The 72,089-nt window shown below is 37.6% G+C and overlaps 1 protein-coding gene across 1 annotated transcript; it reads right to left on the bottom strand.

The window, feature by feature from the left end:
* Positions 1 to 34,536: 34,536 nt before the first annotated feature.
* On the bottom strand, positions 34,537 to 36,643 carry LOC148025039 (monooxygenase AgnR1-like). The gene is made up of 2 exons (XM_087694735.1): positions 35,151 to 36,643; positions 34,537 to 34,950 (listed from the first exon to the last, which is right to left on the bottom strand). The coding sequence occupies exons 1-2, from the start codon at positions 36,503 to 36,505 to the stop codon at positions 34,932 to 34,934; spliced, it is 1,374 nt and encodes a 457-aa protein (XP_087550861.1). The 5' UTR covers positions 36,506 to 36,643; the 3' UTR covers positions 34,537 to 34,931.
* Positions 36,644 to 72,089: the final 35,446 nt, after the last annotated feature.

Genomic DNA, 72,089 nt, shown 5'->3' with positions numbered 1-72,089 from the left:
CGATACATCACGCTTCTTGCCAATAAAGCATTCTTCAGGAGTCATCCCATGAACTACAGTTGTGGGAGTTCTGTTCATAATGTAGACAGTAGTATGGACAACCTGAGACCAAAAATGTTTGGGCATATTCTTTTCAGCCATTAATGCCCATACAACTTCTGCAACATGCCTGTTTTTTCTTTCTACAACACCATTTTGCTATGGGGTATACTTGCAAGTAAATTGTCTCTTTATCCCATGAGTTCTCAAGAAGCCACTGAACTCATTAGAGAGGTACTCTCCCCCTCCATCTAATCTCAAACAATTAACTTTTAAGCTTGTTTCTATTTCAACAGCTACCTTAAAATATTTGAAGTGCTCAAACACATCACTCTTTTCCTTCATGAAGTATACCCATAGCTTCCTTGACCAGTCATCAATAAAAGTGACGAAGTATTTGCTGCCACCAAGAGATACATTGTGTGTAGGCCCCCAAACATCTGTATGTACTACATCAAGTATATTTTTGCTCACTTCTCTATCATGCGAGAAGGGTTGTCTCGCCTGCTTTCCAAAGTTCTGGCATGCTTCACAGACTTTATGCAATTTTGCAACTCTAAAAGAAGGCAACCCTGTAACCAATCCTCTAGACTGCATTAATTTTAGCCTTTGCACATTTGCATGCCCAATATGTTTATGCCATATTTCAATATCTGCAACTACTCCTTTTTCTTTAGCATACATAACAGCATCCATTGCATGAATTCCAGTATCTAAAGTGAACATTCGGCCAACTCTACTTTCTTTTGCAACCAACCTGTACTTATCATTAAAGTCTTCTACAAAACAACATTTTGCATTGAATCGGACCTACAACCCCTGCTCTACCATTTGGCCAACAAACACTAGATTCTTTGTAATTGATGGCACATGTAATACATCTGTCAGACTCTTTGTCTGGCCATCATATAAGGACAAGGAAACCTTTCCAATGTGTGAAATTAGGTGGCATGAATCATCACCCGTCTGCACATAACTTGGATTTTGTAAGTCCTGCATCTCTCCAAACCATTCAACATGACTAGTCATATGATTAGATGTACCTGAATCAACATACCATACATCATCATGTGTCTCCTTTCTTGTAACTGCATTCATCATATGCTGCATAACAAACAGATGCTCATTTTTTCTTCATTCTGTCATGAAGACAATGTATAGTTTCCTTGCTGCAATTTACCACTGTGAATATCATCCTTCTTTGCATAGCAATGGGCTGCAATATGGCATGTTTTGCCACAATAATGGCAAATAATAGTAGAATTTCCAAAACCTCTATTCTGCCATCCACCTCTTTCTCTAGAGCTCCCCCTGCCTCTAAAGTTTCCTCGGCCTCCTGAAACCTGCATTTCACCAAATTGCTGATTGAACGTGTTTTGCTGGGTATCACCAGCACGTCTCATATCACGGCCTCTCGAAGAGGATCTACCACATCCCCCTCCTAAACTTGAGTAAAATGCTTGAACCTATTTACCATTTTTTTCAGATGAGTCACCTTGCATATTGATATCTTCGGTAATCATGAGAGAGATCAACTCATCAAAATCTGGAAATGGCTTCAAATGATTTCCATGCCTTCTCATTGTTAAGGCCACTCAAAGTGGATGAAACCAAATCATGCATTGCATCAATCACTACTAAAGCATTTGCAATGCTCCTCATCTTCAACACATACACATTGACAGACATTTTCCCTTTCTTCAAGCATTCAACTTTTTCTTGAGTTGAATCTTTCGTGCCTTTGTATTTATTGAAAACGTGTTCTCAAAAATTATCCAAGCTTCATGTGAAGTTTCTGCATTCCTAATATGTCCCAACATCGTATTATCAATGACTGCAAATAACCAGTACATCACATTTTTGTCTTTCATATTCCATTCTTTCTATGCTTTTAATTCATCTACAGTCGGAGGGATACCCAACTCTAGCTCCTTTTCTTCACCTAAAACAAACTCATAAAGGCCCTTTCCAATGAGAAAGTTCGTCACGCGGAACTTCCATGAAGGGTAGTTGTTCTTGTCAAGCTTCTCAATAATGGGATTTCCACTGTTCTCTGCCATTATCACAAACAAGGATACAACACAGCAAGCTAGTCTTCTGCAATCTTTCACAACACGTGTACAGCACTACACCAAGCAACCTTTTTCACTAATTGCTCAATAGTACATGTAATCTGCAACATGTTTGCAAATAAGACTTATGTTTTCTTCCTGTAAACACCTCCAAAAATACAGATTCGTAATCTGTAACCTGTGCACCCACTTTCGGTCGATACAGTCCAAATCACAATGTACCCTGAAACTGTTGTCTGTAACCTTATGGCTCTAAAATAGGGCCTGAAACGGCCTCAGACGCCCAAAATAACTGCGGATAACCCTAAAGGGCTTGTCTATAGAATATACAGTGCTCTATTCGCACACCAAATCTCACAGCAATCTAAGATTTTTGCTCAACCCTGCTTCCGATGCCTCCACAGGCACTATCCAAGAGAGAGAGTGGAAGAATGGGAGAGCTTCTTACCCGTTGCTTGCTTGCTCGAACCTTGCTTATTCTCGTTCACTTCAGCCTTCAAAATCAACCTCTCTTAGTGGCACGGATCTAATACCATATCAAGAATCACATGGTGGGGGACTTTGCTTGAGCTGCTACGCCAAACACACACTGTACACGCAAAGAGGAAGCTCACTCAATAACACAAGAAGAGAGATGGAGGTTAAAACGTTTTCTTAGTGATTTTTTTTCTTCTTCCACACACTATACAATGTACACAAAGTATAGATAAAATATAACATAAAGGAAAGTGACATTGTAAGTCAAACAGTGCATAACCGGCTACACTAATCGACTGGCACTATAACTTTGCCAATTGTAGGTAGGTGTAACAAAATAAATATAATAAGTGATGAGTCAGTGGCCATGTGAGTATCATAATGACCACCAACGTGCTAAGTGTAGACGTGCGGACTCATCTAGCCAGGAGGTCCATTATCAATATCCGCACATGTTGAGCTTGCCATCTCAACAAAAACTTCTACCTCTAGTATGTAAAATAGCTTTTGTTCTATGTCTCCTTTGTCATTATAAGACTTTTGGAGTTTATGTTAGAAAGAACATTGGAACTCTGATATTCTCCCCACTTGTTTATATTGCATGTAGAGCAAGATACCTATAGTGTCATTATGTTGACGTTTTTTTTATTTGAACCTCCTTGACTATGTACATTAACAGCTTTTGAATCACAAATTCAATGTGAAATAAATATTAATAGTTAATTTAATTAATTATTTATTTATTTATTTATTCAATATAAAGTACTAGAATTTTTTTCTTTTTAAATGATTTTCTTAAAAATGAATATTGATCAATTTGATAAGAAAAAAAAGTGGAGTAGAAAAAGAGTAGAAAAGAGAATATAGTAAAAGAGGAGAGAAAAAGGGAGGACATAGGGTAGAGAGAGTAGGGGGAGTAAAGAGAAGATTTTTGCCAAAAGGCTCTACAAATGTTTTGATTTTTTGCTTTAATAAACAGTGTCCACAAAGGGAAGTTGGGATGTCATTCTACGTGTCTTCCATCGCATTGAGGTATTCTATTGCATCTTTCAAGGCAAGTTATCTCTAGAACCAAAATTACATACTTTCAATTATACTATCTTGACATTTCATAAATACAGTAACTTTAATCTTTGCATCAAGGGTAAATCATGTCTTCAATAGGTAATTTACGCAAATGTACTTGCAATTACAAGTGTGCACACACACCTCAAGGATGACAATTGGTAAATAGAAGCACCAACTTTAGACACAATAATCATGACTTTGTTGGTAACTTGTATCCTCATATTGAAGAAGGTGTTGGTAATATATTGGAAGATCAAACAAACAGAGTGGAGTTGTCTCATGTTAATAAAAAACCAATGTGGTGCGATTGTGTCGCATATTATGGTGGTGGACACTATGTGGCCCCTTCCACATATTTCAAACATCAACAATTCAAAGTTGCATATAATGTGGGTTGGGTAGAAACTTAGGTCTTTAGCAGTGATGTGTCACATTCATATATTAGGGATAATAATCTCATTACACAAAGTAATAATGATAATGATAACAATGGCCTTACTGGTAGCAGTGATAATAATAATACAAATGAAACCCCACCATGTGACTCTCTTATCAAGAATCTTAATAAGAATAACAATGGCCTTTGTCCAAGAGGAACACAATGAGAGTAACTATAACTATCATAGTGATGAAACATAGGATGAATCTAATAGTGAGAATAACCATACTATGCAATTATTAGCTCATCAAATTATAGAGAGACTCATTGAGCTTCAATCACTTTGGGACAAACACCGAATCTCAATTACAGCTCAAGATAATATGCTTCAACTCATATTTGGGGGTTTGGGTGGAAAAAGAGTTGGAAAACGTAGCGTAGAAAAAGCAATGCCGAGCTTATGTAAGCTATTGATCCAATTGCTGAAGACATGGGATGGTGATTTAGATGGTGCGAGAGTTCAAGGAACAATTAAACACAATGTTTTATGAACTTGGAACGGTTCAACCACAACATTATAGGCTATGTATAGGTGATGAAACGAATCCCCATGAAGTTGAGTAATTTTTACTTAGTAATGAGGACTTGTACTATGGAAATGTTATCACATGTGGATATTAAGATGGCACAGAAAATTGTAAGCTTAAACATGATTGTTTGACTTACTATGAGAAGTGCAAAAAATATTTAAAGCCTAGAAAGAACACTATAGCTTTTGATTATTTAACAATAGGAAAACAAATCAAACTTCTAGCTTGAAGTAAAACTTTTTGTCATGACATGCAAACAATGTGGTGTCAAAAAGATAGGTGGTGAGGTAAAGAGATAGATGACTACCCCAAATATATAAATGAATTTTGGGATGGGTCAAAATGTAGAGAAATTCAAAATTTTTGGAATCCAAGTGTTGAATATGAGATGGCTATTGTGTGTAAAAATATATCACGTAAGAAAGTATATACTACATTCCCTAGATCTTGTTTTTCCAAAGTCCTAGAAAGAAGCTATAATGAAACAAATCAAGATTACAACTTTGTATGTAAACAATGCCGTTCTCAAAACCAACATAAAAAACATATGTTGAAAGGCGATCCTCAAAACTTAGCTCTCCTTCTCCATTGGGATGGGTTGCAAGCATCTCAAACAACTCAGTGTGATTGTGGAGTGGTAGAAATAAAGGTTCTAAATGTTGGAAAAGATTCTAATATAGGTGTCCTTCTCGTCTTGTTTCTACCTTTGAATGCTTGTAAAGCCATACAAAAAACTAGTGGCATATTTCATGCCTTTTTGCGGCCTTTAATTATTACTGAGCTAGAAGACCTTTATGTTAGTGGTCTTGTAAATCTTTATAACTATTCAATCAAATGTATATTTGGAGAGCTGATAGGCCATTCTAAAACATGTAGAATTCATGCAATGTTAATGATGGTTATTGAGGACCATCTTGCACAATGTAAAATAGACTCATTTAAAGATGGTGGTCAATTCTTTTGTCGTAGAGACAAAGCTCATGCTAGTCTAGATGTTTACATGTATGATTTAAATAGATACCAAGTTAGGTATCCACCAATCAAATGAAAAGCTAATGATATGGTCATAGCCTTATCTAGAGCAAAGAGAGCTTTGACAATAGGTGAGAGGGAGAATATACCAAAGATAGAAGGGTTGTCTGAAGAGTCATCACTTTGGAGATTATACAACTTGTATGGGTTAGATTTGTCATTAGATTTAGTATATGATACAATGCATATTCTATCACTTAATTTATTTAGTAAATATATATAATCTCTAATTAAAAAAATTATCAAATGAGACAAAGATATCCATTGGACAGATGTACAAAAATGATCTATAAGCTTGCTCCTCCTTCCATTCGATATGGACGGTGGCCGCATGCTCCAAGTAAATACTATGAAAGCTTTAAAGCATAAGAGAATCAACTTTTTATACAATGGTGCTTGCCATGCATCATAAGCACTGTAGAGGGTATTCCAAAGGAACTTAGTGATCTAGGTATTCCTTTGGTGGATATAGCACATGCATTCTACAATTATAATAGAGAAAAAGGTTGGTCTAAGAAAAGCATAGAAGTAGTCCGCACTTTACTTGCAGCTTGGCGCATTCGAAAAGATGAATATTTTGGCCCAACCTCTTCACCACAAGGGCATGTAGTAGGAAATGGCGAGTTATTAGATGACATTTTGAGAAATGGCTCACATGACATTTTTTTGTGTTATACCTTTGAGCGCATGGTGTTGTCATATATGGGGATTAAAACAAATGGCCAAAAAAACGAGATATTTTATGTATATTTTCATACTAGAAAGTTTTCTAGCATGGCATTTAAAGTACTACATGAGGAAAGAGATGGCCTTTTACCACTAGAAAAAAATTCAATGCCACCAATGTATTTCACTTCCTGATGGTCATGTTGCTAATCACCAGAGTTCTATTTGCCATCCACTACATGAGGATGGACTATTACAACTTTCATGTGTTGCAAAGGCAAAGAGAATTTGGAAGGTATTATCTAGGGAACATGACAGTTCACCATGCTTCAACATGATTAAACATAAAGGAATTTATATATCTCCTAAAAAAAGGATACGTAAAGGACTTTTTGTGAAGAGAAAAGGTATGTTCTACAATTTTTGTCATTAGAAGATGGTTGCCTTGATGAGACTATAGCTACATGTTACCAAAAAGTACTTTATAATGGAGAAATTTACAAAGTTGGAGATTATGTAGTAGTTAAGGTAGATAATATGTGTGAAGATGTCCCAAGCTTAGGTCAATGGAAGGCTCAAATAACTAATTTCTTCTCTATACAAGTGAGATGGGTGAACTTTAGTTTTGTAAGTGGAGAATATTACAAGCAATGCATAACAAGAAAAGATGGTATAGAGGAGCTATTAGTTGATGTTAATACAAGGATGAGTGTGTTACAACTAGAAAGGCTTAGGTTTGATTGGAATTGCATATGACCCATAAGCTCATTGCTACATAAGTTGTAATAAAATTATATCTTATGAGATAAAATATTTATCCCAACGCATTAGATTACTAGAGTTAGGGCAACTTGGCTATGTACCTCCTTGGTTAGAGAAAGATGATATCCTCATAGGAAAAAATAAAATTGACAATAATACAAATAACAAGTATTTTCATGCTATAGTTAGAGAAGTAGGAATGTAGACTAGCTCTATTAAAACGTGATTGTATACGTCCAAATATTTGGAGAGTAGATGTTGAAGAAAAAACATTAAGACAATGGGACACTTGTATAGCATTAGTCTCAAGTTTTGAAGTTATAAGTAGAAGGAAAGTAATCTTGTCAATTGGTGAATACTGTTCTCTTCCTATGATGTGGAGTTTCTTAAAGTAGAATTATTATCATGTTCTTTTGATTAAGTCTTTGATATATATGTCACATCTTTTGGATTGCGTTGATTCTATGGGTATGCATTGCATTGTTCTTAAATAAGTAGAGTTTTTTAAAGCATTTTAGGTTACATGTCAATCTTATCAAGTCATATACATGTGTAGGCAACATCTTTGAGATGACATCTTCTAGTAAGAAAAAAAATGATGGCCAACTAGCTCCACATAGTGCTATGGACTCAATGAAGAATAGCAAATCACAAACATTGATTCCTAGAGGAGGCAATGTGGCGGTATGAGACTCCTTCATATGAGCAAATCTTTTGACCTCCCAAGTTAAACGATCATGACAATAGCAAAAAATATAAAAAGTCAATTTTATTGGAGTTTTGTAGACACAACCAAAATGTTGTTTATTGATGTGCAAACCATAGAAAAGCTAAATGTTGGCTAGATGGCCATAGTATACATCATGATTTGCGACACAATAAGGAAGAGAAACAGAAGCTCATGGATATAATCGATCCAAATGATCACACCATTTTACCTCTTGAGTTTCCCTAGAGCTGAGAGAATATTTATATGTTTATCTTTGCGATACTTTGACCGCACATCAAAAGAATCAAAATGCAAAAGCAAAGGGTTTATTTCTTGTAAGTCATTTATCTTACTTCTATATTGTGGTTTTGTAAAATTTGAATTTCCTATTTAATACACATTTTTCTTATACATGTAGGGAAAGTCTATCATAATACCTCGGGTTCCTATGCAAGAGAAAAGCTCACCAAAGCAAGTAGAGACTAATATTCATGAAAAAAAAATTGGATGATGAACTTATCTAAGAAAGTGTGAGTGATGTTTTTTAATAATTATTTTAATTTATTATTTTTTATATTTAAATATATATAATTCATTCATTCATTAGAAACAATTATATGAAGCAAATAATTCTTATGATGAAGTGGTTATATCCTATGAGACAGTGGATGAAAACAATATGACTATAATGGTGTATACTTCCTTTTATATCTTTGAATATTAAGCCTATAAAATATGAACATGTCATACAATGACTTATATGAAATTATGAAAACATATAGAATGTTGAGGAGGATGTGTATCAGACTGCAATTTGAGGATCAAGTTATTTATTATAGTGAGGTAAAGTCATTTTTTAAATACATAATCTCTATATGTGATCTTTAAAGAAGTCGAAGATGATATTGATAACTTTCTTATATGTTGCAGGATTTTTTGCTATTAGAAAGAACATCATTTATACTCTATAAATGTTTGATATCTTTACAATTTGTATATATAAAAATAAAATTTACTTGTATTCATGAAATAGTTTTTTTTCAAGTAATATATAATGATCATGAGGATGGTATTATTAAGGATTTGCAAAATGAGAATGTAGAGATTGTTGCTGCAAGAAAAAGTAACTATACACACAATGTAGTTTTACATTTCTAAGTTAAATATTGGTTTTTATCTTTGAAAGACTTTTATATAAAGTGTATTTATCTAAAACATTGATGGTATTTTGAAAATGACTGAGAAAATGCAATCCAATTTTGAAAGCCGAAAGATAATCCATGAGAACAAAAAGTTAAAAAAAATAAAGGTGCATGCCCTTATGAAAAATTATTGTTCTTTTGATTGAGATTTACTCTTTATATTGATATATGTGTTGATCATAATATAGGATCTTAGTTCTAACCAAAATTATGGAATATCTTATTCTTTGTCACCACACGAAAGAGCTCAATCATCTCATCTTATGACTACTTCGATATGTTATAAATATTTGCTATTATATTTACTTCATAAGTAAGAATTATAACTACTAATTGCATGGATAGCGTTTTAAAATTATTTCTCATTTATACATAATGATTATGTAGTATAATTTTATACTTATATGAAAATATTTATCATTTATAGATTATAAGTGATAATATTGGATTATGTCTCTTACCCTTCATGTTTCTTCAACTTATGTAGGTGGAAACATATGATGATGAAGATCAAGAGACTATACTTAAAAAGTTTTTTTGCATTCAAAATCTTGGTGAGTTATATTTATCATTGAAATCATCTTTCAACATCGTAAAGAGAGATGCCATCTTTGAAGGAGATTATAGAGAGCAAAATCCTTTTGTAATTAAAAAGCTTATTGTAGACTAGCTTCTTTATACCAAAAAAATTATTGTCGCGAGAAGTGTGAACAATGCACTAAGTCTTGATGATGTACTCCTACTAGAGTGATATATTTATATTAAAACCTTTTATGAAAACTTCAATTTGTAATGTGTAAACTCGTTTGTATCATTCCTCTTCATTAATTCTCATGTCTTAAACAATTGATTGTATTGTTGCATTTAAACTAGGATAATTTGTATGGTAATTAATCATTTCCATGAACTTGAATAGAGAAGTTTACTAGATAGATAGAGTTATATATAGTTAAAATCAATGAAAAAATGGTTGTTTTGTTAATTTATGTATGTAGTAAAATTTATTTGCATTTTTTTACTAAATAAAAAAATTATGATACTAAATTATTATATAGTTATGTAAAAAAGTAGTGAATTGTAGAGAACTGCTAACTAGTAATCTTTGCAATTTTGCTACTCAATCAAATAGTTATATGGTAATTTTTATAAATTGACTTTGCTATTTAGTAAAGATTTTACTGTATACATATCTAACAAAACATCCACTTTTTACTAGTTGAGCTTTTCCTAGATATGCTCTCATTTATCTAGTAAAATTCTCTTTTTTTACTATATAGCAGATGGTTTAGAGTTCCTTGTGTATACATGATTGCCCAGCTCAAGCTTCTATTTACCACTATCCTCTCATGCGCCCTCTCATGCGCCAGTACTAGCCCTTCTATACAATTGCCTAGCTCAAGGTTCCATTTGCCACTATCCTCTCATGTGGTAGCACACGCCCTTCTACATGATTGCCCAGCTCACCCTCAGCACTATTTACCACTATTCTCTCATGCGCCAATGCATGGCCTTTTATGCACATGTGTATGAGAGAGAGAGAGAGAGAGAGAGAGAGAGAGAGAGAGAGAGAGAGAGAGAGAGAGAGAGAGAGAGAGAGAGAGAGAGAGAGAGAGAGAGAGATCTTGCATGCCCGTGTATGCAAGTATCATAAGATATGATGCACATAATGTACACCCTAGCGGCAAATTTTTTCAACGTACTAAGATCAATTTGCATGCCAAAACATGCCAAGCACTAGTACACTATCATAAAGTATAGGTCAAAATATGCCAGGCGCGGGTGCACATCACAAAGTTCTAGCCCAAGCATACCTAAATATCAATTATATAATGTGTATATTTGAAGTTTTGCATCTATCTAAAAGCACCAAGTATTGGTGCATTATCATAAAGTATAGTCCTGAACATGCCAAGCATTGGTGCACTATCACAAAGCGTTCACCCAAACATGCCCAAACATCACAAAGCAATGTGTATATTGGGAGTTTTTCATCTACCTTAAAATTCCAAGCACTAGTGCACCATCATAAACTATAGGCCCAAACATGCCAAGCATTGGCGCACCATCACATAATGTTGGCTCAAACATGCTCATAACTCTGAATCATGAAGTAATGTGTATATTGGGAATTTCTACCTAAAAATGTGAAGTCTTGGTACACCATTATAAAGTATTGGCCCAAACATGCCAATGTTGGCACACCATCACAAAGTGCTAGCCCAAACATGCCCAAACCTCATGAAGCAATGTGCATATTGGGAGTTTTGTATCTATCCAAACATGTCAAGTTGTCTTGGTGCATCATCATAATTTAAATGCCCAAACATGCGAAGTAGCAGCACACCATCACAAAGTGCAAGCCCAAACATGCCAAAACATCACAAAGTAATGTGTATATTTGGAGTTTTACATCTAAATACAGGCGCAAACATGCCAAGTGCTAGTGTACCATCACAAAGTGCTAGCTCAAACATGCCAAAATATCACAAAGTAATGTGTATATTGAGAGTTTTTGAAACCAGACAAGAGGGGAGAGAGGTGAAGAAACCAAGAGTACACGTACAAAAGCAATGGAGACTTGAGCACACAGAGAGATAGGGTTGAAATCTTATTCTTCTTCTTCTTTCACACAAAAGAACTAATTCTACAACATGATAAAAAACCAATTTGAAAGTACAACATGAACTAGGGTTTATAGGATCACTAGTACTCCAAAAGACTCTAAATAGCTATTCACATTGCAAAGTGATAATGCACCCAATCTCAGAACTGGACCCTTCATCGATGAACTCCTATATTATAAGAATGAACATTGAATTATCTGTCTCTTTAGTCTAAGAAATTGTACATTATCTAATACATGACCTTAACGATAGGATGCTTGAAATGAGACACACTACAATGAATACATTCAAGCATAAACTTTTTGAGGTTAGAGTAGTCATAGAATCCTTATGCATCATTATGCATTAGTGCAATATCACTTTTAATACACAACTCAAAAAGCCCACAACAGGTGAGCAACAAGCATGCCCCTTCACGTGCTACAATCGGCACCCCCTCATAGGCCTCCTAATTGTGCTTTCTGGGATCTTGTACACTATCTACTATGATGGGCAAGTAACCTAATATCTTCACTCTCTTCATAAGGTTTGGTTTGAATTACTTTTCTTGTCATGGTGATGAATGTATCCTATTGTTATTTAGGTCAACAGTCTACCTTCTCTATATTATGAAGACATAGCCATTGAGTTACCTACATCCCCAAAGGGCTAGCGAACGGGTATGGAGCTAATATAGGATGGACATGTCTGGGTGGAGTACAAAACTCACACCAAATATAACTTTGAAGGCATGGTCCATAACAATTCTTATGGAAGACATTTGAGATGGTTTAATTTGAAGCACTTCTATTATAGATGCATCAAACAATACAACCAAATGCAATGGAAAGGAAGTTAGGGTAAGTGTTTTGTATGGGGACCTTGAGGTAGAAAAATGGAGCATTGGACATCATAGAGTGCTTGATTGTTTATAAGTATAACATATACTATTTCCACCCCACACATAGAATCAATATCACCATGTGTGCAATATACCAAGGTCATTAGAACCACCCTATCTCTAATGGAGTATGCAAAGAGTACATGTGAGCATGGATGCCTTGATGAAGCAAAATGCCATTCTAGAGCTCAATGTAAAGTGTAATATCAACATGTGTGCATTATACCAAGGTCATCAAAACCACCCTATCTCTTATGGTGTATGTAGAGACTACATGTGAGGATGGATGCCTTGATGAAGCAAACGACCATTCTAGATCTCAATGTAAAGTGTAAAAAGGTTGAGAAAAGTATTGCACGAGACTTAGTCTTAGAAGTGATTAATGGGATGTCAATGATACCAAGGTTGAGTGTGGTGTTGAGAATCTATAAGAAAGAGTTGTCTAATGAAAAAGGTAAGTATTTTTGTGTTGCTATCACAAAGATTGTCATTCATTATGAAATTGAATGTTGTCCTAACCTTTTGCATTCTCATAGGACTCAAAGGACTAGGGATATCACCAAGCAAAACATGAAAGGTTCAAACTCAAGCCTAGAAGCATTATTAGAGTTAAATGATAAAAGAAATGACAAGCATTACTCTTACTTTATAGCATCTTATTTCTAAATTAGTTTGACCTTGTAAAGGAGCCATATGTTTCCAAAATGTACACTTTTAGTCCCAAAAGTGGAGTGAACCTAGTTGGATGAGACTTGGAGGCCCATTGGAGTAATAGTTTGTACACTTTCATAAGGTTCACTCTCGGGAAAGTTACTATATGTATATCCTCTACATCACGTGTGTTCAATGCCTATTTATAAATATCCTTATATGTGAATTTATCTTGATTAAAATATAATCCTTTTCTATTTAATCTATAAATAGCCCCTTTAAATTACACCCTTATGTATGTAAAAAATGTATAGAAATGGTATTTTAAAATACCTTATTTTGAACCCATGTGATGCACACATATTTTCATGAGTAACTTACCTGAGGGTTCACTATACTTGCACGTGGACCACCATAAGTATGTAGATTGTTTCAATTATAACTTGATGTTTAGCAAATCGAAAATTGAATATAAGTAGTAACATCTAGAATCTATTTAATCCTACCTAAGAGTACTTTCTTTCAAAGTCAAATAGAATATTTTGGGCAAATCATTTCTACAAAAGGTATAAAAGGTTATCCAAAGAAATTATGTGCAATTAATGAGTGGCATATGCCAAAAAATGTCCATGAAGTTCATTCTTTTCTTGGTTTAGTTGGCTTTCATTGAAAGTTTCTACAAAAAATTTCATTGATAGCTCTTCCATTGCAAGAAAAATGATGCTTTCCACTTGGCGAGGGGGGCGGGGCGCGCTACCCAACAAGAATCCTTTAATACACTAAAGTACTTCTTGACCCATGTTCTTGTACTCCAATTGCCTAATTTTAACCAACCATTCTTTCTACTTGTGTGATCTATGCTAGTGGATCTAGCATAAGTGTAGTCTTAATGTAAAATGATCACCCTATTGCCTACAAAAGCTAAAACTTGAAACTCTCAAAACAAAATTATAGTACACATGATAAGGAATCATGTTATTGTGCATGATTTAGGTATATCAAAATATTAAATTATGGGGCCCAAAGCTCTCTTTAAAACTAACTAGTAGGCTATTAAAAACTTGCGTTCTCAATCCTTAATCTCTGATGGGTATATTAAATGGGCTTACTTTACATAAAATTTCCACCCTATGATCCAATATCAACCTAGGCATGTTAATATTGTTACCAATGGACTTAGTCATAGACCTCACGAGAATGTTTCACTACATTATACATTAGGCTTTGATAAGCTTAAGAATGTCTACTTAAATCACATTTCTACTATAATTGAAATTTACGACTTTCAATTCAATGATTCCTACATATATATATCTAATAATGATTTTGATCATGTATGGAAAAAATAAAAATACCATTGCTTTTAATGATTACATGTTCATTTTGGATTTTTTTATTACTAATGATATTGTGTGTAATTGCAATTTATAGAGGCCTCACTATGCAAGAAATGCATGCATCCCTATACATGGGACATCAAGGAATTCAATCTATATTAGCTGCATCTAAAGAAAATTTTCATTTCCTTGATTTAAAGTATGATGTTGCTAAGTATAGTATTTGAATGTATTTTTTGTCAATGCATCAAACATCATCATGGAGAATCTCATGGTTTGCTTGTGCTTTTGTCTATACTTAATGGACCAGGGGAGAAATTTTCTATGGATTTCATAATTGCTTTACCTACTACATCATTCCATAATGACATGATTTATTCAATTGTTGATAGGTTTAGCAACAAGCATATTTTATACCCTATAGAATGACCCTATCCACACCTCAAGCTTCTAAACTATTCATTCAAGTCATTTTTCTCATCATGGTTTTTCCAAGGTTATCCTTATTGATCCAATGGCCATTTTTTCACTTATTTTTGGGTTTCTCTCTTCAGAAGCACAAAAATGGATGTTACACCTTCTACTCATCGTAAGAGTAATGACTAAATTGAAGCAACCAATACCATTGTTCTTGATCTTCTTAGGTCTTACACTATCGATCATCCTACTAATTGGGATCTATCCTTCAATTGCATATAACATTATTTCTCATTCATCTATTGGTTACACACCTTTTGAGTTCGTATATGGTAAGCAATTGCCTACAGCAATATCCACCATATCCACAAATGTAGCTGTGGCTAACTCATTAGCAAATTACCATATAAAAATATTCTATAAAGTCACTGATAAGATTTGACAATCTTAATTATAGTATATTGTTCTAATGCTAAGAGGCCTAAGCTCCTTGGTTATGTCCCACACTTTAGCATTGATTTGGCCAAATGTGTGGATGGTGTAGTGTGATTGAGGGTGATGAGTGTGCTAGGATGACTTGCTCTTGATGTGCAAGTTGACCTCTCAATTTTCACACTTCCAAGGGTGTCAATAGTAGTATACACTTAATAACTCCATATTGGGGAATATGGGAATTCCCCATAAGTTTGGGACATGTGGTCAAATCTTTGGATTTTTGTCATAACTTGAACATTATAACTCCAAATTGAGCGCTCTATAGCTCAATAGATTCCATTTTTCAAGAGCTTTCCAATGATAGGTCACATCATATGGTTTTGAGAAACTTACGGGCATGTCATCCGGGTGCCACCTTTTTAGTATTCAAAAAATGGGAATTGGGAGATTCCCAAACTTACTAATATTGTGTTTAATCATGTGACTTTGAGCTTTGCTAACATTTCCTTATAGATTGAAGCATATCCTTCCCTCCTCACTACCTCTTGGATAACCTTTTCATGTACTTAAATGTTTGCAATCTACAAATTGTTGCATAGCCTTATGTTTGTATTTTCTATATTTTTCTTTTTGAGCATGCTCTAGGCAACAATAGGTAATAGTAAGCCCTTCATTTTCTTGATTTGTAATATGTTATGTGAATATTTTCTTTGTCGAGATATAATACAATCCTACAATAAGTAACAATTAACCAATAGTATATGTATTTCTCTTTTATAAGGGTTAGAAAGAAACTAGTATTATCTAAAGAGACAGCATAACGACACTCAATAAAAGTTGAGTGAAGTCAGTCCTGTTGGGGAAAGACAATGCAATTGTGTTGGATAGGTAAATGGTGGAGTTGATTTTTTTATTAGACATTTTGGACATATCATAACACCATGCCTCAAATCTATATGATGCAAGCCTTTCACCCTCACTTGATCCATTTGAGGAGTCTATTAGAGTTTGACCTTTTCTTTCCTTTTTGTGTGTGGGAGCATATTCTTCCTCAAGCTTGATATTGAAATCATGCATTTATTTTGTTGGACTTAGCCTAGATTAGAAGTTGAAATGGTTTCAGTAGCTTAGAATGTAGAATCCTCATACATGTATTGTTTTGATCAAAGAAAACCACTTGAGACGGCAACAATGTCCAAAAAATTTCAAAAGATTTGGAGGATACCTTGGGAGGAAGTTAAATGGCTTTCTTTTAATGATGAGAAATACATTATCAATAAAAAAGTAATTGGATTGGTCTCCTTAATGCACATATTCTACTTTAGTCCTTTGGAGAATCAATTTGTAGTTTTCATTTCACATATTATATCGGTTCTTCTTGGTTTTACTTTGTGATTTTACACATTTGGATCTTGAGAAAATAGGGAAAATGAAAATTTCTTTCAAGGCCCCAAAAATTTTCATAATGCCCCTCTACCTCCACCTACTCCCCTCTACCCTTTCCTACCTACACCTATTTTCCTTCAACCTCTCTCCACCATTAGCTAGAACATTCCTCCACTATTTCCTACTATCCTCCATCTCTATGTTTATGTTGGTGACTTGCTTGTTGGAATTTCTTGCACCGAGTTCCATGCAAGTTCAGGGTAATTGTAGGCATGTGAAAAGTAGTGGAAGTACATCTCTTTTCATTATGAGGATTCATTTGGACCATCAATGCCATATATTTAGAGGGAGAAGTTTCACTAGATAGTGGCTCATTAGCATCCATTCAATCATACATGTGTTTTTTTTCTATGGTGGTTTGATCATTTAGTCTCTTCTGTCAAGGTGGGATTCCCATTTCATCATGGTGCTAGCTTCCTAGTCCACTCAATCAAAGTAGGACTATCAAAAGAGTCATCTTTGAATGGATAGTGAGTGTCCTCACCCAAAACATTTGGCACACTTTTTGAAGAGTGCTTTCTATTTTTCTTCCCTTCAATCAATTATCATGTCTCATCTCCTTGTAGGAATCAAGGATTGGTGCTTGGAATATCATTTGAGTTGAATTTGTGCCATATTCAATGGGTTGGGGCATGACTCTACTTACATATTGGAGGGTATTATAGATAAGACAAATTATTGAAGAGCATTGGATGGTATTTTTGCAGCTTTGACCAACTCTTATTTGGGTATCTTGGAGATTGGTGAGCTACTACTTGCTGAGAGTTTTCACATACTTTTTGTCATCATTGATGAGTCTTATTTGTGCATTAGTTGAGATTTCATTATTCACGGTTCTTCTCTTTTAGATCTTGCAATGTTGTGAAGATACTCTCCCTCCAAATCTCTTGAGTCTACTATTGTTTCAATACGTTGATGTTTGTTTAACATTCCAAATATCATATCATCAATTTCCATATTCTTGAATCACACTTTTTGGAGACTACTCTTAGAATTTCAAAGCTTACTAAGAGAGTAATATGTGTAAAATATTACACGGCGTAGCGAACAGAATCTGAGAAAGAGATAGAGAGTACACAACAAATAAGAGGAGAATCAGTAAATTCTTTAACTTCAAACAACTGATACAAAGATGGCTCTGTCCACCCGTGCGCTTCCACTGTGTGAAGCTTAGATGGCGATCTAGACAGAAGATAGGTGAAGAGCTTAAGGCTAGCTGGAACAACAACTCTGACTGGGTGAAAGATGAGTGAGAGATGGCTGCGAAGGGGTTTAACTTTTATAGCCTGCGAAGGTCGTTAGGCCGGTCAACCTACCATATGAGCCTCCACTAGTCGGACATGGAATATTCCTGGGAATATTCCCTTTACCATCGGGCCGGGAGCGCTGCCCCCGGACCCCCGCCAATGTGCCTCGAGTTGCTACCAGCTTAACCACTCCATCTAACCCAAAGATTAGACCCACAACAATCACCTTTTTGCCATCCGGTCACATAGACCTCATCTGATATACAAGTCAGGACTCAACCCAATGTCCGGGCTCACATTTGGCTTCTCCTCATAATGGGGGCCTTACAACTTTGAGCACCATGGATCATTGGTAGCACCTAATGAGGGTGGGGCATTGATCATATCTAACAATATGTTGCCAACAATCAAAGTGAAAAAACCATAAAGAGTGATATTTCAACAAAATGATTGACCCACTAGCATAGGAAATGTAGTACACATCTCACCCCTTCATAGGCCTCTTGATTGTCCTTTCTAGAATATTGTACAATATCCACTATGGTGGGCAACCAATCTAATATCCTCACTATTCTTATAACATTTGATTTGAATGACTCTCTTGTTGTCATAGCAAAGAATGTCGCCTATTGTTATTCGGGTCAACAAACTACCTTCTCTATACTATGGAGACATATCCATTGAGTTACCTACATCTCCAAAGAGCTACAAGAATGAAGCAAATGTATGATGGACCTATTTGGGTGGAATACAAAACTCACACCAAATATAACTTTGAGGAAATGGTCCATAATAACTCTTGTGGAAGACATTTGAGGTGGTTTGATTTGAAGTGCTTCTATTATGGATGTATCAAACAATAAAACCAAATGCAATGGAAGGAGAAGTTAAGGCAAGTGTTCTCTATGGGGATCTTGAGGTAGAAAAATGGAACATTGGTGTGTCATAGAGTGCTTGGTCGTTTATAAGTATTGGATATACCATTTCCAGCCCAAATATAGAATCAATATAACCATGTGTGCAATATACCAAGGTCATCAAAATGACCCTATCTCTAATGGAGTACGTAGAGAGGACATGGAAAATGATGCCTTGATGAAGCAAAAGGACATTCTAGATCTCAATGCAAACTCTACAAAGGTTGAGAAAGTATTGCAAGAGACTTAGTCTCAGAAATAATTGACGGGATGTCAATAATACCAAGGTTGAGTGTGGTGTTGAGAATCTATAAGAGAAATTTATTTAATGAAAAAGGCAAGAATTTTTTTGTTGCTATGACAAAGGTTGTCATTCATTATGAAATTAAATGTTTTCCTAACCTTTTTCATTCTCATGGGACACAAAGGGCCATGAATATAGCCAAGCAAAATATGAAAGGTTCAATCTCAAGTCTTGAGCATTACTAGAGTTAAATGATAAAACAAACAAGTGTTACCCTTACTTTCTTAGCATCTTATTTCTAAATTAGTTGGCATGTGTGGAGGAGCCACATGTCTCCAAAATGTCTACTACTAGTCTCAAAAGTGGAGTAGTGAACCTAGTTGGATGACACTTGGAGGCCCATTGGAGCAGTAGTTTACACACTTTCATAAGGTTTACTATACTTGCACATGGACCACCATAAGTGCTCATATGTATCATCCATTACAAGATACATGCCTCATACTGACATTTAAAGCGACGAAAATGTTCATTAAAAAAATTACCCCCATCGTTGTTAAACGCATTAGTATTAGCATCTCCATAAAACTGTCGCTATTTGCATCGGTATTTTCATCGCTATCAGCGTTGCAATTTTTGTTGGTTTTACGATGCTAATAGCGATGCAAATATTGACGCAAATAGCAATGGTTTACAACATGTATTGTGATGCCAATAGTGATACATGCAGCAAATTTGCGATGCTAATAGCCGACGATTACACATTAAAAAAATTTGTGGCAAGACAGCTTAGCACTATGTGTTGTATTTATATTCTACAAAAGGATTACATGTTAAGTGTGCAATGGTCATCAAGACGAGCACAAAATATGCTTGAACCCACATGACTGATACATAGAATAAGTACAAGATCATTGATGAAAACTCATGGAATTATGGGAAGATACAAAGGATGATAACAACATAGTATATAGAATATGCATGCATAAATCACAAAACCAAAAAGGAAGAGGATGTGCACTCCATGAATCCAAGCATGAGCTATAGATCCTTGCCATCCAAAAGCTTGTCCCGATGCAAAGGAGCATCTAACGGACTCTAAAAAATGAACAACTACACATTAGTCCACCATACATAATGCATTTTAATAAAAATAGTAACTACAGACAAGAAAGGTGAGTGACTTATTGGGCCATCGCATACATATAATTTATCAATCAATGCAGTGAGACTGAGTCTCTTTGCATATCAAGTCTCCAGGCCGGTGGGATCGCAGTTTTTAATAATGGAGTGCTACAAAGAAAATAGAATACAACTGTTAGAAACACGATTGTCAGTACAAGTGATATTGCAAATAAGAAAGCGAGAATAATAAAAGAAAAACTTACAAAGTCCTCCAAATAAGTCTTGTGGCCACCACTCCCAAGATGATGGACCACCCTTGCCTCAAGTCGTGCCTTCACTGCCTCCCGTTTACTGTCACCAACAACCTGAAGAATCTATAGCCTCCTCCCTGATTCTTTGCCAGTCATCTGTGTCTAGCTAATCAGGCTTTGAGACGCCACTCTTGAGTGCCTTGCGTGCTTCCGATTGTGTGTGTGACATGTATGCACACATGCACTCCATCATCCACCCAGTGGGTAACCTCTATGATGTGATGGGTACTGGAAAATCCTGTCTTCATGGCTTGTGACTTTCGGGAGTCTAACTGTGGCCCACACAATGGACATGCATAATAACCTAAGGTAACTAGAACTCTCCCAACACCCCTATTCAGTGAGCAAAAACTTGAATGAGCTATGATAGATATCACCAACAAGAACAAAAGCCTACTTACTTGAGTACTCCCCGAATTCTGGAAAGTCATGCATAGTCCACATGAGAATGGCTCGTCTGTCGACCATCGTGCTTGCTCATATCTTCCACGGTGAACCCCCTCCTCTCACAAAATATTAAGCTCATCGACTAATGGACAGAGATAAACTCCATATTCTTGACTTTGTAGCACCCAAGAATGAGTAAGCTAACCATCAAGTGTCCTTTCTTCATAGAAAGCCATGGCGGGATGTTGTAGTTAACAATGACTACATGCCACACACTGTAAGAAGTTGAGTAGAGACCAAATGGATTCATGCCATCCATAGCAAGACCGAGTCGAAGATCCGTTGGCTCTCATGCAAAGCCTAGAAAGGCAAAGTCAATGTGGCTCTATGCACGTGAATCTGTTGATATTTATTAGACTCCATCAGTGGATCTATTCTGTGCATGCCACATTATCAAGCTCGCTAGCTTGATATATGAAACATGTGACGTATACGAGGGATAATTGGAAAGTGTCTTAGAACTTTTTGAGGGATAGTTTGCCCTTGCAAGTCTTGTCAATACTTGTGAGTATCACACTTTGGACATGTCTCCATAGTCCTATACTCTCATTGAAATAACACACAATCGTTGACACATGCATGGATATTGTTGTAGTCTATGCCAAGCTTTCGTAAAACATGTCACGCATCATCACGAGACTCGGACATGGTATTTCCAAGTGGTAATATATGATACTTTAGCAACTTTTAAAAAATCATAAAACACCTTTAAAAAGCATAATATTTTTTTATAATGGTGCAAAAAGAAAATCAACGGAGTGTACGTAAAATGCACCTAAACAACTTGGTCACACTTGCATCACTCCGTCCGTATTTTAAAACACACTTAGGAGTGCAAGCAACATCTTCATGTGAGATACTCGACACCCATCATATAATGATATGGATGCTTCCTCTCTTAGTGGATCAGATGTCTTGATATCCATGGGCATCAATGCATCGATCATTGCCTCCATCTCAAGCTCCAAGATTGGAGAAATGTCTGAAAGGCTACGTGTCTCCTCTCGTATTGATGGTATAGACTAAGTCGTGCCTTCCAAGTGGTGGATTGGCTCAGGCACTCCATCCATCGCACACCCACGAACTCTTCTAACTAACCGAAATAGGCGCATTCCTCCTTGGAATGATACGTCACCTCCTTGTATAAATTATATGGCCACATCTAATGTTTTTGTATATGATGTTCAATTAGTTTGCGAATGTAAGGCATGATTGATACACACTTTTCTTACTGTTTGCTCAAAGTTTGAGATCACCTAATCAATTATCTATGATTGGAACTCACCAAAGCTTCGTACGTATTGTATAGACAAGCTACACTTTCGTCTGATTGCCAACTTGCATTGAGAGCAAGGACACGCGACATGCTAATTAAGATACGCTTCACGATCTTGAACGTCTCGACCATCATCGTTTTCCATTTTGTCTAAGTTACGATAAACAACTAGTTTCTGTTCTCATTCTCTTTCTTTTTTAATTTGTTTGAGAAGGGATTTCTTCTCTTGTAACTCAATAGAATTAATGTCAATTGAAACGTCTTTGTTTACAACACATAACAAACTAGTTTTTTAATATACATTATAAAGATTCCATATAAACCTTATTATATTTTAACATAAATTTTTAGGAGCTATTGAGCTTACACAAGTAGAAGGCAAAGAATCATATTTTATTTAAGTTTTTCCAATAGCTAAGAGACATTACATCACGATAAGAATCCTATTATAAAGATTTACCCATGGAAATTAGATACATTAATAGTATGGTTAACCCTATATTTCTTCAAAATAAACATTAAATAACTTTTAGATTTTTCATCCACTATATCTACTTAAGGTTGGTTCTAATATAGGGAAGATGATTGGCATTGATAAAGCAATACATGACATTCCATATCCAACAGCTCTCATAATTGAGAAATATCATAAAGTCAATCTAAGGTGTGCACAAATTGATCCCTTTTCATCCAAATTCTAGAGAGTGCATGGCCTTGCAAATCTAAAGACTATAGCCATATCTAGGTACATATCTATATTTGTAACATGTTTATCCACCAAATCCTAATGGCACAAATTTATCAAGAGGTAATCAATGTAACTTCCGCTCAAAACTCCCTTGTAATAATCAAACTACATTACCTCAAACTACTTATGTCTATCCCGTAGGGAAAGTTCCACCCCCCACAAGTATCTCAACCTAAATTAAGCCTAAATTGTGACTATATTCTCCTACTATGGTTATCTAACATTAGCTTAAGATAACTACTTTACTATCATCTCTCAAACTTAAGTAGAACATTGGATTGGTTTAAAGAGAGTGAGAAATGAGGGGGAGTAATATGCATCAACCACTTAATTAATAAGGTATAGTCTCAACTCAACCCTCCTAAAATAACATTGATTTGGATCTAGGATGACACACTAGGATAGTTGACATTAGATCATTCCTAACTTGACCTAATCTACCATTTCAGATTTTTAATGGAATTCTCTTGGCTAGCGAAGACCACTTTGCTGTATAAAAAATCCATGGGCAATTTAAACATCCCCTTCACTTGAAAAGTAGCTTTAGTTTTCTAACTAACCTAACACAATTTATCCACGTCTCTTTGCACTCTTCATTTTTGTTCTCTCCCCCTTCTCTTTCTTTCTCTCTTTCTCTTTCTTTGTTGCCCCTCTCTTTGTTTCTCTCTGCCCCCTCATATTTTCTCACCCATTCTCCTCTCTCCCTCCCTCTCTCTCTCTTTCTCTCTTTCTTTGTCATCTTTCATGTTTATTCTCTCTCTCTCATTCTCTCTTCCTTTTCCTTTCTTCTTCTCCCTCAATGCACCTCATTCTCAAGAAAAACAAATAAAAGAAAAGAAGAAAGAACAAGAACAAACCAAGAGGAGGCAATGTACTTACCGTAAAGGCCCGAGGATGGATTCTTAATCTCCTCTTCGGCGACGGCCCCTCTTCTTCATTTCTTGCATTTCTCCCTCTTCTTCTTCACGAAATGGTGGTGGCAGTGGTGATGGCAATGAGAAGCTCTCCTTCTCCCTCTCCCTCCCAAAACCACAATCTCTTTCACTCTCTCTTTCGCTCTCTCTCAACGGAAAAATGCCACGCTCGGGTTTTGCCCTCTTTTTTTTCTCAAAGTGGCATTGCTATTTGTGTTGCATTTGCAATGCAAATAGTGACACCACTAATTTGTGTCAGAAACACCCGTTTGCTATATCCCTATTCCCTTGTAGTGATCCATATGTTAGCATCTAGTGGATCTAACATCAAAGATACTAGAGAAGCAGTAGCAAATAATAGTCTACCTTACTAAAAAATAGTGTCAAATAGCAAATTGGTATGCAAAGAGGAGAAATATACATGAAAATATCATGTTAGACAATAGAAGTAGGTTGACTAGGCTACTCAAGATTCCTATATGTCACCGTTTTTGAAGTCTCTATAGTATCTTCATCCCTTTTCCAATTTTCCTTCACAATTACATAGACTATATTTTGCAATTTAGCTAGATAAGCATACATTGAGAAGAAATCAATTAGTGAGTACCATCTTGTCATGTCACAAATGTGTGTACATGCATTAGTTAAATCACTTCTTGATAATTTTTCGTTCTCAGCTACATGCATTGCATGAGACTATATGTTATTTTTGTGACCAAGCATAACATACCCAAGAGCTTTCTCTATCTATAATCCAAATGTAGCAACATGCATTGTTGTATATGCATTTTTAGCAACCATATCATCTAATAATTTTTGTGTTCCTCATTTCCCAAAGTTCAAAGAAAGAGAAATACATGTTTCTTTCTAATGAATTTTTCCATATTTCCAAAAGATTAAATCATGTTCTAATGTATCATAATATCTGTCACAATCATGCCTCTCATGCTAAGACCTATCACACCATCTATAGTAATGAACAAAGCTTCCATTATGAGGAGAAGCCATATGTGAGCCTGGATATTAGTTGAGTCCTGACTTGTATGTCAGATGAAGTCTATGTGATCGGATGGCAAAAAGGTGACCATTGTGGATCTAATCTTTGGGTTAGATAGAGTAGTTAAGCTAGTAGCAACTTAAGGCACATTGCATCGAGTTGCGGGGTACGGGAGTTATTAGGGGTCCCTATTTTGGGGTTCGCGATTGGTCCAGGGTCCACGGAAGCGCCCCTTGGCTGGGGGGTCCCAAGGGGGCCAGCGACCCCCTTTGGTGAGGGTCCGAGGGCAGCATCCCCGGCTGATGGTAAAGGAAATATTCCCTATCCGACTAGTGGAGGCTCATATGGTAGGTCAATCAAGCCAACCTAACCACCTTCGCAGGCTATAAAAGCTAAACCCCTTCACAGCCATATAGTATCTATCTTTCACCTAGTCAAAGTTGTTCCAACTAGCCTTAAGCTCTTCGCTTATCTTCTGTCTAGATCGCCATCTACGCTTCATAGTGGAAGTGCACTGGTGGATAGAGCCATCTTTGTATTAGTTGTTTGGAGCTAAATAATTTTTTTATGCTCCTATTATATGTTGTGTACTCTCTATCTCTTTCTCAGATTCTGTTTGCTGCGCTATGTAATTTTTACATGTATCAGAGCCTAAGGGGCTCTAGGGATTGAAGAGTGTGCAAGAGGCAAAGGATTCAACAGTAAAGAGGAACGATGTCGTCTTCCAAAAGTGGTTCTAGCACATCAAGAAGTGGTGTTGGAGGTGGTGTTGTTGTACCGGCTACTCAAACACTGAGGCTTCGTCCACCAACCTTCAGTGAAGGCAAGTTAGATGGTACAAACTAGACCTTGTGGAAGTTCAAAATTACAACTATCCTTGATTCTTATGAGCTTTTGGAGACTGTGCTAGGGACTAATGCAGAACCACAGCCTACCCTCGACCCATCAAATTTTAGTGTGATGATTCCTCTGAATGAAAACCTTCTATGAGCTTGGAAACGAAGGAATATAGATGCATTGTGTTCCTTAGTTACAAGCTTGGAAACGAAGGAATATAGATTCAGCACATACAACCAAGGCATTAGAGGCTTGGAATGTACTCAGGAGTCAATATGAAATGTGAAACCAAACAAGGATTCAAAACTTGGAGAATCAACTATAGCTGAGAAGTTTGCGGAAGGAGAGATAGCTGAAACATTCATCACTCAGATTAAGGATCTGCGTGACCAGATGACTGGCAATGGGATACAAAAGACTAGCGAGCCCAGAGCATGGCACCAACGAATAGATAAGTTCTTTTTAAGCTTAAACTTCAAAAGATATGCCTCAAATGCTAATTTGTATATTTACAGGGATGGTGAAAAGTATGTAGTCATTGTCATATATGTGGAAGACCTTCTTATTACATGTGACTATGAAGGTATGATCAACCAAACTCGAAAGCTTTTGAGTTTTGAGTTTGAAATGACAGACTTGGGCTTGCTACACTATTGTTGGGGGATTGAAGTCTGGCAAGAGCCTGGAAAGATCTTCATCTCTCAAAAGAAGTATCCATGGGAGATCTTGAAGGCATTTGGCATGATCAAGTGCAAGGAGATAGCTACACCTATGGAGGTGAATACAAAGTTATCCGTTGAGGATACATCAGTACTAGCAGACATTGGCAGGTACAGGAGGTTGGTAGGTAGTCAGATCTACTTGTGTAACACCAGACCAAATATCAATTTTTTTGTTGGTGTTTTGAGCGGGTTCTCAAACAAACCTCATGAGAGTCATTGGAAAGCTGGGATGCGGGTGCTCATATACTTGAAGAAAACTCTCGACTAGTATGGTATCACATACAGTTCCAGAACTTCTCTTGGGAGTGTGACTCAGATTGGGTAGAAGACAGTGATTTCAGGAAGTCAATTTCTCGTTATTGTTTCTCTTTGGGTTTAGGAATTTTCTCTTGGATTAGTAAGAAGCAACCAACAGTGGCATTGTCTTCTACCGAAGCAGAGCAGAAGGCAGCTTGTTTTATTGCATGTGAAGTAGTATGGTTGAGAAGGATCCTATGGCATATGGGAGTGCAAGATGAAGAACCAACTATGCTGAGATGTGACAATCAGAGTTGCATCGCCATTGCCAAAAATCCAGTGTTTCATGCATGCACCAAACAAATAGAGATACAGTGTCACTATGTGCGTGATTTGATCGAGGATGGGATAGTGGAACTGGTCTACTGCCCAACATAGGAGAATGGAGCAGATATCTTTAGTAAAGCACTTACAAAGGATCTGCTTCAAGTACATCTTCAGAGACTCGGCATTGGGCCGAGAATATTGAGGAGGTGTGTTAGATCTGCTCAATGCCCCACCCTCATAAGGTGCCACCAATGATCCATGGTGCTCAAAGTTGTAAGGTCCCCATCATGAGGAGAAACCATATGTGAGCACGGATATTGGTTAAGTCCTAACTTGTACGTCATATGAGGCCTATGTGACCAGATGGCAAAAAGGTGACCGTTGTGGGTCTAATCTTTGGGTTAGACAAAGTAGTTAGGCCGGTGGCCACTCAAGGAACATTGCATCAAGTTGCAGGGTAAGGGAGTTATCAAGGGCCCCTATTTTGGGATCCAAGGGCCGTAGAAGCGGTCCTTTCTGCGGCCCTTGGTTGGTGGGTCCCATGGGGGCTAGCAGTCTCCCTAGCTGGGGGGGTCCTAGGGGGGCCAACGACCGCCTGGCGGGGGTCTAGGGGCAACGTCCCCGGCTCGATGGTAAATAGAATATTCCTTGGAATATTCCCTCGCGGACTAGTGGAGGCTCATATGGTAGGTCAATCAGGCTTACCTAACCGCCTTCACGGGGTATAAAAGCCCTTCATAGCCAACTATCGTCTATCTTTCACCCAATCAAAGTTGTTCCAGCTAGCATTAAGCTCTTCACCTATCTTCTATCTAGGTCGCCATCTAAGATTCATAGTGGAAGTGCACAGGTGGACTGAGCCATCGTTGTATTGATTGTTTGGAGCTAAAGAATTTTTTACTTCTCCTCTTATCTGTTGTGTACTCTCTATCTCTTTCTCAGATTCTATTCGTTGCGCCGTGTAATTTTTACAATTACTCAGGCTTGTGTAGAGAAATTTGGACTTTGAACTATTGAAGGATCAAAGTTTTGAATCAAGCTTGCTAATCATGCTAAAGTGAGGTTCTTAGGTATCATTCAAAATTTGATTGCACCACTACTGCCGATCCTCAACTACAATACCACTTCACCATTTGCAAACCTTGCATCATCCTCTCTGCCATCACCTACCATGCGGTAGTATCCATGTTGTTATCATCACCTATGTCGTAGCTATACTGTCCTCGCATTATGGTGCCACCACCATCACCATCCACACCATCTATTGGGTGGGTGGGCATAATGCAAAAAAGGAGGCACACACGAAGCAAGAAGCGAGGAGAGGAAAAGCACCACCTACAAGAAAGAGGCAAGGAGGACAAAAGGGTAGTGGCAAGTTAGGATGAGCCATCCTTCGAGAGGAAGCACCGTCGATGAAAGGAAATGATTCACCCAGTGGGAAGCATAAAGGCCTCACAGACCTAGTGTAGAAAATAGAAAAGACTCCATAACAGAGAGAACACAAAGTACGTAGGGAACGCATTACGATTCTTTGATCTATTCTTCCATATAGATAATGAACAGTTACACCCAAATATAGAGAGAGACACGTGTATGTTTGGATCATGGTCCTCATTCACACATGACCATTAACACCATTCAACACTCCCCCTTAATGGGAGTAGTGTGAATGTCTTGATTAAACAAAATAACTAAAACTGAGATGCACCCCATTTTCCTTAAGGGTTCATGGTGCTTCACAGCCTAAAGTTACATACTATAATGTTTACAAGCATTATAATTCATTCAACCCAAATCTAATGTTGCTTTGATAATTAGCAACATCAATGACTTGGTCTTCATATTCTTCTTCTGCATCACATGATTGAAGTTGAAGAACAACAAATGCCATTGAATTGCTTTCTCGTTCCATTGATCGCCTTTACTCCCCCTCAATCGGATGAGAAAGGCAAAGAGGACAAAATAAACACCTTGATCTTGAGAAATAATATCCATAAATTGAGCATCATCACTATTCGTATCCATAGATGCAGCAAGATCTGCTTTTGAATCAGCAACATGATCTACTTCTTCACAATCATTGCCAAGATTAGAAATTTCTTTAGAAACAAAGTAGGCATGCATCTTGGTGGCCAACACCTCATATGTCTCCCGGATTGAAAGCTGCATGGTCTAGAAAGACCAAGAAGATCTTAGATTGAGGAATGGGACCACACTAGGCAGCAGGATTTGTTGATGGATCATGGAAGACTTCACCATCTGGAAAAAAGTAAAAGCCATGAGTGCCATCTTCAGATGAAAGTAGCGAGGTGCAAAATTGATTGCCCGAAGAAGATGTCACAAACTCCTTGGCTACTTGCTATAGCACCAGCTTCTCTAGGGCCAAGGAAACACTTGGGAAGACGAAGCATTTGAATCAATTCAGCCTTCATCTTCACCGGGCCCTGAGCTGAGAAATGGAAATAGGTGAGGCTGTCCATAGCAAGAATATCACTGCAGGAAGATAGATCATAGGCCCCTTCAAAAAAGGAATTATCTTTTGGTAACCTTGTTGGCGCATGAAGAAGAAGGACAAGGCTTGACAGTGAAAGACATTGAGGCATGTGCTCATGAGGAATTGGGATTTGTTTTGCGCATTCAACCAGCACACACAAAGAAGAAATCATGGCTAGAAGAATTGCATATTCTTGACCATGACCACTTAAGACTCCCAGGTCTATTGCAAGAAGCAAGACGAATCGACGAGAGGGAATTCGGAGAAGAGGAGTTTGGATTTGGACAACTTGGTTGGGCTCATTGCACATCGACTCAGAGGTTGTGGCTAGTTAGAGCAAGATGCTTTCTTCTACATCTTGGCCATCGATGTTATGCTCAGAGGGTGCCTTGGCACTCGTTGCTTTTGGGCAAGTTGATTTCTTCTGTCGCTCTCATAATTTGGGCGCCAGTGGGAGTTTCATGGTTGCCATCCTGTTGGGCGCCAGTGGGAGTTTCATGGTTGCCATCCTGTTGACAACTCAATCGCCCAAAGGGTGCAAAGATCGAGACACCTTAGTGATCAATATGCAAGATTTTGTTATCTGTGACAACAAGGAGATTCGTTGATGGTGGGTAAGCACAGGGAATAGTCGCAACCCCTAGATACCATGTGGAATAAGAGAAAAGACTCCATACAGAGAGAACACAGAGTACACAGGGAACACATTGTGATTCTTTGACATGTTCTCCTACATAGATAATGAATAGTTGCACCCAAATATAGAGAGAGAGACGTGTTTGTTCAGAACACAGTCCTCATTCACACAACACGACCATTAGCACCATCCAACACGTGGGTGGTAGAGTGGCGGTATTGGGATTGTTTTGAGTATATTAATCATGCCTTTTAAAAGCTTTGAGGTATTTCGCAAGCTTGTAGAGGTCGAATTTTGAGTTACCAGAGACGAGAACCAGTCACACTAACCTATATTGCCACAATGCTAGACATTTTTATTGTACGCTTTTAAGGTTGTGCATTCCTATTATTTTTTAGCCCAAAAAATATATTGTTTAGATATTAGGGATAAGGGAGCTGCACACAAAAAGGGAATAATCTATGGATGCAATATGCTATTTTGAGTACAAGATCATTAAATTTTTATAAATGCATGCATTGGGAAAATCCCTCCCAATGTATGCCAGGAGGATTGCACCCAATTTGTGTCATGCTTCACTTTTTGCATGTCTATTTATTTTTCTTTGTGCTCAATTTTAAGGTTGTGCATTAGTATTATTTTTTAGCCCAAAAATGTTGTATAGATTTTTTGGATTTTTTTAAGATATTAGGGAGAAGGGAGCTTCACACAAAAAGAGAATAAATCATGGATGCACTATGCTATTTTGAGTGCAAGATCATTACATTTTTATAAATGCATGCATTGGAAAAATCCCTCCCAAGGTATGTGAGGAGGATTGCACCCAAATTTGTGCCATGCCTCACTTTTTGCATTTGTCTCTTTATTTTTCTTGGTGCTCAATTTTAATTTGTGTTGTCTATGAATTTTGGGTTCATGGTGGATTTTTAACAACAAGAAATATGGATCATGGACATGTGTGGTACTCATTAGAAGGAAGGTAAATGTATAAGATAATAATTGTTGATGAGAAATGTAGGGGATTTTGAAGTTTCATAACTTGCACAATTATTGTTCTCTTGTACCTATACAGAAACAATGTGCTCTCCTTGGGGTTGCGCCTACCTAACTACACAATAGACGTGATGGTAATGATAAAAGTGTAAATGCATTGGGAAATGGCTCTGATGCTAAGAAGCCTACGCTCCTTGGTTAGGTCCCACACTCAAGCATTGAGTTGGCCAAATGGGTGGATGGTGCAGTGCAATTGAGGGTGATGAGTGTGCTAAGCAAGCCTAGGGTGACTTGCGCATGATATGCAAGTTGACCTCTCAATTTTCACATTTCTATAAGGGTGTCAACAATAGTATACGCTTAATCGTTTGATCTTTGAGCTTTGCTAGCATTGCCTTAAAGATTGCAGTGTAGCCTTCTCTCCTCACTACCTCTTGGATAGCCTTTCCATGTACTTGATTGCAATCTACAAATTGTTGCATAGCCTTACATTCACATTTCTTATCTTTTTCTTTTTGAGCATGCTCTAGGCAACAATAGCTAATAGTAGGCCCTTCATTAGGTTGATTTGTAATGTGTTATATGAATGTTTTCTTTGTCGAGATCTAATACAATCCTATAATAAGTAACAATTAACCAAAAATATATGCATTTCTCTTTGACAAGGGCTAGAAAGAAACTAGTATTAGCTAATTTTAAATTGCTCATTGAGTTGTACACTTGAAATCCTCCACTTCCAAGCTTAATCTTATGATGTATTCTCCATCGATTTGTCTTTCCACAAGAGGATTGAGTGTTGTTATGATCTCTCTCTTTATAAAAAGATATTTGAGTTGTATGATGGGTACTTGTGTTTGCAACATAGTGTGCTTGTTGATAGAGGTACTTGTACATTTCACTTGTGGCATGTGTGTGTGTGTGTGTGTGTGTGTGTGTGTAACATATATATACACACATACCAACAAATATACCTACCTACCTACCTACCTAGAGGCACTTTCTAACCATCACCTGCAAACTTTAGAAGTTGTGCTAGATAGGTAAATGGTGGAATTGAGTTTCTTATTAGACATTTTGGACATATTATAACACCATGCCATAAATCCATATGATGCAAGCCGTGCATCTCCACTTGATCCCTTTGAGTAGTGTGTTAGAGTTGACCTTTTCTTTGTTTTTTTGTAGGAGCATATTCTTCCTCAAGCTTGACATGAAAATCGTGCACTTTTATTTTGTTGGACTCCTTCGCCTAGATTAGAAGTTGCAATGGTTTCAATAGCTTAGAACCTAGAATCGTCATAGGTGTATTGTTTTGATCAAAGAAAACCACGTGAGACGACAACAATGTCCAAAATTTTTAAATGATTTGGAGGATACCTTAGGAGGAGGTTGGATGGCTTGCTTTTAATGATGAGACATACACCATCAATGAAAAAGTATTTGCATGGGTCTCTTTAATGCACATATTCTAAGTTAGTCCTTTGGAGAATCAATTTATAATTAGTAACATATATTATGTTGGTTCTTCTTTGTTTTACTTTGTGATTTTACATATTTGGAGATTTGAGTAAATAGGAAAAATGGCAATTTCTATGAAGGCACCAAAAAATTTCACAACTCCACCTACTCCCCTCTACCCTTGCCTACATACACTTATTTGCCTCCAACCCCTCTCCACCATTAGCTAGAACATTCCTCCACTATCGCCTACTATCCTCCATCTATATTTAAGTTGGATACTTGCTTGTGTTGAGTTCCATGCAAGTTGGGGGTAATTGTAGACATGGGAAAAGTAGTGGAAGTACATCTCTTTTCCTTGTGAGGACTCATTTAGACCATCAATGCTATATGTTTAGAGGGAGAAATTTTTCTAGATAGTGGTCGATATCCATTCAAGCATACATTTGTTTTTTTTTCCATAGTGGTTCAATTATTTAGTCTCTGCTATCAAGGTGAGATTCCCATTTCATCATGATGCTAGCTTCCTAGTCCATTCAATCAAAGTAGGACTATCAAAAGTGACATCTTCAAATGGCTACAATGTCCTTACCCAAAACATTTGACACACATTTTGAAGAGTGCTTTCTATCTTTCTCCCCTTCAATTGTAACATCTCATCTCCTTGTAGGAATCAAGTATTGGTGCTTGGAATATGATTTGAGTTGAATTTGTGCCATATTCAATGGGTTGGGGCCTGACTCTGCTACTTACATATTGGAGTGTGATTTAGATAAGACATTATTGAATATTATTGGATGATATTTTTGAAGCTTTGACCAGCTCTTATTTGGCTATCTTGGACATTGATGAGCTACTACTTGCTGGAGAGTTTTCTCATACTTTTTTACATCATTGATGTCTTATTTGTGCATTAGTTGAGATTGGGTTATTCATGGTTCTCTTTTAGATCTTGCAATGTTGTGAATATACTCTCTCTCCAAATCTATCGAGCCCACCATTCTTTCAATATCATGATATTTGTTTAACATCCCAAATATCACATCATCAATTGATACTCCATATTCTTCAATCAATTATCTTGAAGATTACTCTCAAATTTTTAAACCTTACTAAGTGAGTGATATGCCACCAACCACTAAAGTAAACAAACCATAAAGAGTGAGATTTCAACAAAATGATTGACCAACTAGCATAGGAAATGTAGCACACATCTCACCGCTGTAGTACACATCTCACTCCTCCACAACCCTCCTAATTGTCCTTTCCAATATCTTGTACATTATCCACTATGGTGGGCAACCGATTTAATATCCTCACCCTCCTCATAAGGTTTGATTTGAATGACTCTCTTCTTGTCATAGTGATGAATGTCTCCTATTGTTATTTGGGTCAACAAACTACCTTCTCTATACCGTGGAGACATAGCCATTGAATTGCCTACATCTCCAAAGAGCTACGAGAATGGAGCAAAGGTATGATGGAAATCTTTGGTTGGAATTTTAACCTTACTAAGAGAGTGATAATGCCACCAATCATCTAAGATATGCCACCAACCATCTAAGTGAACAAACCATAGAGTGAGATTTTAATAAATTGACTGACCAATTCAATTCACATGTGAAATAATCGATGAGGTTTTGGTAGCAAAAACCACGATAAGAGGCACATGCACATCATGAATATCCATCTATAAAAAAAAAGACTCCAAACCAAACATGAGCCTATGATTGATATTGGCCTAAGAACATATGTACAATGTTACCATGTTAACTATTAACCATGTAAAATAGCAAGACATGCTACCCTCTTAGAGCATCACAACGTACATCTTACATTCAAATTTATTCGAGCCCATCATGTTCAAGAACCATGTTTCAAAAGAAAGCTCGACACATTTCGAAAGGCATCTCTCCCCATATGGGAACTTCTTTAACCAAGCTCTTACAAATTGATCAAAAAATGGCTTGTCTATTAATGCTGTTACACAAATACACCACCACAGCTCAATGATCACCTCAGAGATGAGTTACTCAAATAGAATCAATCACCACAAGCCTAAGCTTTTGCTTGTTATCCAAATGCATGAGTTCACCTATCCAAATGCATGCATGAACTCGAGAGTGTATACTGAGCAAACTGAAAACATACACCCCACCACACCTCTCTCTCTCTCTCTCTCTCTCTCTCTCTCTCTCTATAAACGCGATCTTTCTACTGCCGCTTGGAAAACCTGGGGAATCATACACGACTAGATAAGTTTAGCAAGGATGGAATTCAAGCTTGCAGAAAAATGATCGATTGTCACAATATACTTGACCTGACTAGTTCTTGTGCTTGCCTTATTAAGTGGGCTGACAGAAGGATTATAATCAAAAGATTCTATCTATTTGTATGTTATTAAGTGAGACATCCCGATTCCTAATTACTTACAGCTTTGATTCCTTCTTCTCAGTCCTTGAGGAACCCTTTGGCTGCCCAATCCCCTCCAGCACACTATACTGCTTCCACAGGGGTATCACACCTTCCAAATACTCCATAAACTTCCACAATCCTACTCTCATTTCCACATTCCCATACCTGTCTGTCCTCTGCTCTGGATACCCAATGCCACATCCAAACAAGCCAGGTGCAATGATACCACAGTGAGCATTGTACGAATGAGAAGGGGGCAGCCCATCTATACCCCCCAGAATCTCCCTCCTGTCAAAGCCTGTTGCATAGATGACCTTTGTGCAGAGGGGCAGATAGTGAGCCATGGATTTCTCATCAGAAAAAGCCCGCTCGAGGCGGTTGGGCAATTCACCATGAAGATTCTCACGGCTCCATCTCGCTGTATCCCCTTTTAACCCTGTATCATCAAACAGTATCCAATTGTCCATGTAAAGGGCATACTTGAGAGGCTCTCTGTAGAGATTGATGACCTTCTTGACAGGGGTGAGCTCTAGGAGGTTTCTGATTAGGATGATAGCACTGTGGGAGGAGCCGAAGACAGCCACAGTGTCAGAAGCTGTGACGGAGGCGGCAAGGAGGGTGGGGTCAAGGGCGGTGGAGAGGGGAATGACGTGGAGGGAGGGGAAGGGGGAGTGGAAGGGGAGGGAGCGGGGGGTGGCGCCAATGGCGAGGATGATGTTGGAGGCGATGACAGAGGCGGGGATTTTGGGGGTGGGGTCGGCAGCGGACGGAGAGGAGAGGATGCACTCCCAGCGGCCGTTGCGCTCACGGAGGCCGTGGACATGGGCTTGGAGGGTAGGGATCTTGCGGCGGAGGGTGGCGGTGATGTCGCGGAGGGGCTGGGCGGCGAGGTCGAGGAGGCAGGTGTGGGTGGGGGGAAGGCGCTGGATCGGGTAGGTGGGTGCCGGGCCGGGGTGGTCGGGGCCACGGCCGGGGGCGGGGGCGGGGGCGGGAGCGGGGGCGGAGGGGAATTCGAAGGAGCGGCAGTGGGCGCAGAAGCGGAGGAAGAGGGCGACGGTGGTGTTGGAAGAGACGTTCTTCCATTTGGTGCCGAAGTCGCCCACCGAGAAGGCGGGGTCGATCCACAGGACCGACGCCGGCTCCACGCATGAGTCCAGGAGCACGCCCACAGCGGCTATGCCGGCAGGCCCGGCGCCCACCACGCACCACTGATACTGCCGCGCTTCCCGTGCGCCTGCCGCACTAAACCTAGGCGTCTCGAGAGGAGGAGGAACCCGGGGAGGACAAGGAGGAGGCGTCATCGTGCACAAGCTCTGCCTCCCCTCCCACATAACCCTCGCATATAATCGCCTCGCCTGTGCCCTCCAGCTCATCCCTCCCCCTCAAACAATTACCATGTACTTGCGCCTTGTTTTCCCATCCTATTTGTAGCCATAACGTGGGTGAATTAGTCCCCATGACCCTTTTGCCGATTCCCTTGTACATTAGTCACCACCATATCCATTGCAAGGTTTCCCACGCTGCTTGGAATTAGTGCTTAGTGTCTACTTGTAGCCATAACTTTGGAATCTTAGTCGCCCCATAACCATTCTGAGGTGATCGATTATCCCTGTGCAACTTTCCAACCCTTTAACATCTCTTCCTAACACAGTAATATGTTAAAGAAAGGTATTATATACATCGGTAACATTGGGAAAGATAGTCCCGGTAATGTTGTTTATGTGAAACTTGCTAGTTTTAGTTTATTCTTTTTAACCCTCTCGCCAAACATATCAATAACCCTTTTAAGGAGAATGAACATTCCTAGCAAGCGCATCTTTATCGTTTGTTCATTACACATTTTGTCTACCTCATTTGATACCACTAGTGGCTTACTAAACATCTTGTTTTACTAAATATCATTAACCATCTATTTGCGACTTATTCACTACACACCTTCTCTAACTTGATACAATCAAACATTTATTTTTGTAGGGAGATAAAGGGGTCAGTACAAAGTGTAGGATAAAATCCCTCAAACATGCAACTTAAACTCCTACATCTCATGACCTTACATAATTGGTAAAGACCTGTAAAAGCTTCTCAAACGTATATTCGTTCTCAATATGCACATAGTAGTATTGAAAATAAGGAACAATTGTGCACAACCTTGTAAGGCCTTTGTATTGGCAACAATAATTAGCCACAACAAAACGCCAAAAACCAAAACAAACCCAAAAAATCATTTATGTTAGCATAATTATTCCATTTGGTCCTTCATAAGAACTAGTTAATGCCATTGTATTGTGAAATTCGGAGTGTCACATATGTCAACAATTTTGATTGCATTCAAGAAGAGTAAGATTAAGAATTACTAAGGCACAACAAGGTGGGCTACATTAAGAAGAGCAATTGTATACAAGTCTAAAATCAAACTATAGTATAAATTTCAAGCTAGAGTAGTCAAATTACAAAAAGTTGAGCACAAAACTTTAGAAAAGGTGGAGAATACAAAAATAGTGGAGCACTTAGAGTTGAGAAAAGTAGTGGAATGTGGCTTTTTTATTCAATGGGAATAAGAAGGAGACCTACCAACCTCTAGCATTGCATGTTTTGTATGAGAGAGGGAGAGAGAGGTCATACATTCACAAAAGAACTTCTACATACTAATAATCAAAATTGTGTTTCACACACAATCAAAAGCTTCTAATTTAGAATCAACAACACGTCACACATATCATTTGGATCATATGTACCCAAATATTGGCAACATTACAAGCCACACAAAAATTTTACTAACATCATACATTATGTATTCATAGCTACCTTGAACTTATATTTCCTAAGGCATGCCATTGTCATTCTATCATCTTTTCAAAAGTACTATCAATACTCTTCTACCCAAATTGCTGGGTTTAAAGGACACATGAGTGCCATTCAATAAATGAAAATCATATAAAAGACTCAAAAGTGTACACATGAACACCCACATACACAGATTCCAATAGTTTTCAACTCTATACATGACAACAACTTATTGACATCCAATCTTAGATGGATAGCATTAGGAGAATGCTAGTAAATGCACAATCTGTAAAGGCATCACAAGGCTCCATATCAAATATCATGTAATAATGACTCTACAATAATTTAGATATGTTCCATGTTGGCATGCAAATAGCCCAAAAATTGATGATGGGAATGGGAAACGCACTACAAACTAGAGATCAAGCAAAAATTCCCCTCATTGCCGAGCATATAGATAAATATAGAGTTGGGGATGATCGTTGTAGCTTCATAGAACAATTTGAACAAGTATGTGATGCTAACAACCTTGTATGCGATGCAAAGCAAGCACAAGCATTTGGACTATGCTTCGGCAAAAAGGAGAGAACTTGGTCCACAAACATTGATGCCACTGAAAAAATTTCTTTCCTTATACTCAATAAGGTTCTTTCTCATTAAGTGATTTGCAACTAGGTATGGGGATAACCTCATTGTGTGACTCATGATCACAAAGCAACAAGAAGAAAACATGAGAGACTGTGTCTCCAAGGTTAGGAGTTTTTTTTTAAAGGATTCCATTGAGAAATACCAATTGCCAAGGCTATCACCAAAGCTTTCATCAAGGGAATCTAAGATGAAAATATTTATAAGACCATGGTAGGAAACAAGAGTTTAAACTAGCAATATTAATGATGTATTGGATGAAGCCATTAAGATCGATGATCTTCATAAAGAGAGGAGTAGGGGTAAGTAAAACATAGCATCCCAGCAAGATCTGCAACATAGTAGAGGCCAAACCAAGGTCAATATAATCCAAGATCTCATGATTGATGTCAAGAAGCAATAATAGGGGCTCTTAAAGATTATAGAAGCCCTAAAATTGTCTTGACCTTATAGGTAGAGTATCTGATGCACACACTATGATAGAGATTACCTCTCCTCAAAATGCTCTAGACAAAATCAAACTTACACTAACTACGGACACTTCATGCATAATGTAGCCTATTAGAAGGCTTTCTACTCATAATACAAACTTTAAATATTGACTATTTAATCCTTACCCAAGCTAGTCTCAACTAGCCTTACCTACCCCACTTAACAAGTAGCCCTTAGATCCAAAACCAATCCCTTAAGAATCTTTAGGCCCTTGGGACTGATCATGACCCACCCCCTAGTGATGATGTCATGTGCTACATTGAAGAACCCATGGAAGACTAGGAGTACACTACACCTTTATGTATTATGATGAAGAAGGCTGCCCCATTCTCATGGACTATTGTCCACTATCTATCATGATGTTGGGACATGGGAAGTGGTGAGGAACGATCCAAGCTCAAGAACCGAGAGCTTGTTGGAGCTGTGGAAAACCATGCCATATATCTTCAAGATATCCTAAAAAGCAAGAACTACCCAAAGATAATGAATTTGGCCAACAGTGTGCTCAATGCAAAATCACTCGCATGTACCCTAATCGTCCTAGTAGAAAGCTCATATGAGTAAGGCAACCATACCCTCAGTATCCCTAAGTCTCCTTGGAGTTGAAATGATTGAGGACAAAGATACTATCCTAGTTCTATACCAATCAATGCTATTATGAGGGCATAGAGTAAGAAAGGAGGAATTAGCATTGTTAGACCAATAACTACTAATGGATCGATAAAAGGAAAAAAAAGTGCCAAGAAAAGAGGGAAATGTACTATCATTAAAATAAAGAGTGAAGGATTGATTGCACTTCAATGAGCCACAACTAGCCATGATAGCATCCCAAACTATAAAGACCACCACAACAACCAAGATAGAGAGACTATCATGACCCATAACAACAACTAGCTTTCATTGATAAAGTGAAACACTAGGTTAAGATGGTGGAAGAAGAGTTATCCACACAATAGGCAATGAAGGGTATGAGTACTTAGAGTAAACATGTTAGTCATATCACACATGTCCACCCCCATTGGCCTATTAGGCTAAATGCACATCGGGACATTGGATGGGACTTCTATTGTTTCAGAAGTTACAATTCACTTTGGCAATAATCTCTCACCTTGTATCTTTGATACTCTACTCTAACTAACCATGCATCCTCCTCTCCAACGCATGAAACAAAGAACACAAGACTAGCTTTGAGTTGTAGTGAACTCACCTATCTTGCCTTCCTAAATTGTAGTACAAAATCTTGAAAGCTAGAAGATGGTTCCATGACCCAAACAACACGATTTGATGTTGTTGCTCCTTCGCATTCACCACCAAGCACAACAAGGATATAGATGGTTCCATGACCCAAACAACACGATTTGATGTTGTTGCTCCTTCGCATTCACCACCAAGCACAACAAGGATGTAGATGCTAATAGAGAATGAGAAGAAGATAAACAAGAAGATGACATAGAGCTTCACCTTCCCTCAATCCATTGCTCAAACACACCTCTTAATCTCTCTCTTTTACTCACTCTCAATAGTGGAAGCAAGATGATAGAATACAAGAACATAATAAAAAGCTTCAATAGTTGCATTGATAAAGCTTTCGTAACATGGATGCACCAAAATGGTAAATATAGTAGAGACCTCCTACCCTTATATAGACTAAAATTACAAATAGGGTTAGATCACTCCTCTAGGGTAGCACCCCATTTGCATTTAAGGATTTACATCTCACTTTGTGTTTTAGGGTTTACATCCCTGTTGTGCTTTAGGGTTTCCACGACTGTGAATTAGGGTTTGCACCCTCTCTTGGGTGTCCTACCCACTTTGAAGCATTTAGGCCAATTAATCCCTAAATTATTATTGCACCTTAACCTAAATAGACCTAGCCTACACTATTATGATTACAACTCCATGTTTGCACTACATACAACAATTGTGGGTGCAACAAATTCAACCATGGGTGATAATACAATGTGCACAAGATTGAGTCTAGCTTTCACAAAACAATATGACCATGATAATAACATATCCATGAAGTAGAAAAATAATACAAGTATCCAAAAATTATTCACTGAAGTGCTCCAAAAACAATATCCTTCTAAAAATAAATCTAGTACTTGCACTTTGACATTCTTTGATGTTGTTCAACTTTAGCCTTTCATTTTACATTCCAGATTTCCTATTAACATTACCTCCCTTCGAGATAGGTGCCAGTCCCATGGCTCTCATGTCAAAGGTAGACATGAAATGCTAGGATGGTAGATGAAGTAGTACTAAAGAAGTAATATTCATGATGGATGAGGAGTCCCTACTACTACTAGTGAAAAACTAGGAATGATGATCATATCCTACTAATGGCACAAATGATGATGTTGGTACTAGGATAGATGGAAGTTGATTTGATTGTTAGTGACACAACTTGTACAATATAGTATTATGGATGGTAATATACTTGACTGATGGTCCTTCCTATTGTATAGAGCGTGAATGGTCATGGAAAATGAATTGGAGATTGTAGAGGATGGGAGTGGATACAGAAATGTCACTATACAAACATTTGTAGGTACAAAGTAAAACCTCACGTGCATCCACTTTCTAAGGGAAAGTGCAATCCTTTAGCCTTATGCACAAACTATTGATATTATTGGTTTGGGAGATGGGTCACTTGAAGTGTTGTTCCACACTTGAGGACCCACAACCATGTATATTATGAGTGTATATGTATATATAGGCTAATACTTAGTCAGAAGACTTCTCTACAAGTTCTTATGTTGATGATGGTTGATGAAGCAAGGGATCTTACACTATTGAAGATAGGAAGAAGTAACATTATGGAGGGAAAAGAGAGTTGTTGAATTAAGGTGTTGGAGAGATTGGCTAATGAAGTAAGGAGTTGCACTACTAAAGATGAGAAGATGTAGCATTACATAGGGAAAAGGGAAGTGTTGATAAAGATGTTGAAAAGACACCGTTGGTGAGACAGAAAAAAGGTGGACTCCAATCCAATAAGCTCTTGTAGCACATGATTCTCCACTAGATCAAACACGTATAGTAGTTGATGCAATCGGGCCCTTTTTGATTGAACTATTATTTTCCAATCTTGCTTCAAAGTTGATTTTTTGGCACTAGGATGAATGAAATGGAAAGCAAAAAAGTGCCACTGAAGGAGATATGTCTAACCAAGGTGAGTTGAGACTCCTTAGGTGCATCACGTGGATTCAAAATAAGGTATTTTTAAAATACCATTTTTATACATTTTTTACATACAAAAGGGTGTGATATAAAGGGGTTATTTACATATTGAATAGAAAAGGGTAATGATTTATTCAAGAAAAATTCACAGATAAGGATATTTATAAATAGGCCTTGAACACATGTGATGTAGAGGATATACATATAGTAACTTCCCCGAGCCTTGATATGCCCTAGGGGAATATGGGGGGATGTTGAGAAAAAGGCTAGTGGGTTAGAGACAGAGCTAGTCGACCAAAGCCATTGGATGCATCCAACTTGGGGACCCCTACGTGTGGTGCAATGCTTGTGAGTGCATATGTCTTCTTCTTCTTTTGTTTTGCTTTTTTATCTTTTTTTTCTGTCCATTTTGTTCTCTCTATATTACCTTCTTTTTTCTCTATTTTTCCCCCTTCTTTGTATGATTAATCACATTTCTATACTACTAGGTATGCAACCTTACAAAGATAAATGGATCTATGAAGTATCTGAAGGCTAACTACTAGTAAATTTGGATCAAAAGTGAAGTTGTGCACTAAAATATGTATGTTGAAGATTGAAAACTAAGCCTGGATATTAAAAGCACAATACATATGTTGAAGAATGAACACTAAGGATGGTTGAATAGATGATAACTTTGTTGTGTTTTTCCATCATACCTGGAACAAAAGTTTAAAGCTCATACCTCTAATCTTGGCCTCAGTAAGATGTAGCATTGTTTCCAAAGTTGGAGGGGCTTTGGCTCTTGTCAGTGCAAAACTTTGAGCTAAATTATAGCATATATAATACAAGGTTAACTAGGGTTAATAATATACAAGATATAATGTTTTTCAATTTTGGGAATCCACTTGTTATAGAACTTGGGATTATACTCTAATTCAGCAAAAATCATAGAAATTACACGATGGAGCTTCGATGCATTGTGCCTTGAGTTGCTACCATTATAACTGCTCTATCTAACCCACATACTAGATCCACAAAGGTCACCTTTTTGCCATTTGGTCACATAGACCTCATTCGATATACACGTCAGGACCCAACCAATGCATGTGTTCACACATGGCTTCTCCTCATAATGGGGGCCTTACAACTTAGAGCACCATGGATCATTGATGGCACCTTACAAGGATGGGGCATTGAGCATATCTAACAAAAGCATCTAAGTCAATTGGTTAGTTAGCTAATCGACAAAGTTAAGTAATCAAATCATTAAGCAAGGAAGGTCCTACAAAGTGACTGCCTAGCTATATATAATTCCTCTTTAGTCAAAATCTTATCAAAATGATAGAACATGGTGAAGTGGTCATGTAGTAAGTTGGGTCAAATTGAAGTGTACTAACTATATGTTGTTGCTCAACCATTGTCATGAGGCAACTACCATTATGAGCAAGCTCAAGTCAATGAGAATATCACTTTTGTAAGAATGGGCTTGAGGAATGGCAATTCTTCTCAATTTGATCAAGAGTTTACTAGTCTTTGATTTTAGTCATAGAAAGATAAGAAGGGATAAGTTGGCAAGTTTACAATTTCTTCTGAGGGAGGTTCTTTAGATACTCATGGCTTGAACCAAAAGACTTTTGTAGAAGAGGTATTCACTCTCTTTCCAAATGGGATGCCAGTTGGAAGTGACTTGAATCACCTCATCATCGGCAAGGCCCAAATTTGACATTACTACATACAACTTGGCATAAGAAATGAATATGGAGTCCAATTCTAGTAGCCATTCTACTTCCATAAGAATTGTCTTTCTTTGCCAAATCAGCAGCTATCCTACTTAGAGATTGACAAACTAGAAAATATTTCAAATGAGTAGGTAGATCAGGTATTGTGGCACTAATATATATATGAGTCTAGGCAACCTTCTCTAAAGTATTCTGAATTCACTTTGCATATCTTAGTCTAACTAGTGGGTGAATTTGGTAGGGATATCAATAGCTTTGGGCTTAGGGTCTAGAGTCTCAAGCATACTACTTTTTGCTATTATATCCTTGTTAGTAGAATGTTTATATACATCACTTTTCTTTATATCATTTGATGTCATTCTGCATGTGATAGAAGCAACAGAAAGATGAGGTTCTATGTTACTCAATGCTAGAATATACTAGTCAGAGAAGTTGGGATTGTATTGAATGAAAGCAAACCTATCAATAATTTGTGGGTCTTGAGTGAGGCAAAATATATTTCTAATGACATCAAGCATCGTGCTACCTTGTCCCAATTGACTTGCAACATTAGCTCTTCCTCTAAAAGGAGTTTTTCACATAAGAGATCTTTTTGGGAAAGTTTAGAAATGTTGATACCACCAATAGTTGCAAGCACTATCAAGATGTAGGGGCTACTTATGCTGGATCATGTAGTGAAGTACATAGTGCTAATCTTTGCTCACCAACAATTGTTAATCAACAACCAATGTTAGCTATTAAACCTCGCTAGTTCCCCTTTGCTTGTCCTACAATAGTGAGTGTAAAATGAGGGAATCAAACAAAGGTCCTTTTGTTTAGCTTCTCGCATAAGCATCATGGCTTCACCTATGACTACTAGATAACATAAACAAATGTGCTCTTATTTTTTCCATGTCAATTGCTTTTCCAAGAGCTTTGCATTGTCTTCTATCAGAGTTTCCATTTTGGAATGAATATATGCAAGAGCTATTGATATGATTATATCATGTAGTTCCTCATGGCACTTCATTACTAATTGATTCTCTTTTTGTGCTCTTTCTTATGCCATCTTTGCTAGGGATCTCTTGACCAACTTTGGTTGAAAATTTAGGAGCTTCTAGTCAAGAAGAGCAAGTCTTGTGAATCATCAGATTCACTATGCTTTCTGAGGCAGAATGCGTATTAATTTGTGATCTTGAAGTACTCAAGGCTTATTCCTTAGCAAAGGTAATATGCTCTTTCTTATGCCATCTTTGGTAGGGATCTCTTGACCAACTTTGGTTGAAAATTTAGGGGCTTCTAGTCAAGAAGAGCAAGTCTTGTGAATCATCAGATTCACTATGCTTTCTGAGGCAGAATGCGTATTAATTTGTGATCTTGAAGTACTCAAGGCTTATTCCTTAGCAAAGGTAATAGTCTTGCTTATAGCCAAGGGCTGTGACTGTGTGGGTTTCACTTTAGAATTGGAAGTAGGAAGTTTTGATTCAATGGATTGGTCAATAGTGATATTCAAATATGACTATGTGCTTGGGTCCTCTAACTGATTGAAAGTAGTCTTGGTCTTGGAATTTCCAAGTTTATTTTTTATAGTACTCTCAAAGGAGATTTTTAATCGTTTGATGATTTCTTGATTGTTCCTTGTGTATCCTTTTTCTTAGAACAGGTAGATGTAGTAGTTTGTGCAGTAGTTGTATTTTCTATTTGAGAAGTTAATGGAAAAAGATTCATTTTTTCTGGGAAACTTCGAATGTTTGGATGGATCAACAACTATCTAAAATGCTTGCTTGTCAATGCTTGAGGGTCCAATCGCATCTTTCCTTGGACCTTCTCCTTCTATGTGAGTAGCATTAGTAGGGAGTGGGTGCTTGGTGTTCTTCTCTTTAGTTGATGGCCTCTCAGACACTATTGGTTCCTCATGTGGATTAGCAACTACCCCAAATGGTTGTGGGCTCAAGTGTTACAAGAACTAGCTTTTCAATCGCCAACTTTTTATTTCAGTTTCCTTAAGTATTGTGGTTCTTGACCTAGATCTATGTTTAGGCCTCTTTGTATTTCTCTTTGATTTTGATGGGACATGGGGTGTGGTCACTAGAGGTGGCTGTATCGAAGGTATAGGCAACCAGATCCATCAATTTCTTGCATAATATCCTTAAGCATGCAACAACTCTTCGGGAAACCATTTTAGCCCTGTGCTCACTCTTCGTTAAAGATTTTGTTTGTATGACTAGGGTCTCCTCTTGCCTTTTAATCAAGTTTTTCCTTTGACAACTTTAGATGGTATTGTATGGTTCCTAGCATCTTGGGTGTTCTCTCTTGGCCTAGGAGGATTCAAACTAAGTTGTTCCTTCTTGTCCTTGCATACTTGGAGCAGTTCCTTTAGAAATCTCTCAACATTTTTACTAGGTTTCTCATTTGTCTCTACAATGAGTTGCTTTCCTTTCCCTTGAGAAAATACAAGGTTTCCCTTACTAAAAGAGATGACAATCTTGATGCTTAGCAAGATCAAGTGTATTCAATGTGCCTGATAGTCTAGTTCGCAATGGGATATGTGTTTGAAAGGTCTTCCAAGAAGGACTTCCTTGTCCATATCTTCATGATTTGGAAGCACATAGAAAATGATGGGGATAGTTTCGATCTCTACAGTCAAGAAAAGTCGACATCTCCCTAGGAGGGAATAGGGTGAACATCCATACAATTTGATAACTGTATTTGTAGGGATGAGTTCAGCAGTCAGTATTTCATAAGCCATAATGTTGTAATCCAAACCTTTAGCAATGAGAGCATCAATGATGAGCTCTCGCTTGGCAATTACTCTAACCCTAAGGTATCAACTCTTTGTCTTCGAGGTTAGTGTTTAAGGCTTTGACCTTCAGATATTAGGCAGAGTCAACTAGGCTAGGGTGTTACTAGATGTCTTTTGTATAAGACAATCATGATACATGTGGGTGATGCCGTGTTCAATGCATCTTAGGTTGGCCTTTATGGATTTATTTATCTCCAATTTCTCTAGTAGTAATGGCCATGGATCTTGTGTTGCTAGCTTTGAATGTTCTCTCTTTGTTGTTGACTCATCAAGTTTTAGGACTTGTGGACTTCTCAATCTAGCCCATTTTTATGTACGTCAATAGAGTATCAAGCTCTCAATAGCTAGATCAAAAACTCTTTAACTCTTCTTGCAAGGTCAAGTTCTTGTGTGTGCTTCTACTCTTTCAAGCATCAAGGCTTACCAATTCCTCTTTGGTCTCTCAATCTTATCTGTTCAAGCTCTTGTCATTCAACTATGTCTCCTCAAATTCTTGACTTTGTGCCCTTCTCTTTGCTCTTGCACTAGATGCAATCATCCTTAGGTTTTGTTTGATATGCTTGTGTACTTGACTTGGGGTATAATGTTTCTAGATTGACAAGGTTAATAAATTGGTCAATGAAACCCTTGAGAGGTGTGGTCTCAAGAATGGGCCTATGTGATGGATTCAAATGTTGATGTTGTAGCAATTGGTTTATGGCTAGGGATTTATTCCCTAGGAGCAAACTGTGACAAAGTGTTTCCTAGGTAGTGTGTGAGTGCTAGTGTGCTAGTGTGCAAGTGGGAGTGTGTGGATCCTAGTGTACCATTGCGAGTGTGGCTAGGGTGTGAGTGCTAGTGTATGAGTCTTGAGTGATCCTAGCGCTAGTGTGGTCCTAGTGGGTGGTCCTAGCATAAGAGTGGTGTGCAAGTATGGGAGTTCTATTCATAGAGGGGAAGTCCAAGTTATGCTATGGGAGTGCTAAGACACATGCAAAGATGTGTTAGTGTGAGTGCATGTGTGAGGTAAGTTAAATAGTTTCTATGTGGGGGGGGTGTATGGTTAGGGTTTTTGTGTGGAGTCTGTATGTGAGGGATTTATGAATTTTTTGAGTGTGAATTGTGTGTTTATGTATGAATGGTTCTAGAATTGAGTGAGGTGGGTAAGTTGGGCTACACATGTGGCCGAGCAGTTTGCTAGTTGGTAAAACATTCAAATGATGACATGTATACCAAAACTAGCATTATGGTTCACAACAATTTCCATGAGTCGACCATCACCACCCATAGGAACATGGCCATGGCCACCTACAAGTGAAAAATCATCAAGTGAAAGATGAATCAAATATATTGGGATGGTGTGTTAGCACTTGAGTAGACAACAACCCAATGCTAGTATCGTGTACACAAAAGCACGTCTACTATAGCCCTTGTCAGCAAAGTGCTTGATTTTCCACATGGGTGTGGCGAGAAGATGGATCGCCCCCAATGATAGGTCACACACTATCCAAGGTCAATACATGCATTGATCTTTCCCTTTACTACATGATCAAAGAGCTTAACACAAGAACCAACTTTCACTTGTGATTTAGAGGAGAACAAGATGTATACCTTACTACATAATATTTTCATCGATTATCTCTCCAATAAGCCCTTAGTGTATGACCATCAACCCTTTTCTTGAAAAAAAGTCTTAGGGCGATCTTGATTGCCTTGGATATCTAGATTCATAAGAGACATTAGCCCTATCATATTGTTTTCTTCCTTGGAATGACAAAGGTTAAAGGTTTTACACAAGACAATACTATCCAAGAAAAAAAAAGACTATGCATATATACTCCAAATTTTTGTGTTTTGAATTTGCAATTTTAGGAGAATCTAAGTTTTGCAAACTTTTCCTCGATCAAAACACATATAATGAGTCATCCATAATAAGCAAGATGCATCTATAATATTGATACAGGGATTGTTCAAGGAAGAAGATTTTGAGTCTTGCATTTTTTACTTTTTTGAATCTTTTTTGAGTTTTATTGTGCTTTTTTGGTTGACTTTTGTGTTTTCTTATACTCTAACAAATTCAATCTTGTTAATCTCAATCCAATGAATTGGTAGCTTTTGATTTGACCTTCCTAAACTGGGTACATGTGTTTCAAAGTATGCAAGTCACGAGCACATATGATCAATACCCCATCAATCCCATATACTCTCAAGCATGAAGGCCTCCTATACTCTGCCATATGATAAGAGTGTGAGAACCTCATCAGTTGCACCATCCTTTGTCCCTACAACAAAATCAAAATGTTGGGCTAAATACACAACAATTTGGACATTGGAGATGAGCTTTTATTATTTCAAAAGTTACAACTCACTTTGGTGACAATTTCTCATCCTATCTTCTTCACAGTTCACTCTAACTAAACATGTATTCTCCTCTCCAATTCCAAGAAAGTTGTAATCCAAATGCTTAGAGACTCAATATGGTTTCATGACCTAAACAACATGATTTGATGCCATTTCTCCTTTGCATCCATCACCAAGCATACAAACATAGAGACACTAATAAAGAAGAACAAGAAGATGACATAGAGATTCACCTTCTCTTAGACCCTCGCTCAAATGTACCTTTCTCTCTCTCTCTCTCTCTCTCTCTCTCTCTCTCTCTCTCTCTCTCTCTCTCTCTCTCTCTCTCTCTCTCTCTCTCTCTCTCAATAATGGAAGTAATATGATAGAATAGAATAAGAGAATAGAAAACTTCAATAGTTGCACAGAGCTTCCTCAACATGGATGCAGCTAGGAGGATTTTGGAAAAATTGCAAGCAACAAATCCTCTCTGCCAATACAAGATATTTGCTAGGCAAGTAAAGGACATGAAAGTACAATATATCCAGCTGTTGGGGATCAATATGCACATTCACATTCATGCAAAACTTTGGGATTGACTTTTGATCATTATGCGAATGCATGTGCATGTATGCAAGATACCAAGCAAGGTGAGCAGTGAGTCTCACCTGAAGGATTTGAAGACTGAGAATACTATTGAGCAAAATACAGATAATTCCGAAAATCTTGGTTAGCGGTCATCCATTCCCTAGAATTAGTGGCCAATTTATTTGAGGTCCTGTAAGAGAATGTGCTGAACTCCAGCCCCGTCATCTAGGAAACTTTGGATCAAAGCCTATATAACCACTAACCAACTGAGGGGGAAGAGGGATAAAAGTGGTAGGAGAGGGAAGAGGAACAAGAGAGGATGAAGGGATGGGTAAGCAAAATCATAAAATGAAGAATGAGTTAAAGAGGGATTAGCTGAGAATTGAGGGGAATTAGTTAAAAAGGGTGTTAATAAGTATGTTGGAAAAGTGGAAAGAATAGTTATCGATATGGAAGGACAAGAAGGAGGAGGGTAAAAAACATGATCCTCAATAAAAGAAGAATGAGTGAAAATAGGGATTTGAGGAGCACCTTGGGGTTGAAATAGAAGGGGTAAAATAACCTATGGGTTAGATTGACAAAGTGAAAGATTTTCATATCTATGGCCCATATGGTGATTAGAAGATAAACAAGGTACTAATGGACCTAAGATAGATTTGCAATGATATGCATCAAAGAAGGATGAATCAAAAGGAGGTTGTTTGGAAAGGTAGGCTAAGAGATCCACCCTCAATCAGTTAATATTTTACATATGAGCAGAAGCTTTGTTTTGACATTGATTCAAAATCACAGAATCAATCATGGTATGCCAAGAAGTCTCATGACAATCAGTCACTTTGGAGAAATATGTTTGTAACATTTGATCTAATGGAAAATCTAAATGTCTGACATACAAAATAACTTATAATACTACATCTCCCACATATCAAGCCAAGTCTTCATCATCTGGGATCAATAAATCACCTCACAAGTACATATATGATATAAGCATTGTTTTTGTAGTCACAAAATACTCAAAAACCATTCTAACCACTTCAGTCAATAAATCAGAAGACCAAGCTCCACTCCAACCATCCTCTGGAAGAGGCAAATCCATTGTGGAAAGCTTAATATAAATTGCTAACTTATGTTGTTTATAATGCACAAAGAAGGAGTGATCTGGAGGAAAAAAATCTTGGAACAACTCAAATGAAGACCACAAAAAGTCCATTCTTGACTGAAGCCTTTCCACCTTGGCTTGGAATAAAGGGCATAATGTGGCATTTCTTTAAATCATAACTAAATCTGCAAGGGATGAGGAAGGAATTAGTTGCACAAAAGAACTCTGTGAAGTAGAATGGGACTGAGCTAATTGTTTTGTGAGTTGTTGAATCTGATTATTGCTCTGGTCTAGGATAGTATTAGTTGATTTGAGCTCTTCTGTCTAGGAAACTATCAAAGCTTTGAACTCTTGAGACTCCTTCAACAACCTATCCATCTCCTTAATCACAACAACAACTTGGGATTTAGGCTCTGCCAATTGAGCTCACAAAGTAAAGATCTCTTTCTGGGCATCAATGACCTTAGTCTGTTGCTCTATTTGTGTATAGAGGTTGGAAAAATTTTCTTGGATAGGGGCTAGCTCAGTATTAGTTTTATTTAACTCCTCCTTAGACTGCTGAACATCTTCAAAACAAGAAGAATAGAGCAGCTAGATACAAGTAGTAGCTGAGAGTTCAATAGAGCTCTAGATGTCTTTACACAAAAAGGGAATTGCATCTCTTGTTCACCAGACGTTGCATAAAGGGAAACGAAAATATCTAGAGTACCATCTCCGTGTGCTTTGAAAAGATTTGGCATTGTAAAGAAAGCAAGCAATTGATTGCAAGATTGAACATGAATTGAAACTAGAGGAGTAAGGCACTTTCTTTAAATGACCATAGGAGAGGAAGGATCAACATCCTCAATGATAACATCATCATCTTCGGTAGGAGGAGGAGGAACCTTTGAGGGATCAATTGGTAGTGTGAGAATTTCCTTCATAGGGGCAGCATATGTTAGGAAAACATAAAGGTAAGAACCAAATGTGACATTAGTCACACTATCCCTCATGGCTATGATAAAATGTAGATCCATTTTAGCCAGGAGATATAAACTCCAATCAATGGCGATGCTTTTTAGGACCATTCAAGAAGCTGTAAATAACTCCTTCAAAAGATAATTAGAAGGGGTTTTGGTAGGCATAAACCTGTCCTAAAGGAATTGGCACAATTGCGTCTTAGACAAGACTAGAAATCATGGACATACTAACTCTTGAAGTAGTGATAACCCACTTAGGATCCAAGACATCATGTGTCTGCTTTTGTAACAGCTTCAAAATATCCTCATTAGAGAATAATTGATGGGTAGTAGGAAAAGGTTCCCCACTATATGGTAAAGAAAGAGCTTTGACCAGGTTCTTAGGCGTCATGAGGATAACTATACCATGAACAAGGCCAAACCTCTTGTTGTAAGAGGCTAAAAATTGATCACACATATCAGAATCATTTGGGATAAGTGGCAGTGGAAGTGTCACAAATTTGGATAATCCAACCTTAATAATAAGGTCTGAATCCAACAATAGTGAATAATCATGCAACACCAAGGGAACATACTAGACTGGTGGAGGAGTATGAGGCACCATTTAGATGGTTCACACGCACACCATACACATACAGAAATAATCACAAGGAATGCCTGCAAAACAACAAAGTAATAGTAGATAAGATATTGACAACAAAAAACTCACATGGACTTGATCGATGACTAACTAACCGCCCCAAGCAATCTACATCCTAGAAAATTTTTTGCATGACCTCTACACTTATGCGACCAAAAGCTTCATGCTATGCATACAGATAGGCACCCAACACCCCCATATAAGGTAATCCAATAAAATATAGTCAAAATCACACCGTATCCCTAAGTCCAATCAAATTATTAAAAAAAACTGAACTAAACCAAACCACAATCGATTGATTATTAAACCTCAATTGACTAAGATCGTCAATAGATACTAAGATAGATAACCATGTCACCCACCCCAAAGAGCGCGCTTCATTAAAAAGGGAATGGTGCAATGTGAGGAAAAAGTGAAAATTTAATTGAATGTTTTTTTTACAAATTAATTAACAAGGAGTGAGCTTTTATTGGATGATAAACTTTAATTAAAAATAATAGTTTATTTTATTCATTAAAAATTTTATTAAGTTTTTACGGTGCTTGTTAACATCCCTAAACTATGTCCCGACTTAAGGTCTCTAAATGTAAGTTCTTTTTTTACAAAGTAAAGTGTGTAACCCTTTTTTTTTAGTGTGTGCACTTGTGGCGATGGGCTCTTGCTTGGTAATTATCTTACAAATCATCCCATTCACGTTTTCGACCAAACCATTCCACTGTGATTAGTAGGGAGTAGAATGCATGCACTTGATTTTTAGCTTTTCCATTAGCTCCCCCACTAGATTAGCCCTAAAACCAGGACCCCAGTCAGAGATAATTTCTAAAGGTGTGCCAAAACTGCAACAAATGTTTTCAAACACAAATTTTGCCACTTCTTGGGCTGTGATCCTACTAGTTGCTGAAGCCTCAGCCCACCTCGTCATGTAGTCCACACCCATTATGATGTATTCCTTGCTAGACTGAGTTCGTGGGAGTGGCCCTGTTGCATTAATCCCCCATTTCTCAAATGGGCCATATGTAGTTATGGGATTTTGGGAGGGATACCCACTTCGCATATAGTGATAGTCAAAGCACCATCCAATTCGCACATAATTGTGTCTTTCATGCAAAGACAAAGTACATTGAGGTTAAGTATTATTTTATAGTCTAGGAAGTCTACGAAGTGTACAAAGAAAATATACATAGCTTTAGTGTCATTCAAGTCAAGAATGCCTATTGTAGACTTCCTAAAGCTATGAATGGTACTAGAGCTCTACACAAGTCAAGAGTATTGATGGGCATTGGATAGTATCTTTGCTATTTATTCTCCCTTACGAAGAGCTTATGTTCCAAAGTGTGCTTCATACAAGTAGGAGGTTTTTGAGGTGAAGGCCAATAGTCAAAGGTTGGGTATGTATCCCTTGTACTAGTACACACCTTACTATCATATATAACTAAAGAGAATGAAGAATAAGCATAGTCATAGCACCAACTAAAATCTTATTATGTGCCTCTCTCTCTCTCTCTCTCTCTCTCTCTCTCTCTCTCTCTCTCTCTCTCTCTCTCTCTCTCTCTCTCTCTCTCTCTCTCTCTCTCTCTCTCTCTCTCTCTCTCTCTCTCTCTCTCTGTGTCTCTCTCTCAATCCATTACCTTTGAATCCCACCATCACTTCCTCTCAAAGTTTTGGCTCATTAACATGGACCTTGATAAGGCCTATGATAAGATCAACTAGCATTGTGTGATATTGATTCCTAATTGGTATGGTTTTGGCAATGCATTTTTCAAAATGGTAAAGGTAATGTTTAATCATGCTTCAATAGTGATTTGCATTAAAGGCTATCATGCCCCCACCTTCTCTCTGAGCCACTCTATCAAACAAGGGTATCCTCTCGCCCCACTTTTGTTTGTGGTGGTTACTCAACCATTGCTAGATCACATTGATTTCAAAGTACAACATTGTGCAATCAAAGGGTTTTGTCCTAATGATGAGATATTCACCTCTCACATATTTACTAGCAATGACTTCATTATAGCTAAGCAATAAATCCTGAAGACTCCACCTGCAACTCTTCACTTAAACCTTCTTTGTTAGGCTCAAGTATGATGTACTTCTAGCTTTCAACATAGGCTGCTTTGTTATAACAAGATATCCACCGATTGTCTATGGATGCCTCACAAAAGTATGATAATATCTGCGACATCCTGACTTTGATTTAAAATCTTCCCAACTTCTCGCAAAATGGACTTGAAGAACTCTAAAATTATTAAATAGAGAAGATCTTGAGGAAAAAAAACTAAGGATCATAACCCGAAATTTTTTCCAGATTGACAAGGACTATAGCCACCTGTTACGGAAGTTGCCATGTGAATGAGAGTTATAAGCCATATTAGTCATTAATGTCAGTGTCTATAGTATGGATGGTCCAAAAATACTAGATTTATGGACAAAACTAGCATATTTTTTATATTTTGAATATTATTTATTGCAAATATCCTAAAAATCTATGGAAACTTCTAGAACATGGTATCATGTAAAAAAAGCAAGTGACTTTTTTAGTCAATTTTGGAGATTTAATGCAAAAAGAAGGATTTGTGAAATCATGTGCATCGTAGTCGCAGTTTACAAGCAATAAATAGTATGGGGAGAAAAAGACGGAGTGATCTCGAAAATTTTTTATGAGGCGTCCTCCAGTTTTACCCCCTTTTGTAGCCAACGAAGCCATCGAATTTGCGATTTGAGTATCAGATTGCTGATTTTGCCAAGATCCCCTCCATAAAGAGCTCTTCTTCTTAGCCACAGCCCTTCTTCTCTAATTTAGCTATAAATAAGAGGCATGGGAAGCAGTTGAGAGAGTTGCAGCAAGAGGAGAGAGGCCCTTCTAAGGAGTATAGAGCAAGAGGGAAGAAAAGAGAGAGAGGTAGAAGGATATCCCCCCCCTCGAGAGGCTGCGAGAGGGAGCTAGAGAGGGGTAGAGTTAGAAAGAGAGAGAGAGGGAAGAAGATCCCAAGAGGCTGCGAGTGAGGGAATTAGAGAGGGGGTTAGAGAGGAAATAAGAGACGTATTACTCCAAGTTTGTTTTACTTCTTAAATATGCACCCTCCATGGATACTACTCTACAAGTGTTCAAGTTTTGCAATGGGCTAAATTCTCCTTTGAACACTCGTTTGGAATCAATGTGGCCAATAGACCTCCAAGATTCTTTGATTCGAGCTACTCCTATTGTGTGGGAAGTACAATCAAAGCCTAAAAATAATAAGTTCTAGAGCTACAATAACCAGAATAAAGGAGAATTCAAAGGTCAAGCAAAAAGAACCCAAGGCCAATTTCACCAAGGTTAGAAGAAAAAGGCAAAATCCAATGCAATTGGAAATTTTGTTCCTACCCAGGGAAATAGGGATGGTCTTAAGTGCTTTCACTATAATGAGCCAAGACATTTTAGGAGAGATTATCCTAAGCTTGGTGAAAACCATCGCCAAGGCCAATTTCGAGGTCAAGGCAGAGCTGCCCAAGGCCGTGGTCAAGTAGCTGTGGCAAGAGGAAGAACGTAAAATATACTCTTAAAGATATTAATAAGGAGGAATACCCTACTATGGAAGAAGATATTGAAAAAGCAACTGTTCATGCTACATTCCACAAGAAGGGTCCAAATCATCAATATTTGATAATACAGATACCATCTAGTCACCGAGGTAAATCATTTAAAGTTTTGATTGATTGTGAATGTACACACTCATTTATTTCTCCCAAGTGTGCTAAGAAGTTAGGAATAAATACAATAAATGCATCAAAACTGCTTGTGGAATTAGCAAATGGAAAGAAAGTGCTTTCTACATAGCAAATTGCCAAGGTAGAGTTTAACCTAGGAGAAAACCTTTCAAGTATGAGATTCAAAGTAATGAACTTAAGAGCTTATGAATGTTTACCAGGAATGGATTGTTGGCTGATTCCCAACGATGCCCTTATCCATTGTGAAAAAAGTCAAGTCACATTTTAGGATTTGAATGGTGAAATAGCAACTACACAAGGTGAAACAAGGAAACCTAAAGTTCAATTAGCAAAAGCTTCTCTAATTGTGAAAGGCCTGAAGAAAGGATTGCCAATTTACTTGATCAAGCTTAAAAGGTAAATCAAGATGGTCAGATAGAGGAAGAACCATCCTGGTTAAAAAGAATACACTGACATATTTCCTAAAGAGCTAACTGAGTTACCTCTAGAAAGAGAAGTCGATCAAACTTGTTTCAAAAAGACCTTTCAAAATGTTTATTCCTGAAGCATCAAACTAAATGAGCAACTCAAACAACTACTAGAACAAGGGTATATTCATCTAAGTAGTTCACCATGGGGAGCCCTAGTATTATTCCAAATGAAGAAAGATGGAACTCTCTACCTTTGTATTGACTACTGAGGGCTAAACCAGGTAACAATAAAGAATGAGTACCCGATCCCGAGGATAGATGAGCTTCTTGATCGTCTGCAAGGAACAAGGATCTTTTCTAAGATCGATCTTTGGTCAGGATATTATCAAATCTGAATCAAGGATGAAGATATTCTTAAAACCACCTTCAACACAAGATACGATCATTTCAAATCCATCGTGATGTCATTTGCATTGATAAATGACCCAGGTACCTTTAACAGGTTAATGTAGGACATTTTTGGGTCTCATCTTGATGATTTTGTTCTTGTATTCTTTGATGACGTCCTAACTTATTCTAAGGAGGAATAATAACATGAACCACATCTTTGCATTGTCCTAGAGACGATAAGAACACACAAATTGTATGCCAAAAAGAAGAAGAAGTGTGCGTTCTTCAAAAGGAAGATTGAGTACTTGGGATTCATGGTGTCTACTAAAGGTATATCAGTAGATCTTGCCAAGGTCAAAGATGCTCAAGATTGGCCACCTCAAACCACTATTAAGAAAGTGAGAAGTTTTCTAGGTCTAACAGGATGGTGTAGGATATTTATAATAAACTATGCCTGAATTGCAGCACCTCTTATAGACCTACTCAAAAAGCAAGTTGCCATTATCTAGATGCCAATTGAACAATCTAGCTTTGAAAAACTAAAGCATAGTTTGATAACTACTCCTATCTTAAGGCTACCTAACTTAAGCAAGGAATTTGAAGTTGTCACAGATGCCAACTCCTTGCATTGGGATGCATACTAACGCATGAAGGTCATCCTGTAGCTTACTCTTTGAGAAAATTAAAAGCCCATGAAAAGAGATATGGTATTCTTGACTTGGAGTTGTTAAAGTTGTGATTCATGCTCTCAAATGATGGAGATATTACTTGCTTGGAAATAAGTTTTCCTTAGTCATAGATCATAAAAGTATTAGGTGGATTTTTACTCAGCCTGATCTTAATATGAGACAACAACGGTGAATCAAAATTCTGCAGGAGTATGACTTTGAAATTAAGTTTAGAGTTGGTAAAGAAAATGTAGTAGTGGATGCCCTTAGTCATAAATATTTCCTTAATACTCTTATTTGCTGAAGAACCATCTAGGGCAGAAAATCTAGCTACAATGGTATCAATGCCAACTAATCCTATCATCAAGTTGACTTAAGATGAAGCAAATAAGGACCAAGACTATCAACAATTATTTTGGGAAGTTTAGAATAAGGAACAAGATCCCAAATTCAAGAATAAGTATCAAGAATTCTCTACAGATGAAGATGAAGGACATGTTTATTTCACAATGAGACTATGCATTCCTTCAAGTCAGACTCTCAAGAGAAGGATACTTTGGGAAGCACATGACTCTCCTTTTTTAAGGACACCGAGGTATGCAAAAACTCTTAATGCTGTCAGGAAAAGCTATTACTGGCAAAGACTCAAGGGTGATGTACTTAAGTATGTCATTGAATGTCTAAATTTCCAAAGGGTAAAATATAAACATGTCAAGTTACCAGGAAAACTCCAGCCGCTTGACATTCCCCAAATGAAATGGGAGTTTATGGACTTTGTAATTGGGTTAACTTCTATGCAAGGAGGATATAACTCAATAATCATAATAGTAGACATGCTAACAAATGTCGCTCATCTTATTCCAACAAAAACGAATTACAAAGCTTCAAATATTGCAAGAATTTTTGTAAAAGAGATTTTTGGGTTACATGGGTTACCTAAAAGGATTATGATTGGATCGTAATTCTCTTTTCACATCACATTTCTCGAAGAGTTTATTTGAAGCCATTAGAACCCGATTTTGTTTTATCACTGCTTATCATCCACCATAAACTAATGGGTAGACAGAATGAGTTAATAAAGTGATTGAGGATATTTTGCACGCATATTGCAGCAAGGAACCTAAAAGGTGGATTCAATATCTACCCTTAGTGGAATTTGCTTATAATGCCTCATATCATCGAAGTATTAAGATGACTCCATTTCAAGCACTATATGGTCAAGATTATTGTATGGCACTTCATTTTTCCATTCCTACTCTAAGGATAGAAGCTTCAAGAAAAATGTTAGAAGAAATGGATGATCAAATCAAGATTATCAGATAAGATATTCAAGCTGCCAAGGATCAACAAAACTCATATGCTAATTTAAAAAGGCAAGAGTGAATCTTCAAAGAAGGAGACATGGTCTTCGTCCGTGTCCATCCAAAGAATAGTTCTTTGTTTTTAATAGAATTTCAGAAGCTAAGTCCAAGATATTGTGGACCCTATAATGTTCTCAAGTGCTTAGGATCAAGCGCTTACAAGATACAACACCCTAAGAATATAAACATCCACAATGTATTTAATGTTAGCTTATTGAAAGTATTCATACCTAACCCTAACCATATCCTTGATGATCTACAAGTTGTAATACCTAACCAAGGAATCCTTGAGCTACAATTTGACAAAGTAATTGATGTAAGGAAGAGAAAATTGAGTAGAACCCTTAAAGAATATCTCATCCAGTGGAAAGACTACCCTAAAGAGGATGCCACTTGGATTGACCATGAGTCACTATGTAACCAATATCCCCAATTTCATTCGAGAGAGGACATCTTGATTCCTTTAAGAGGGAGAGAATGTGATATCCTGAATTTGATTTAAAATCTTTACAACTTCTCACAAAATGGACCTGAAGAACTCTAAAATCATTAAATAGAGAAGATCTCCAATATTTTTTAAAAAAACCCGAGGATTGTAACCCGATATATTTTTTGGATTGATAAGGACTATACCCACCTATCACAGAAGTTACCACGTGAACGAGAGTTATGAGTCATATTAGTCATTAGTGTAAGTTTCTATAGTATGGATGGTCCAAAAATACTAGATTTTTGGACAAAACTAGCATATTTTTGATATTTTGGATATTATTTATTGTAAATATCCTAAAAAGCTATGGAAACTTCTAGAACAAGGTGCCATATTAAAAAGAAAGTGGCCTTTTTAGCTAGTTTTGGAGATTTAATGCAAAAAGAAGGATTGGAAAAATCACGCACATCGCAACATAGTTTACGTGCATCAATCAACACTCTGAATGGGGAGAAGAAGGAGTGATATAGAAGATTTTTGATTAAGTGTCTTAGGGTTTTACTCCCCTTTCGGAGCCAATAGAACCATCATATTTACGATTTGAGCATCAGATTGCATCTTGGAAGCTTCATGTTACTAATTTTGCCAAGATCCCCTCCATAAAGAGCTCTTCTTCTTAGCCACAACCCTTCTTCTCTAATTAGCTATAAAAAAGAGGCATGGGGAGCAGCTGAGAGAGTTGGAGCAAGAGGGGAGAGGCCCTTCTCAGGAGTATAGAGCAAGAGGGAGGAAAAGAGAGGGAGATAGAAAGATACCCCCCTCCCCCCTCGAGAGACTAAGAGAGGGAGCTAGAGAGGGGGATAATTAGAAAGAGAGAGAGAGAGGAAAGATCCCGAGAGGCTGCGAGAGAGGGAATTAGAGAGGGGGTTAAAGAGGAAATGAATTAACTAAACCTCTCCCTATCTTGCTCTTCAACTCAGCAAGTTGCTCTCATGCTCTCCCATCCTGAATTCATTCCGCCTTCTCTATCTCTTGAACCCGCTCGCAAATGATGGTTCCAAAGCAATGAGACCATGAAATCCACCACAACAAGTCAAAGAACAGGTATTGCCAGAGATACCGGAGTGCTCGAGGTTAGCGAAATTGCCACTACCAATAGAACATCGAGTGTGGCGAATGCAAGTGCAAGCAAATAGGAAATTTCCAATGACATGGTACCCAACTAGGTTGTTCACAACTCAGAAATAGGCTATTATTTGCATATCGCCACATAAAATAATAATGTTTTTAAATTAATTACATAAAATGTTAGCTTTTTTATTTACACTTACACGAGATGTCAGTTTCATATAGAGAGCATATTAATACATGCACAAATGGTTAACTGCTACCTATGATTTGTAGATAGATTAATTGATATTATAATTTGTGGAATCATGATGGAAATAGTTGTGCATGAGGTTATTGCATGAAATGAGTAAAGGACATTATGCGTACTCAAGATTAGTAAAACAACTCAATATAATTACTGCCAAACATAGCAATGGTTAGGAGTTGATTAATGCTTAAAAAGTGAAAGCCTATTTAAAGAATCTTGTAAATCATCTCGTTAAATTATTGTCGTAGTATTTTTCTAAATATCAACTAAAGGACATTAAATTATGTTGGGTAAGTTATCCCTAAACGGGAAAGTCATGTCTTTCTTAACAACGTTGAAAGATTTGTACTCAACACTTATTTATGGAAAGAAGAATCCTCGTAAGAATGTAAGGTTACCTTGGGTTAAGGATCTACCTTGGCTATATGAAGCTATGAACTGCATGATAATGTGATTGTCATTGTTTGAAAGGATTGTTTGTGTATGCTAGAATCTAGATCTCTGATTAAAAACATTGACAAATAGGATAAAAGAAAATATCACACCGGGCTACCCCCAAGCTAACTGCGAGGTCCTACTCTAAGGGGGTCATGATTATCACTTCGAGAGGCTTAAACCAACTCTATAGAGCAAAAAGGTCTGTTTGTAGGGATAGTCTCGAGCAGTAGGAAATGTGGATGCTAGGGGGGACTCTGACTGTAATTCCGCATTACTCCTAGAATTTGACGAGCCCCTTCGCGACTAGAATGGGATCATGGAATCCTAATACTAGTTGCAAGGGAGGAATCTTGGTCGACAGAATACCCTCGTGGAGTTTTGTATATCTTCTACAGGATCGAAAAGATGGAAATTGTAATAAACTTCCAGTATAATAAAGGATTGTTTTAAAATTCAAGGGTTGTTTGAATTGTATGCATGTCTGTGATATAAATTATTTGAAGGAACATGTGATTTAACGGACTAATTAAGGAAGCTGGTTATATATGTTTCAATAAATGTGCTATAGGTAATTTAAAAACTAAAGATGATACCGCCATTAACAAAGAAAAGCGGATGGGAATAACCCCCAAAAGGTTGTCCAATGGTAGGGTGGTCTCGATTAGTTGGAAGATTTTCTAAATCGGTGATAGAAATAGGAAGACGTTCGTTACGTAGAACCGACTTGCATGTTTTGCTTTCATCACTTGATGAAGAATGACTTATTGTTTATGATCTTGAGAAAATCATTGGGAAGCGTGAGAAGGTTCTTAGGAACTGAATGCTTACTAAATTTTTGATTAAATGGAAGGGCCGACCTATGGAAGAGTCCACTTAGCAACCCTTTTCATACTTAGATGCTTTTCCATGGCTATTGCAGGAAGAATTATGACAATCTGTACAGGAACAACTTGTTGTATAAAAATATTGTCATGAATTAAATTGCCTTAATGACATCAAGAAGTGGTTTTAATAGTATGGACTAATGCTTTAGGTTGTGTACATGCACACAAAACTAGTAGGATCACCAAAGTGTAATGGTCTAACATCAACTGGAAAACATAACAATATGCCTGAAATAATCCTACTACAACATACAACTTCTTGAATAAATTTACAACCATAAACAACACCTAATTTTTAGGAATAGTATGCAAGCGTGAAGTATACGTAATAATTTCTCACAACACTATACTATCTTGAAAAATAAATATGCATAAGATTATTTTCTAAATAAAGCAAAATTTTGAGTGATAATGGATCTCTCACCACTTGCATATAAAAAAGGCATCTAATAATTCTTAGGGTATTGTTATGAAATTTTGAAATTGATTAAAATTCGTTATGAAAATAAGATTATTTTTACTTCTGTGGATTTTTAAAATATATGCATGATCCATGATTTGTTGCATGTGTGCATACAAGTGACAATAGTCACATTATGCCTTGTAGATAGATGGGAGGATACTAATGTACTTTGTGTTATGCTAAGTAGATTATTGAGTAAAAGTAGGTGAATTAATAATATTAAAGAGTTATCTAGTATAAATCATCTTTAAATAAATATATATATTAATAATATGTATAATAATATATATTTACAGAGTATATATATATATATATATATATGATATTCTAGATTTAAGATTTTTTGTAGTAAATTTAAATAAATCATTGATATTTAATATTATTTTAAGATATGATTTTATCAAATAAGCTTTTTTAATGGAATGCTCTACTATTTTATTTATGTGGTTCATTTCTAGAAAGCTTTTATAGCTTTCTTTATAAAAATAAAGGATCACATGCATTAACATAAGAGAATATGTTAAAAACTTAACTTTGTTTTTTTTCTCTTGTGGAGTTAGAATTGAGAGCTCTCTAAGTCATTTTAGAGATTTTACACATTTGAAAGTATTTGAAAGTGATGATGGTATCAAAACATCATGATTCAACACATACAATTTTCCACATCAACTACAGGAAGCTACAATAAATATATTAATATACAAATCTTTGTAGTTTGATTGATATTTGTATTCTCTTTGTAATTAGATATATAATTTGAATATAAATGGCTATATAAATCAATATTCCATAATAGAGGATGGTAAACCATGGCTTTTGTCATGGGGGAGATTGGGCATATAATGTGTTTTTCTCTTGTTTTTTGTGAATTTGTTAACTTATTCAAATTCTTTTATGTTTATATAAGTTGTCTATATCTAAAATTTGAGATGCTAGATTTGCCATGTGGTCTGCTTCGTAATAGTGGCATCATAGCTCAGCTATACTCCAACTTTCAATTGTTTGGTATCTTATGCAAAGGCAAGTATTGAAGCACAACCAAGATCTACAAGACAATCAAGTTTAAGGTCTGCTATGCAATAGTGGTATCAAAGCTTAGATACACTCCAACTTTCAATCATTTGGTATCTTATGTGAAGGCGAGTATTGTAGTACAATCAAGATCTGCACGGTAAACCATTACAAACAAAAGATATGGTCATCAAAACTATGATCATATCTCTTGATTTCATTATTGAGCTATGTTGTTTGGTTCATATTTCTCATCTCTAGCTTTTAAAAAGATATTGTCATGTTTCTTTAAAAAGAAGACACCATAGATAAGCTTTGAGATTTACTTAAAAAAGAATTTAATTCTTTTTTTATTTTGTAAAGAATTGAATTAGGGGCATATAAGAGGGCAAAGAACACATGTACATGCAATCAATTTTTTACACAATAATGCATCCTTGTCCTTCTTCTCTCTCTAGCTCCTCCTGTCCTTTCATGGCTTCTAGCCATTTCTCTTCTTTTTTCTTGTCTTTCTCTCTCCTCGTCACTCTCTTTCTCACTTTTGCAATTCTTATCTCTCTTTAGCAAATTTCTCTCTCCTCTTTCTCTCTCTCTAGTTCACTTCTTAACAAGTGGTATCAAAGCATTGGTCTTTGATCCATGTTTTCCCCCTCTATTTCAGTCTAAATTTTCACCCATAAAAACCAATTTCAGACAAGTACTACATGTACTTGACATAGACAGTGACCTAGAGCAAAGGTTTGCAAGTCGTCTATAGTTAGAAGGAGACTATATTTGGAGAGCTTCAAGGGCAGATATCCCAATGGAAGGCTAAAATAGCATGTTGTCATCAAATTTTCATGCAATTTTGAGGTAACTAGGTCAATTGGGAGTTAACTAGGCTTAGAAGGGAAATAAACTGTGGTTACTTTTCAAGAGAGTCTTCTCTTTACTCTTTCTTCAAGCTTTGGTCAAGCTAGATCTTCTTCTAGCCTGTAGGTCATGAAGTTTCACTGACATTTTATGTTTGAATCTTTCTCTACTCTTCATTCTCAACAAGTGGAGCACCATTATTGAAGGCTTTGAAGATGCTTTAGGAAGCAAACTTTTCTTCTTCTTCTTCTTCTTCTTCAAGGCCTATTTCCAGCATCTATGGTGTTTTCAGCAACCTCTCCTCACAAGTATTTTGCCTTCTTGATAAGTGTTTCATAGAGTCCATCATCCACAAGAATAATAGGAGTTTGGATACCATGCATTGAAGCTATTCTTACCTATTTGATAACATCATCTTCATTTTCAAAAAAACCCTAGAGTACACATGACAACAAGACAACAATATGTGCTGAAGGTTTGGCTAAGATTTGTAATTATGATTTTCAGCAAGGAAATATTGACTCTGAATTGTCTTATAGAAGGAAAGTAACATCCACTAGTAATATTATAAGCATCATAAGAGCATTGGAATTTAGCAAGTCAGTTGCTCACATGGCTAACATGATGTTGATGTGTTGGCATATGCACTTATGGAGTTTGATGCAACCATGATGGCAACTGAAGTGATAGATGCCATCCAAATAGAATGAGCACTTGTCAAATTGACATCTCATATGGATCAGTTGGTGTAGCCATGAGTCTTGGAAGCTCTCATCAATCTTTATGGTAATGTTGTTTTGCAAGAGGGTTTAGTGCATGTATATGACAAGTATATGTTGGTTGTGTTGATTTCCATGGCCGATGTAGTGGCTCATCAAGACTTATTGCAATCATTGTTAAATATGTATAGCAATGAGTATAACCAATCACTCTCTCACGGACATCAATACCTATATGGACAGTAATATGACCATGGACAATGACCTTGGATAGCATTCATATACTTCTCAGCCATAAGCTTCTCAGCATTCATGTACTTCTCAACCACATGTTTCTCATGAGTACCATGGACAACATTCATGTACTTCCTAGCCATATGCTTCTCATGAGTACCATGGATAGCAATATGATTTTTCTATTGCTGATCCATATAGTGATGATGTAAAGACCAATTTATTTTAACACTATATAGATCATCACTATCTATTGTTGATCTATATAGTGATGATCTATATAGGCCAATTTATTTATGTGTTAGGACTTGAGGGGTTACTCCTTTGAGATTTGAGTAATTCCAAATGTATACATCACAATATTCTTTGACTAAACTAATGACATTCTTTATCATTGGCATTGAGGTCTTTTGCAAGATAGATAGGTTTAGGGAATTTGTCTTACTCTCAAAGTTCACCTCTTTCATCTTTATAGGTTCCTCAATGGTTCATTGGATTTCCCTTATCTCTTCATGCCAAGCATTACTAAGGCTTGATCTCATTTCTTGAACTTCATGAATCACCTAGGAAGATCTTGTGATTTCTTTTCACTTTTGGTTTCAAAGTCTAGATCCTATTGAGTATTCTTGAGATGACTTCTTTATAAATAAACTGAGATTCTAGTATTTTCTTTTCAAAGTTTTTGTTAGTTATGTAATCTCAAGGTCAATATGTATGCTTTTATCAAACTTCAAATTTGATCCTTTTGTTGTGGATTGGTGTGTCAAGGGGAAATTGTGCATTTCAAATTCTATGTGGACCACAAAGCCTTGTCCTTGTTGATGAACAAAACAAATGTGAAGGGAAGAATGATGGAATGGCTCCTTCTGTTCCAAGAGTTTGACTTTGAAGTGATTACTAAGCTTGCTCGCTCCCATGTCCTGGCTGATCATTTGTCACAAATCCCTCAAAGTGACAAGACCTCCCTAACACTTCCCTTTTTCTAGTCAAAACTGTAACCCCATGGTATATAGACATAGCCAACTTCTTGCCTACTCAATAGTATCCTCCTGGTATCTCCTGTTGAGATATCGAGCTCCACTCATGATACGCCAGGGTGACCGTTGTGTATTTATGTCACCGACTTGTCAGTTTGCAGACGCGGTTGGTACACCGCCCATGAATAATAGCTACATGATAGCTATCCTTATCTACTCTAGTTCGTGGCTTAGTTAGTATGCCACCTTAGTTAGTTGAGTTTGGTTTGAGACCCATATATAGGGTTCTTCTATTTTTCTTTGTACTAGAGTTCTTTTGGCTTACACAACTAAGAAGAGGAAAACTGTTTTCAGCCTCCATCCTTGTGTGTATTCCCCCATTGTGCAAGCAAGAAAGCTTCAAGTGAGACTCCTTCCTTCTCTCCCACAATCTTGACATGGTATCAGAGCCTTGTTCGTGGTAAGGAGCTCAAGAAAGCAAGTCAAGCTCGCGGTGTTCTGGTAAGAGGAGCAGTGTTGCTTTCATTTTCTGTTTTGGGAGCAGATCTCTGCAGGTAGCACAGCCGGAAAGTGCATGAGTGCATTGTCTCAAGTTGAGACGCCCTTCGCAAAGAAGCAAGAGGGCAGTATATGCTGCGGGGGTGGGCTTTAGCCTCTGGCGACCTTTTTTTTAAAATTTGAGGCCATTTCGAAGCCTGTTTTGGAGTCGGAAGTTTTCTGCACGCACTTAGGAAAAGGCCCAGTTTTATGCTGTGCAGCCACTGTTCTACAGGTTGGTGAAAAGTTACTGTAGAAATTGCATCGTATGCTTGTGCGCAGAGACATTGGGAGTTACAGAATCATCCCTGTTGCCTGTTGATGCAAAATCGTCACTAGGAAGTGATTGTGTGGTCAAATACCACTTTCGTCAGTTTTGCAGATTTGCCTTTGTGAGGCTGAAGCTGTGTTCTTTGCAGTGACAGAATTTTTTGCAGTGTTCTGTAATGGCGTCTGATTCTCTCACAGATTGTCACTGAAAAGCTTGACAAGAATAACTTCCAAGCATGGAAGTTTAGAATGACGAATTTCCTTATGGGAAAGGGATATTGGGAATTTGTTGCAGGAAATGAAGAAGAACTAGTTCTTCTTGATGTTCCCAATCAACAGCAAATGCAGGCATTCAAAGCATGGCATGAGAGAGCTAGGAAAGTTATGTACTGGCTGTCTATCAGTATTTAAGACTCTATGATTGTACATATTCAGGATGCAAGTACACCAAAGGAGGCATGGGATACTTTGTCAAAAATGTATAGCACAAATACGCAAGCCAGGAAAATGTAGCTCAAGCAAGAGTTGTATAATGTGCAAAGAGAAAATATGAGCATCAATGACTACCACATGAAGGTGAAGAAGATTGCAGATGCACTTGCTTCCATCGGGTCACCAGTGGAAGATGATGATTTAGTTTCTGTGACCTTGAATGGTCTAGGAAAGGATTATGCACAAGTTTCGGACATCCATTTCAGTTCGTGAAAGATTTCCTGATTTTGAGGAGCTGATTGCTCTTCTAATTTCCGAGGAGAAAAGAAATGGTGGTGTATCTTCTTCAGGAGGAACTTCAAAAGAAGCTGTCTTCTACTCAAATGCTGGAAGAGGTAGAGGCAGAGGTAGAGGCGGCCGATTTGGAGGCCGTGGTAGAAATCAGAATATGCAGCAAACTCAAGAAAACCAGTCCTATGGAGGAGAACGTGGTAACTCTAGAGGCAGGGGGAGCCAAAGAGGTCGTGGTGGATGGCAAAGAGGCCAAAATATAAACAGTAATGTTGAATGCTACTACTGTGGTAAAATGGGTCATATGGCTAAAGACTGCTATAAAAAGCAGAATGACATCATGAATGGAAAACTGCAACAAGGGAATTATGCAACTTCTAGTAGACAGGGTGATGACAGAAATGAGCACTTGTTTATGGTGCATCACATGAACAATTCTGTGACAAGTGCAGAAGAAAGCAATGATGTATGGTATATTGACTCAGGTGCATCAAACCACATGACAGGTCATGCAGAATGGATGGAGGATGCAAGAAAAATGGAAAAACCAGGATTTGTGGAGATGGTGATGATACTGCACATCCTATTATGCAGATTGGAAAAATTCCTTTGTCTATGCAGGATGGGAAAAAGAAATACCTTTCCGATGTATTTCATGTTCCCAATATCACCAAGAATCTGGTTTCTATTGGTCAAATGGTTGAGCAGGGCTTGCAGGTCAGATTTAATCCTCATGGATGCTTTGTTCAGGATATGAAAAATAAAGGTCGCTTGATAGCAAAAGGAAAGAAGAAGGGCAGAATGTTTACATTGGATGTAGACATGCCTGAATTGAGTGCAGCAATGTTTGCACATGGGACTGGTGTAGTTGCAGATATTGATATCTGGCATAAACGCATTGGTCATGTTAATGTACAACGACTTAAATCAATGCAGGCCCAAAATATTGTTGCAGGATTGTCCAAATTCAAGGTTGCAGAAATACATAAGGTATGTGAAGCCTGTCAGTTTGGAAAATAGGCAAGGAAACCATTTCCTAGACATGTTCAAGAGAGTGAGAAGCCATTGGAATTAATCCACTCTGATGTGTGGACTACTAAAGCTGCATCTCTTGGAGGCTGTCATTATTTTGTCACTTTTATTGATGACTATAGCAGAAAAGTTTGGGTGTATTTTATGAAAAAGAAAAGTGAAGTTTTGGGCATTTCAAAACCCTTAAAGCTATGGTTGAAAAAGAAACAGGCCTGCAAATAAAATGCCTAAGGTCAGATGGAGGGGGAGAGTACCTCTCAAATGAGTTTGCAAGGTTCCTGCAGGAGCATGGCATAAAGCAGCAATATTCATGCAGTCATACCCCACAACAAAATGGAATTGCAGAAAGAAAAAACATGCATATTGGAGAGGTATCTCGTGCCATGCTCAATGAAAAAGACTTGCCAGATTTTTATTGGGCTGAAGCAGTTGCTATAGTAGTCTACATAATGAACAGGACTCCCACTGCAGCAATACATGGAATGACTCCAGAGGAGAGGTATACTGGTAGGAAACCAGATATTTCTCATTTGAAAATTTTTGGTTGCATTGCCTATGTATATGTGCCAGATGAGTTGAGATCCAAGTTGGATCCAAAAGCTGAGAAGTGCATCTTTATTGGTTACTCTCTGCAGCAAAAAGGGTATAGATGTTATAACCCTTCTACTCGTAAGTTTACAGTGAGCAGAGATGTTATTTTTGATGAGATGAGTAGCTGGTATAAACGAGTAAATGTGATTGATGATGTAGATGCACAAAATGGTAATGCTGCACAGAATTCACAGCAGCAGTCACAAAATATTAGTGGACCTGGAGTGTCCTCTAGCAGTGGTTCACATTCTTCGCCATGGACAAGAAGATTGAGATCAGGAGAATCTTCTCAAAGTAATGCAGATAGTGGTATGCAGGTATCACGAAAAGGAAAAGAGAAGGTTGATCAGCCCATGTTTGATGTGAATGCAGGTCACTCTTATGTGGATGGTGAATCTAGTGGCTCAGAACAGAGCATTGATGATGAGTTGGGTATTCCTTCTATTGTTACACCTGGAGTAAGGAAGACCAGGGATGTTTTGAGAGCACCTAGGAGTGAATCTACTTTGCGCAGGTCTACGAGAGCTAGGTATCCTGTGGATAGGCTGAAATATGATGGATTTATAGCCATTCACTATGCATATATGGTTAAAGTGATACAAGAACCAGAACCCACTTCTTTTGAGGAAGCCATGGGAAAAGAAAAATGGGAGAAAGCCATGGATGAAGAAATGGATGCCTTGGAAGCAAATGCTACATGGGAATTGGTACCTTTGCCTAAAGGTAAAAATGCAATTGGCTGTAAGTGGGTTTATAAGGTGAAGCACAATGCAGATGGTTCTGTGAACAGATACAAGGCAAGATTAGTAGTCAAGGGGTATGCACAAACATATGGCATTGACTATGAAGAAACATTCAGTCCGGTTGCAAGGATAGCAACCGTAAGAGCAGTCATTGCTATGGCTGCATCAAAGGGATGGTCTTTACATCAGATGGATGTAAAGAATGCCTTCTTGCATGGTGATTTGCAAGAAGAGGTCTATATGGAGCAGCCACCAGGTTATGTGCATGCAGTTCATCCTGAGTTTGTTTGCAGGTTGAAGAAAGCCTTGTACGGCTTGAAGCAAGCACCTAGAGCATGGTCTGACAAGATAGGACAGTATCTTGTCACTATTGGCTTTCAGATTTCCAAGGCAGATTTCTCACTTTATGTGAGAAAAACAGAGAAAGGTATTATGCTACTTGTCATTTATGTTGATGATTTAATTATGACAGGTGACAGTGATGAAGATATCCTTCATGTGAAAATGCTATTGAAGCAGAAGTTTAAGATGAAGGATTTGGGAGAGCTGCGTTATTTCTTGGGCATTGAGGTGATTAGATCACCAAGTGGGATACAGCTCTTGCAGAGGCAGTATGGATTGGACATGCTGTCCAAATATGGGATGACAGGCTGTAAGCCTATTTCAGTTCCTTTGGAGCAGAATGTGAAGCTAAGCACAGATGCAGGTGAGCTTCTAGAAGACCCTACTATGTACAGACGCATAGTAGGAAGTTTGATTTATATGACTATTACCAGGCCAGATTTGAGCTATGCTGTTGGATTGGTAAGTCAGTTTATGCAGGCTCCAAGGAAACCACATTTGGATGCGGCTAGACGCATACTCAGGTATGTGAAGTCCACATTGCAGTATGGACTATTTTATGAGACTGGGGTTCAGATACAGTTGCATGGATACACTGATGCTGATTGGGCTGGTAGTATTTCTGATAGACGATCTACCAGTGGATATGTGTTCTCTTTTGGGAGTGCTGCAGTCACTTGGAGCAGCAAGAAACAACCTACAGTTGCCTTATCGAGCACAGAGGTTGAGTACAGGGGTGCAGCAATGGCTGCATGTGAGGTAGCTTGGTTGCATAAGCTACTTTATGATATGCATCAGTCTATAGATGGGCCAGTTGTCATTTATTGTGACAACATGAGTAGTATACACTTGGCAAATAACCCAGTCTATCATGCTAGAACAAAGCACATTGAGGTGCATTATCACTATGTGCGAGAGAGGGTTTTACTAGGTCTTACTGATCTAGTTTATGTCAGCATAGAGGATCAGGTATCTGACATATTCACGAAGGCATTGGGCGCAGAGAGGCTATGCAAGTTCAGAGACTTGCTTGGTGTGCAGGAATTGGGATTGAGCTCGAGGGGGAGTGTTGAGATATCGAGCTTCACTCGTGATACGCCAGGGTGACCGTTGTGTATTTATGTCACCGACTTATCAGTTGCAAACGCGGTTGGTACACCGCCCATGAATAATAGCTACATGATAGCTATCCTTATCTACTCTAGTTCGTGGCTCAGTTAGTATGCCACCTTAGTTAGTTGAGTTTGGTTTGAGACCCATATATAGGGTTCTTCTATTTTTCTTTGTACTAGAGTTCTTTTGGCTTACACAACTAAGAAGAGGAAAACTGTTTTCAGCCTCCATCCTTGTGTGTATTCCCCCATTGTGCAAGCAAGAAAGCTTCAAGTGAGACTCCTTCCTTCTCTCCCACAATCTTGACATCTCCAACTATGAGAAGAAGAAGCTTATGTTGGACTCAGCCCCCCTACACCCTATTAGTAGGTGGCACTTTGTACAAGAATTGTACAAGAAAGGTAAGGCTAAAATATTGCAAAGATGTGTGGCAGGAGACGAGATTGGAAGTGTTGAAAGCATGCCATGATAAGCCCT

Source organism: Lygodium microphyllum, chromosome 15, assembly GCF_053477565.2.
Source record: "Lygodium microphyllum isolate KBCC chromosome 15, Lygodium_microphyllum_v1.1.10, whole genome shotgun sequence".
Lineage (NCBI taxonomy): Eukaryota > Viridiplantae > Streptophyta > Polypodiopsida > Schizaeales > Lygodiaceae > Lygodium > Lygodium microphyllum.
Note: the sequence above shows the minus strand (reverse complement) of the source record. Positions and strands in the feature narration are given on the sequence as shown.

Bases quoted from the DNA above. Each gene is read 5' to 3' on its own strand.
- LOC148025039 (XM_087694735.1), bottom strand. From the start codon at position 36,505: ATGAGCTGGAGGGCACAGGCGAGGCGATTATATGCGAGGGTTATGTGG.